The sequence below is a fragment of the Lycium barbarum genome, chromosome 7 (genome assembly GCF_019175385.1).
Source record: "Lycium barbarum isolate Lr01 chromosome 7, ASM1917538v2, whole genome shotgun sequence".
In the NCBI taxonomy this organism is placed as follows: domain Eukaryota; kingdom Viridiplantae; phylum Streptophyta; class Magnoliopsida; order Solanales; family Solanaceae; genus Lycium; species Lycium barbarum.
The window spans coordinates 11,884,734-11,956,822 of NC_083343.1; the positions used below are offsets into that span (position 1 = coordinate 11,884,734).

Below are 72,089 nucleotides of genomic sequence, written 5' to 3' on the forward strand. Positions count from 1 at the left end.
ATTAAATGTACTTGATAATGCTTGCTTATATTTCGAAGTGGTTTTACTTAACCATAACTCAACGTACTTACGTTTCAAATTTGATAAATGCTTCTTCGAAGATACGGGGTGTAACATCATGATTCAGTATTCCAACTTTAGTTCTTGTTCTTAGCATTGAAGACAATATTAGTGTTGGTGAAGCTTTTAATAGAGATTTCCTCTTCTTGTCATCTTGTCCAACTACTTTTTGTAAGCATCATGAATACTTATTCCATTATTGTCTTTAATTTAATGAATATGAGTAGCTAATCCCATTAGCTAAGGTTCTGGGACCAAAATGTGTTAGTTATGTGATTGGGTTGTTATATTCAAACTCTATTTGTACGTAAAATATGTTTTCTATTAACTCTTCATGTTTTAATGACTTTTAATAGTGGCCAACATTACTTGTGCCTAAATATTTTTACTTTGCTTGGAAAAGAATGTAGAAGTCATGAAAAGAGTCAAATAGCAAGAATTTTGGGCTTTAAACCCTATTTAATAGCTTGAGCTAGGGATAGGAAAGCTTACTTGAAACTAAAATGGGTGCTCATATTTCTACATTCTATGGCTTGGAAAAGCTTATTAATGACATTTATCAATTTGATTGGGATACTTTTGGTAAACTCAAAGAAACCCATTGTTTATTACATCTAGACATATAAGTGAGGTGAATCGATACCCACTTGCATTACTTCCCATTTGGGACTACAACCTTAGTCCCTTTATCAATTGGTTGTAATTCTAACAATATTCTCTAGCAATTAGTATAACAATCGTCAAACCAAACAATTTTTATACCCTTTTTCCCTAGAAATATAGAATAATAGTCGAGCATTATACTTAACAAGTACATTTATTCATTGTATTCTTTGTGGGATTCGACCCCAACATTTTTTAAGGGATGAGAGAGAGAGAGAGAGAGAGAGAAAACAGTGTTGTATTTTAGAAGTAAAAAAGTGTAAAAAAAAAAAAAAAAAAAACAATGACAAGTTGCTATAGCAGGTAAGTAAATGTTACCTAATAGTGTAAAGAAAATGTATACACTAAACGTGCACAAAGTCTAAAATCTTGAAATTATGGAGTCCGCATTAGATAACTGATGTTAAATTGGATATTAAACCAAATTTAAAAGAAAAAGTGGATTAATTAAGGGTGTGTTTAGAATAAAGGAAAAAGTTTTTCACACGAAATACTTTTTGAAAATATTTTCCTCAAAAATAAATGGATATCTTACATTTGTATATAGTCTAGACAAACACTATAGGTATAAAACTAAGCAAACACTATAGAGGTGTGGGTGAGAGATAGGGGTGTGCACGTGGTGGGGATGAGAGCTATAGGGGTGGGGTTGGGTTGACGTGTGTTGAAGGGCGTAGAGACAATTAGTGTGAAATGCTACTTATAAAACTTATTTCCCCACTTTCACTAGGAAATTCATTATTCTCATTTTAAAATAAACTACCAAAATTGAAAAAATATCTCATACCAAACACACTATAAATTTTCTCATCTTACTTTCTTTTCTTAACGATTTATTGGTTACCAAGTGAGATATTTACAACGCCATAGCAGATTGGAACTTTATTTGCTATCTAACATGAAAACTCAAAAAAAAAACTATGAAGAAGAGCTCTCTAGAACTTAAATCTATTAATTGGCTTTCTAATTCTAATTGAAGCTCTAAGATAGCAGACTACATTAATTTCTCGAACCAAACTTTCCAAAGATACTCTTAACATGGTGTAATATTATTCGTTTTGAGCCAAGCCCGCACGGTTTTCCCCAAAAGGCCTCACACCATTAAGAGTATCCAACACCTTATAAGTAGCTCATTTTTCTTTTCAGCTACTAATGTGGTACTTTGTTCACACACCCAAAAAACTCCCCCACGAACTAAGCTCCACATGGCTCATTACCATAACTCACGGGTCAGAGATTCAACATGTCTCTGTGCCACCCACATCGTCAGAGTATTTACGGTCACCGAAGCCCAAAGGCTCGGTATGCATCTTCAAAGCTATGGGTAAATGTGGTAAACAATCCCATATACGGTAAAGGCACTAAGTCGGGCCCCACGCCACACTCCGCCATCTTCATACTCGTCCCACCAAAGCATTGGCTCTGATATCACTTTGTTTGGAAGAACGAGCAAAAACTAAGAAACAAGCAATAACTAAATAGCACAACAAGGTAACAACGAAAGAAAATACCCAAGTCAAACTTCCCACACTATTTGAACACGAGAAGAAAAGTAATTATAAGTACAAATGGAAATCCAGAGAGCAACTACAATAAAATAGCAAAAGCAAGCAAAATAAACCAATTGCAGGAGACATCAAATTTACGTGAAAAAAACCCCTTCAATGTGAAGAGGAAACAACCACGAGACCTCCGCCCACAAAAGCTCCACTAAAATCAACAAGAGTTACAATAATGTTCTCCAAATGGCTACAACATCAACGCCAAACACGGAGCACAATACATAAAAGATAGCGCCAAAACTAGTGAAGAAATGAGAGAAATCACCCCCAAAATGAGCCACTGTTCATGCCTCCAAAATTGAATCTACAGACAACAAAATCCAATCTCCACCATTAAAATTCAAGAACTATATGTTGAGAACCCCCATTTCAAATTTGTGCACGATCCAATTAATGAATCGGAAAATGGAGTTTTAAGCCGACTGCTTGAGCAGAAATTTTTCTGGAGCGAAAAACACAATTTTTCTCTCTCAAGACTTCAAAAATGGTTGCACCTCTCTTTTTCTCTCTTGTTGTCTTTAAGACCTAAAATATGTCATATTTATATGTCCTTGACATTAGTGGGCTATAAGGAAAAGTAAGCTAGGTCCAAAAGGTGTTTTATTTATCCACATAGAAAGGAAAAAAGCCCCAAAACCCAACAATTCTCCCCCTCCCGACTATTTGTGTCACCACCCAAATTGGAGGCCATGACGGGCACCTGACCATACTAGTCAAGCACCATCCAGCATGCATCTGTGACATCAACATAAACATAAGTGGGCTGATAGGGTCATCATATGACTCTCAGTAAACTCATAAGGAACATGCATGTATCAACTAATCTGAAAGACTCATCTGTATGAATATATTGGACATACTGTATGAGCCGATAAGGCTATCGTAACCACCCTTGTGATGACATATGAAACCTCAAGTCTGGACATCATTTGACTATACATAACTGACTACAAGCCTCTACTGGGAAACATAACATAACGTGGCCAGGAAAGGGACCCCCCACACCCACACACATATATATATACATAAGACCATACTGACTCCTGGCATCTCCAGAACAAATGGAGTGCATCAACCTCATCCGTTGAGCTGACATCCTAGTAGATGGATCGCTAACCTGTATCTCAGGACCTACGGGCATGAAACGCAGCCCCTCCAGACAATAGGGGAGTTAGTACGAATAATGTACCGAGTATGAAAGACATGAAAACAACATATACATAAAAATTATGAAAGGAATCTGAGATATGAGAGTCAATTTGTACATCTGAATGTGTCTGCATGACTGAAAGTGTTTACATAACTCTGTATACCTCTGAGAATCATGAAACATGTAAGTATCATGCTTATGCATATGAAACATGAGGTCGTACATAGATATGTTCACATATCATCATCAAGCCTCTGAAGGCATCCCATCATAACATATCATATCGGCCCTTCTGTGGGCATCATCATCGTATACCAACTTATCAGGTGGTGATGTATATATAACGCCTATCCCTTTCCCCATACCCCATATACATATAATATACGCGTATATAACGCCTTCTGGTCATGGGTCAATGTGCATAGGTATAAATGAATGTAATGCATAAGTAAGATGAATAAATAGAACTTCCGGAGTGACGTAAGGTCGTGCTACCTCCGATAAACATCTTTGAGCTAATATCATCAATATATGTAATCTCAAGACCCACGAACAAAAGGAATAATCATAAAAGGGGAACAGGAACATCAAAGATTAGAGTACTCCTAGTGCTTGTAAGAGTAGAGTGATATGGGAATTCGTTCATTCATTCGTTCGTTCGTATCATAAAGATCATGCCAAAATAGAGGAAAGGATAGCCTTAACATACATTGTCATTTACCTAAACGCCCAACGCTTATCTTTCAAGCTCACAATTCTACAAATAAGGCAATTATATACCATAATCAGACCATATGTATGCTTGAAAACTTGTTCTAGAATAGCGAGCGATTTAACGAAATTTCCCCTATAATTTCCATTCCAATCCAACTCAACATAGCCCACAACATACACAATAACATCAACAACAACAACAATAAGATATACTAACATAATCAAGTATAAATCTCATCAAAACCTTATTCCAAATCAGCCCCAAAGGCAACCATGACAACAAGTCAATTTATACCCCTCATAACATGTTTTCTTCACTTCAAAACTTACAAATTCCTCCACACAAGACTTATAACAAAGTTAAAGTAGAATTCTTACCTTGAATACTTAGAATCTCCAAGAAAACCTTCAGCTTCAATTCACAAACAGGTAGCCACGCAACAAGCACGCAACTACTACGATTTCCTTACTAGTTTCAAGGTTATAAGTTGGAACCTTCACTCAATTTGATAGAACATAGTTAGAAACACTTAGAGAGGGTTTAGGAGAGCTTATGCTTATGTGGAAATGAATAAAATGAAGGCAGATCGTGGTATATATATATATTTGAGTCGTTCTGGAAATTGCACCGCCTCAGCTTTGATGGTGCATATTGACGCTCGTCAATCATGTCGACGGTCCGTCCAATTGCACGGTTCATAATTTAGTCTATATTTCTCCAAATTGTGATCTGCCAAATGCATTGGAAAGAAGACTCTCTGAACTTATGTTTACATAGGCTATAGATTTCGTAAGTCCTCGTATGCTAGCAGATATGCCCCACACAAATGGACCCAAAAAATCTTGTCTGAAAACTTGCCAAGTTCTCCCAAAGTCTCGACAACTAAATTCCTTTGATTCGTTTGATCTCCAAACTTCCAATACTTGTTACATATGAACTTAAACCTTCATATATGAGGGATAACATATCCAATATCTCATAACCTCGAAGGCTAACACTTGAGACCAAGACGACTAGTGTACCGTATACATCAATGCAACAAATGAGAGGCGTAGCGTATTCTTTCTTGATTCGCTTAGCTCTCGACTCTCACATTCTCTAAGATATAAGTTGATGATTATATCTTCCTTTAACAAACACTCGTAAGATACTTGTACAATTTCCCTAATAGATCCTTAGCACGAGTCTAAATCACTAAGATCATTATGGAACCTCAAAGTATGGGGAAGGAGTGACACGAAATCTTATCTTGTCTTCTTAACTCTGGAAATTCTTGAAACTTGTCCCACTCATACTAGCTTGCTTACGTCGCAAGATAGAAAAATTTTCCAAGGTGTAATAATTTGGAGGAGACCGTCATCCCGACGATCATGCAACACTCTTCAAATTTCCCTTTTGGCAAAGCTTTAGTCATCATTTCCTAACCACGACATCAGTGTGAATCTTCTCAAGTTCAAGCAACTTAGAATCCAGTACATCTCTAATCTAATGGTATCTCACATCATTATGTTTCGACGCACCATGAGAGTTCTTACCAAGATGAATAGCACTTTGACTGTCGCAATAAAGCACATACCTCTCCTGAGGAAAGACAAGTTCCTCCATAAATTTCTTCATCCATAGCAACTCTTTACAAGCTTCAACGACAGCAATAAGCTCAGCTTCTGTAGTAGGTAAAACAACACATTTTTGCAACTTAGATTGCCAAGACATAGCTCCCCCTACAAAAGTAACCAAGTAGCCTGAAATAGACTTGCAAGTATCAATATCACCGGCCATATCTGAATCAGTGTAACCATAAAGAATAGGCTTCCTTGTCCCAAAACACAAACTCAGACTAGAAGTACCACAAAGATATCTCATAAGCCACTTTATAGCATTCCAGTTCTCTCTTTCTGAATTAGAAAGAAAATGGCTAACAATACCAACAACATAAGCAATACCTGGTCTTGTACAAATCATCGTATACATCAGACTGCTAACAACTGAAGCATAAGGAACTTTCTTCATACCTTCCTTCTCATCATCACTAGAAGGACACTGCTTCATGCTCAATTTGAAGTGCATAGCTAAAAATGTACTTACAACCTTAGTTTTATCCATGTTGAACCTGCGAAGTACTTTATGAATGTACTTCTCTTGTAATAATCACAGCTTTTTGGCCTTTCTGTCGCGAACAATCTGCATGCCAAGAATATGCCTTGCTGGCCCCAAGTCTTTCGTAGCAAAAGACTTATTCAACTCTTACTTTAACTTCTGAATTCTGCAAGCATTATGACCAACAACAAGCATGCCATCAACATAAAGCAATAGAATGATAAAGTCACCATCAGAGAATATTTGCACAAAAGCACAATGATTTGAAGAAGTCTTCTTGAAGTCCTGTTAACTCATAAAAGAACCAAACTTCATGTACCACTGCTTGGGAGCTTGTTTTAAACTATACAAGCTCTTCTTCAATTTTCAAACATAATTCTCTTTATCTTTGACTTCAAAACCTTCTGCCTGCTCCATATAAATTTCTTCATCTAAGTCACCATGGAGAAAAGCAGTTTTAACATTCATTTGCTCAACCTCTAAATCTAGACTTACAGCCAAGCCCAGAATAACCCGAAAGGATGACATCTTCATAACTGGAGAAAAGATTTCATCAAAATCAACCCCCTTCTTCCTATTAAAGCCCTTTACAACCAATCTAGCCTTGTACCTCGGAACTAGGTTACTATCTTCATGTTTCACCCTGAAAACCCACCGTTTTTCAAAGTTTTTCTATCTTTAGGAAGCTTAACCAAATCAAATGTATGATTATCATGCAAGGATTTAATCTCATCTTGCATAGCATCATACCACTTTTCTTTTTCTTTTTCTTTACTATCCATGGCCTCATCAATACTTCCAGGTTCTCCCAAATCAGTCAAGAGTACAAACTCATTGAGAGAATAATGAGATGAAGGTACTTTCTCTCTAGTAGATCTTCTGAGAGAACTCTCTAGAGCATCAATAGTAGCTGGTTGCTGGCCAACCACATCATCTTCCACTGGAGCATCAACAACATCATGCTGGTAATTCTGAACTTGACAACTATCTGCATTATCAACTTGATCTTCATTATTTTGAAGATTTTCTTCTAGTGCAATAGTCATAGGAACAAGATCAACATCAACTAAGCTCTCAATGCTTTGAGAATCAAACTTCTCAGCTTTGTCAAAATCTTCAATTGTCTGGTCTTCAAAGAACACAATATCACAACTTCTAACAAGTTTCTTCTCAACTGGATCATAGAAACGATAGCCAAATTCGTCTTGATCATAATCAATGAAAATACATTGCTTAGTTTTAACTTCCAGCTTTGACTTCTCATCCTTAGGAACATGCACAAAGGCCTTACACCTGAAGACTCTCAAAATAAGCATTAAAGACATCCTTACTAAACCAAACTCTATCAGGGACATCACTATCCAAAGCAACAGTAGGAGAAAAATTGATAACATAAGCAACAATATTAAGTGCTTCTGCCCAAAAGGAATCTGGAAAATAGCATCTGAAAGAAAATATCTAACCCTCTCAACTAAAGTTTTGTTCATTCTCTTTGCTAAACTATTTAACTAAGGAATCCTTGGAGGAGTTTCCCTGCTCTCTGCAATAATTATCAAAAGGACCAATGTATTTACCACCATTGTCTGAGCGGATATATTATAGTTTCTTCCCTGTCTGTCTCTCAACCAAGGCCTGAAAAGTCTTGGACACATCAAGTGCTTGATTCTTGGACTTCAAAGGAAATACTCAGAGTTTGCGAGAATGATCATCGATAAAAGTCACAAAGTAAAGTGCACCACCACGAGACCTTACTTTAAAAGTACCACACAAATCAAAATGTACTAACTCCAGCAAATCAAGCTTTCTTAAAGGCAAATGACTCTGAAAAGAAATTCTTTTCTATTTCCTAGCTAAGCAATGAACACATCTCTTTAACTTTGCTTGTTTCACTCCAGAAAGCAAATTCTTATTAGCCTAATTATCAATCTCTTCTCGCTCATATAACTCAACTTTCTATGCCATAACTCTGATGAAGTATCATACTCCAACAAATTTATTAAGTCACTACAAATGGAGCCCTGATATAAGTACAAGTCAGATATCTTGTCACCTCAATCGATAACCATTGAACCTCTAAGAAGCTTCCACTGGCCACCACCAACGGTTTGATCATAACCCTCATCATCAACCTTTCCTACAGAAATTAAATTCAGACGAACATCTGGAGCATGCTTGACATTGTTAAGAACCAACCTCGAACCATTCTTACTTTTCAAGAAAATTATGTCAATACTAAATACCTCAACCTCACTATCGTTGTTCATTCATAACATTTCAAAATTACCTGGAGTATAAGAAGAAAATAATTCCTTCTTTGGCGTGACATGAGAAGTGGAACCTGAATCCACAAACTAGGTAAACTCATCACAAACAAGATTGATATCATTTTTACCACAAGCAACAAGAAGATTATTTTCAGCAACAATAGCAACGCGATTTTCATTATTGCCATTCTTTTTTTGTTGTTTCTGGTCTCTCTTAAACTTGTAGTAATGTTTCTTGTTATGCCTTTCGTTATGACAATGGTGACATGTAACATTCTTGTACCTAGATCTTGACTTGCTTCTACTTTTGCCTTTGTCATTCTGACCTCTGAAGTTGCTTCTTCCCCCTGTCTGCAGTAACCAAAACATCAGAGTGTGAAGTTGAAAAAGACGAAGCTTAAGATCTTCTTCTCATCTCTTCATTCAAAACACCACTCTTATCATATTTCGTAGTTACACTATCACTGGGAGAATAATTAGTCAAAGAAACTCGAAGAGTTTCTCAAGAGTCTGACAGAGTATTAAGAAGCCAAAGTCCTTGTATTTCTTCATCAAACTTGACACCCATTCCAGACAGCTGATCATGGACACCCTGAAAATTATTTATATGATCAGAAATAGGACTACCCTCTTTGTATCTAATATTCATCAATTGTTTCAATAGGAACAACTTGTTATTTTCAGTCTTCGGAGCATATAGTGTCTCGAGCTTTTTCCACAAGCTTTTAGCCTTTGTCTCATTCACAATATGATTTCGAACATTATCTTTAACCCATTCCCTAATATAGCCACAAACCTGTAAGATCTCGAATTCCCAATCCTCATCATCAATAGACTCGGGTTTCTTAGAAGCAAACACAGGTAAATGCATTTTCTTGAGAAATAGAAGATCTTTCATTTTGCTTTTCCAAATATGGTAATCACTGCCATTTAAACAAACCATCTTGCTCATATTTGCCTCCATCATTCAAATAGATAATCAACACAATCAAATACAACCACAAGCTCTGATACCACTTTGTTGGGCTAAAACAACCCAAAGATACTCTGAACATGGTGTGATATTGTCCTCTTTGATCCAAGCCCGCACGGTTTTCCCCAAAAGGCCTCAGACCATTAAGAGTATCTAACACCTTATAAGTAACTCTTTTTTTCTTTTCAGCTATCAGTGTGGTACTTTATTCGCACACCCAACAATGTTGTGGATGAACTCAACATAGATCATTTGAAAGATTTGAGCTTGTTGTGACTTTTCTTTTGATCTTCTGATTATATTTTGTATATGTGGTCTTTTCTAGCAAACATATAATGTTGAACTTATATCAATGTTATCAACTTTTGCCACATTTGAGTTGCAAACATACACTCTATGAACAAATGATCATGTGATTCCTCATGACTATGACACAGTGAGCATTCAATATCCACCCATTTGCTAAGGCTATTGGAAACAGTAAAAGGTAAACTTTTTTTTGTAAACTGGTAAAGTTGTATTCCTCAGCATTAAGGGTATGCTGGCTACCTCCAAAAAGTGAGTAATCGAAAGAAATGAAAAAGATTTACAGGAAACCTAGAAAATCTACAATCTGATCTGTTTCCTCTATACAAAATTGTTTACCGCAAAAAAGTAAAGATACAATACACTTTCATTTAACTTTCTGAATAGAATTGGATCTATCTTCAAAACATCTCCCATTTCTTTCACTCCATACAGTCCACCATATGCAGGCTGGTATTATCCTCCACCACCTTTTCTGACTTTTGCTCCCTCCCCTTTTAATCCAACAACTGAACAGATCTGAAGTGTGCTTTGGCATGATCCATCTTGTATTAGAATGTTTGAGAAATATTTCCCAAAGATGGGCAGTGAACTTACAATGAAGAAATAGATGTTTGTTAGTTTCCCCTATTTTGTTGCAGAAAAAAACATCTTGGTACTAATTGCTTCCCTTTCTTTTGTAAAACTTCTTGAGTAAGACAAGCTCTTTTTACCACTAACCACGTGAAACATTTCACCTTGGTAGGTACCAAGGTTTTCCAGATGGAATTCCATTGACATTGTGGCCTTCCAACTCCACCTTGCATCTCTATCTTGTATGTACTGTTGACTGTGAAACAACCATCCTTGCTATGCTTCCATATTATCTTATTAGGTTCTGTTGTGATACCGCTAGAGCCTCATAGTTTTACAAGTAATGATGCCACCCTCTGCACTTCCCAATCATTTAGCAGCCTTCTAAAAGAAAGGTCCCACCCCTGGGGTGTCCAACATTCACACACTTTTGCTTCGGGATTATTACAAATAATGACCAGATCTGTGAATGATTCCATTAGAGGGGTTTGGTTAATCCATCCTTCTTTCCAGAATTTAATCTTGACCCCATTACCTACCTTAACTTTCAGATTTGCTTCTATCAATGGCCACAAAGCCCTGATAGTTCTCCACACTCCAACTCTAAAGAGTTCAGTGACTGTTTCTGTACACCAAGATTTCCAATCCACCCCTTGCTTTGCTAAGTATTACTTTATCCCATTCCACCATACTGTAACCCTTTCCTTCTTTACACCCTTGCCATAGAAATTTTCGTTTTAGCTTGTCTAATTTTTTCACTACTGTTGAAGGAACAGGAAATAAGGACATCACATATATTGGGAGAGAATCTAGCGCACAGTTAATTAAGGTTAATCTTCCCCCAAGTGACAAATATTCTGCTTTCCAACTTGCAAGCTTCTTCTCAGTTTTCTCCACTATTCCATCCCAGATCTCAAGTGCCTTATGCTTGTTACCCAGTGGCATATCTAGGTAAGTCATAGGCAAATTCTCCACTCTGCACCTTAATATGCTTACCAGATCTTGAATATGAGGGACTTCTTTGACAGGGAATAGACTGCTTTTCCCCCAACTGACCTCAAACTTGCTACAACTTCAAAATTACCAATATCAATCTGATATAGCAGATCTGTTCAGCCTTTGGTTCACAAAAAATAACAGTGTCATCAACATACAATAAGTGACAGATCTCCATTTCCTCCCCAGCTCTACCAACAATCTGAAATCCCCTGATCTATCTATTATGTATTCTAATTCTCATCATGCTATCAAATCTTTCCATGCCAGAATAAAAAGAAAAGAAGATAAGAGTGTCACCCTGTCTCAAACCCCTTTTAGATGGAAAAAACCCCCACAGATTCTCCATTTATAAGAACAGAAAACCTGACAGTTTTATTACAAAACTCAATCCAGCTCAGCCATTTGCTACCAAACCCCATCTGCTTGAGAGTGTTTAATAAGAATTACCAATTTACATGGTCATAGGCTTTCTGAATATCAAGTTTGCACATAACACCAAGTTCCACTCCGTTCATTCTTGAATCAATACATTCACTCACTATAAGTGCATCATCCATAATTTGTCTCCCTTTTATAAAAGCCATCTGATGTTTGTTGATTAGCTTACTCACCACTTTCTTTAACCTTTCTGCTAGTAGCTTTGCAATAATTTTGTAGACTCCACCTACCAAACTTATTGGCTTGTAGCATGAAGCTTTTTTCGAAAGTCTGGTTAGAGTGGAAGAACTGGGCAGTGCTTATGATATCTTCCTTCAACATGTCCCAGAAAGAAAGAAAAAATAACATAGGAAAGCCATCTGGTCTAGGAGCCTTCTCCATAACATATAAATTGATACACTCCAGAATTTCCTCCTCCTCAAATTGTCTTTGTAACCATATCTGTTTTTCACTAGAGATCACTAAAGTTTCCTGAAGCTGCAAATCAGGTCTCCAAGATTCAGTCTCCTTATATAATTCTTGATAAAAATTCTGAGCAGCCTCATTAATCTCCTCAAGGTCAGGGACATTAACCCCATCCACGTCTAGATGATTCATGGAATTAAATCATTTGTGAGCCGTAGCAATTTTGTGAAAAAATTTGGTCTTCTTATCACCATATTTCAATCATTGTATCTTAGATCTTTGCTTCCATGCTAAATATCCATTTTTGCAATTATTATAAAAATAGCTAGATTTGTTATTTTATAACAGATTTTTATTGTATGTATAATATATATGCATTATGTATGACGTTCAGTATATGTATGTATGACTTTGTATGTATTTACGCTCCCTAGTATGTGTATAAGTATGATATGTTTTGAAAAGGAAACTACTATTGCAGATTTTTACTGTATGTATATATGCATTATGTATGACGTTCAATATATGTATGTATGTATTTACGCTCTCTAGTATGTGTATAAGTATGATATGTTTTGAAAAGGAAACTACTATTGCAGATTGTTACTGTATGTATATATGCATTATGTATGACATTCAATATACGTATGAATGACTTTGTATGTATTTACGCTCGCTAGTATGTGTATAAGTATGATATATTTTGAAAAGGAAACTACTATTGCTATGTTTTAAAAACTCAAAAATATTGCCATAATTTGTTATTAAAAGCATAAATAGTACTCCTATTTGTGAATATTCACCTAAAGTAAAAACTAACAACCTATTTGGCCATGAATAATTTTCATTTTTTTTGGAATTGTATTCCTCAATCATGTTTGAAAATAAAATTGTTACAATTTTTCAAAATTCAAAAAACTCCAGATACCTATTTTCACATTTTTCACTTTAAATCATTGACAAAACTTTAAGTTGTGTATTTACCTCCGAACGCAACTCCATTTTCAACTTTTTCCAAATATTATTTTTTCCCTTTTTCAAATTTCACATTGGACTAAATCGGGTCGTGAAGGTCCATATCCGATAGGGTCCGACCCATTACTTGCCCTACCATTTTAATCACATGAGTTCTCTTCTATACACTTTTTCTCTTTTCTTGCAGCAATAGCACGCCAAAACTTTGATAGTAACCACTAAATTTCAGTTTCAAGAATCCAACTTCCTTAGTTTAATTTATTACAAAATCTAGCACATACCCAGATAAGTTTTGTTTCAGTTTGTGGAAAAATATGGCAGATGTTTGTGAAGGTGAAAGAGATAGAGAAGTACCAATTTGCCCTTCAATTCCTTCTGGTGAACAAACTGTTTGGGCTGATGCTTCTTCCCTTCTTCACCTCGCTTGTAACGGTATCTATCACTTTTCTTGACAAAATATGATGGTCTATGAGACATTATTTGTTGCATTTATATTTTTGATTCTTAGGGTGTTCTTGATTTCTGCTACTATCTGTTGTTTTTTATACTTTGGTTATCGTATTATTATTTTTTGATGACATGGGAACCCGCAGCCGCTACCCTTAGGTGCGTACAGGGTAAACCCAGCTCCTGTGCAATAGCTCGCAAACCCAGCTTGTGTGTAGTTATGGCTCCTTTTTTTTGTCCAGTCAGCTTTATCATGCTTTTTATAGTATTTTGCTACGGCTTTTATACTGCTTTGAATTGCTTGTCCTTGTGCCTGAGGGTCTACTGGAAACAACTTCTCTACCTCCCAGGTAGGGGTAAGGTCTGCGTACACTCTACCCTCCCCAGACCGTATGCTGTTGTTCTGTCGAGAAAATATGCTGGTCCATGAGAGATTATTTGGTGCATTTATATTATTTGATTCTTAGGGTATGTTTGGTATGAAGGAAAATGTTTTCCATGGAAAATGTTTTCTTGGGAAATAAGGGGTTCTTACTTAGTGGGTGTTTGGACATAAAAATTGTGAAATTTGAAAAAAAAAGTATAGTACTCCCTCTGTCCCAATTTATGTGGCACCATTTGACTAGGCATGGTGTTTAAGAAAGAAATGAAGACTTGAAATTTGTGGTCCAAAACAACAATCCTTTAGATATTTGTGTGGTTGTATATCATCTGAATTATTTCTAAGTATAGAAAGGTGACATTATTTTTGGGACAGACTAAAAAGAAAAGTGTGCCACATAAATCGGGACAGAGGGAGTATTTGGTTTCAAGTTGAAAATGTATTTGGAAATTGGAGTTGTGTATGGACATGAATACAAACTGGAGTTGTTTTTGAGTTTCTGTGAGTGATTTGGAGTGAAAATAGCTTTTTGGAGTTTTTTCGAATCTCGGAATTCAACTAAACAATTTTCTGGAATAAAATTTCAAAAAAAGAGTGAAAACTATCCATGGCCAAACAGGCACTTATTTACTTGTGTTTGGTAAATAAGCTGAGGATATTATCCAAAAACATACGTATATAATTTAGGTAAACACTATTGGGGTTGGCATTGGAGGCTAGGGGTGCCCGAGTAGTAGGGATGGGGGCTATGGGGTTCGGGGTGTAGGTGGGGTGGGCTGTGCTAGAGTGTGGATATTAGATAATTAGTGTGGAATGCCACTTATGGAACTTGTTTTCCCTTATTCCACTACGGAAGTCATTTTTCTCATTTTTAAGGAACTTGTTTCCCTAGAGAAAATATTTTCCGAAAACTTTGACCAACCAAATATGAGAAAATTGAAAAACATTTTCCCCCATACCAAACACACCCTTATGGAAAAAAATCTGGAATGTGATACTATAGGGAAGCAGGGACAAAGTAGAGCTAGAAAGTATTGATGTTGTTTTAGCTATTATCATGTTACTGAAGTACCATGTATGGTATCACAGGTGTTATTATATTGGATGCAATATGTTAAATACTTTGCTAAAATTTTGTGTGCTGCAAAATGTTGGGATCATTAAACTGGGTGTATTGCACTATGTTTATTCAATTAGATTGCGAGATGTAATAATATGAGATGAAGCTACAGAAGGCAAAGGTTGCTTTCGAAGAAGAGACTTTTATCTATAAAATTGCCAGTAATATCCTTATAGAGAGGATTTTTTTTTTTATAACCGTGGTGTCCGGGTCAGCTTGCGCGCACCTTGACTAATTCCACGGGATACCTACTAACTTCCACCATCAGGTACCAGTTAACTCTGTCCACCAAGGCTAGGCTAGGAAAGATGGGAAGAAATCACCTAGTGTTTTTTGTCTCTGCTGGGATTTGAACACGAGGTCTCATGATTCTCAACCCACTTCATTGCCCGCCACACCCTTGGGTGCCTTATAGAAAAGACATTTCCTTATTCTTTTTTACCTTGTTGGGACTCGACCACTAGGGCCACACCATTGGGTGCCGTTAGGGGAGGAAGAATGCATTGTTATATTAGATGTGACGTTTGAGTTGGAAAGAAAATAAAGAATATTGAAGAAGCTATGAATTTAATTAGTGAGCTTGATGTGGTCTTGGGGTTTTTTTATTCATTACGCGGTCAAATATTACTTCTGTGTAATTCAAGGAAGAAGATTGACTTATGTGGATCTGGTTCAAAATATTTGGTCACAGATCTTCAAGATGGGGAGCTGATACACGGGGAGAATTTTAATCTTTTTGCTGCCATGTCGGCGTTAGAGGTAAATTTGCGTTTCCAGTTTTGTGCTTTTCTTCAATTCTCGGATTATCTTGTGGATGGTACCAGTCATCCTTTTTCTTGATACTTATATGAAGTGGTATAGATTTCTTGGATATTATCTGCTAGACTCTGCTTGATATTTTTCTTTATTTTCAATTAATCCAATCGCCCATATTATGATCACCTGAGGTGTTGGGTGGTTTGGCTTAGACCCCTACCTCGTCCGTTTATTTCGCAAAAAGATAATACTGTAGACTCTGCTTGATATGTTGTTACTTTTGTCATACATTAATGAACTGTTTTTTTGCTTCATGACGATACTCTCTATATTTGTGTTGCACTTACATGTTTCGTGAATTGAACTAGATAATGGACCCAAAGATGGATTCAGGCATGGTACGTACATACTATTCAGTAGATGAAGCTATTGAGTATGGTGTTGCTCCTATTCCTTTGAGCTTTGACAAAACAGTTGATGTTCAAGGTACCATTGATATCATGGATCATCTTCTTGCTTGTGAGGTACTCCTAGCTTCTTACACAAAGCAGTTAGCTAGTCGAGCAAGAAGTTTGTTTTTGGCTGATATATATTGAAATGCAGGCAACATGGCATAAAGGTTGTTCACTGGCTCAGACTGTTTTTTCTTGCTTATACCTTTTGAGGCCTGATAGAACGTCATCGCATGCATTACTACATTCATATTGCAGAGTTGTGCGTGCAACCTGCAATGCGGTTGTTTGCACAGTCTCAGATACACGTACAAATGAAGTAAGCACCATGCAACTCTTTAATGTTTATCATTTTGTGTCCTCATGGAACATATTTCCGACAAGTTGAATCTATAGAAAAGGTGACAAATGTGATCTGTTTGTTGTTTTAGTGAAGTGTTGAATATGATGGTTTAGCCTAATGTATAGGAGGTAGATGAGTTCTATACTGCTGCTTTACCATCTTGATACCTTATTAAACTTGTCCTCATAACATAAAAAACTGATATATATGATATTTCTGGAAACAGTTTACAAAACTAGGCAGCCCTTTTAAATGCAAACTTATGTCAGTGCTTTCTCCATTTCTGCACCTAGGAGGGGGGACTGAAACATTTATCTTTCACTTTCTTCCTAAAATAGTGTTGACAGTAAAGAAAGTTGAATAGCTTTGACGCGAACCATTCCCTAGGTTCCTTCTTTTATGTGGAGCGCTCGGTGGGTATGCAATGACGGAATGCCGAAGATTGACTTTTCCTTTTTCCTTTATCTTTTGAGGATTTGGTAGGGAGGTGGTAGTGGATAGGCCGACAGGGTACCATTTGGTTAAAACAATAGGAAGCCAGTAGGACTACTACATGACCCCTTTGAAGAATTTGCAACAATATGAATCATTTAAGGCTTTGTTTTTTTGATAGATAATGGAAGGCTTTGTCTTTTGTATAATTATTGAGGTGAGTAACTATCACATCTAAAAGCTTAATCTGTTAGAAAGAGCACTTTGTATTTACTTATTATTTCTTCAATAAACCTCCTCATGTGAGGGATTGATTTTTTTTTTCCTAGGTCAAGACTGTGGAAATTCTTTTTGATAATGGGTGGCGATGAGATTCGATCCCAAGACCTTTGTCTGCTATGATGCCATGTTGAAGTGTGTGACCAACTCATCTAAAAGCTTAAGCTGTTACGGGGAGCACACTTTTAATTGCTTAATTATATTATTTCTCAACACACTTCCTCATGTGTAGCCCCAATTTTTTTCACAGGCCAAATACATAGAATATTTTTCTTTTTAGGTCGTGGTGAGATTTAAATTCAGGACCTTTTGCCTGCAATACCATGTTGAAGTGTGTAACCATCTCATCTGAAATCTTAAGCTATTAGAAAGGGTAGACTTTTATTTACTTAATTATATTTTCAACAATATTTTCTTGTACTTTATCCCTTTAATGACTTCTTTTGCTTAGCCGAGGGTCTTTCGGAAACAGTCTCTCTACCTCCCAAGGTAGGGGTAAGGTCTGCGTACACCCTACCCTCCCCAGTCCCCACTAATGGGATTACACTGGGTATGTTGTTGTTGTTGTTGTAATGACTTCTTTTGCTTCTCCTTCTCTCCACCCATAATATAAAGTCCTTTTTTTTTCTTGGGTAAGCACCCATATCTTAAAACTTCCCCTTACGAGTGTTTTAGTAAAAGAAAAGTGTTGCAGTCAATTGACGACAAATGTAAAACTGATATAATTATGATAAATACTTTTAGTACTTTGGAGCATTATGGAAGGTTCCATCTAAATTTGATTGATGCTGTAGTTAATGCTCCAATAATGAGATTGGCTTCTGATGACTACACATAAACAGGATACTGTGTGGACAGATACGGGCCATACAATTCGTAGCACTTGGAAAAAGAACCTTATTAGAAAAAAGATAAATACTTTTAGTACTAATGAAATGAGCATGAAATAGAGTGGAATTGCTTACAAGATTCATATAAGCCGACCTAATTACTTGGAGCTGAGGCGTACTTGAATATATTTGTGTATAGTTTTCTTAAAGGTAAATAACCTTATTGATATATTGGCAACCAGTATACTTGTTGTATGCATGAAGTAGAGAATCTAAATTATATTATAGCTATATATAAGAGAGAATGTGAGCTTCTTGTAGTCCTCACACGGCTACATTGAAGGAGTGACACTTGTTACCCAACTTTTAGATTTTGAGCCTCTTTTTTATTTTGCTCCTTGTTTACTTCCGTATTGCTTCAATTGTAGGAGTAGTAACTTTTTGTGAACTTTTTCTTTTCCCTAACTTCGCCTAATCTATTTATATGGTATTTTTTTAGCTTTTACACTTATTCAGAATAAATACTCTCTCCGTTCCAATTTATGTGATATAGTTTGAGTAGACACGGAGTTGAAGAAAAATTAGGACCACTTTTGAAACTTATGGTCTAAAACAAGTTATAGTTATTTGTATGACTGTAAATCATTTTGTTAAGAGTAAAGGGGGAAGTTTTAAGTTAAATTATTTCTAAATATAGAATTGTATCATTCATTCATTTCGGGGCAGACAAAAAAGGAAATTGTATCAAGTAACTTTTTACATAATAAAAAAGATATTCATAGTTTTTTTTTTAAATAATCTTATTTAGTAGATAAGTGAATTTTTATATAACCAAGAAATCATATTAAAATTGGTACTACTATTTAATTAAGGATACTTTAGTGAAAATACTTCTTACTTTTTAAGGGTAAGCTAAAAACACCATATAATATGAATCGGAGAGAGTATAAATTACCCTCAACACAATTTGGTAACTTTGAAGCCACATTTTCGTTTCCAACTAGAGCATTTATTAAATCTTACTAATTTTTTTTTAGATGACAAGGAACCCGCAGCTGCTACCCTTTGGGTGTGCACAGGGTAAACCCCGCTCCTGTGAAATTATTCTCCCTTCGTTTCAATTTGTGTGACACTTTCCGTTTATTGAGAGTCAATTTGACTAAACTTTGAAGCTAAATTGAATTAGATTGACTTAATAGTTTGGATATTTTTTTTTTTTTTTTAAATTACTATAAATATTCATTTTAACTGATAATTAATAACCGCCAAAAGAAATGGTGCAGCGGATGAGGTTGCTCCTTCCTTACTTAAAGGTCTCGAGTTCGAGCCCTAGGTATGGAAATCCTTGATAGGGAGCGCTCCCCCCGAATGGGGTCCTAACCAATCCGGATATAATCGAGCTCCAATGCAGATATTAGACACCGGGTGGGAAACAAAAATAAAATAAAATAATGATAATTAATAAACTATATATGATGGGCTAAATTGATTTTTCGGGTTCATTTAATGAATTTAATTTTGTCCTTAAATCATCACATTTAACTAGCACAAACTCTTGCCGCATGGAATATCATGAGTGAAACTACAACTTAATAAATGCCAAATATATCTATTTCTATCTATATATACAAGTTATATGCCCACAGATTCATAAAAATGCCAATATTTTCAGTTTATGGTTTTCACTGTGTTGTAATATTTTACATGATTTAAAATCATGTTACTTTACAGAATGTCGAATCGCTTGTGTCCCGTTGCTATTTGTAATCCTTCTGCCAAAATTTCTTGTCCATAAATAATTTTTTTATTTAAAAATTATCTAATTATGTGGCTAAGAAACTTCAATAATCATGAAGACTTATCAACAATACATAATGAACGTGCCACTGAATTATCTTAATTATGCGGTAAGAAAATATGATACATATTCTACTATTAAAATATTACTATTTTTATATCGTGAAGCCCGGACCTCAGGTAACTAGTAGAAATATAATTGTATACACATGTAACTCAGTCATTTATACTAACTGGAATCTTATGGGTGCACAATTCTTTATTAGAAGCAAGAAACTAGCCCTTATCTGACAAAAGCATCTTCCACCCCTTCAAAAGCTCGCTGGTTTCTTTCTCCCCAAAGTAACCATATCAGTGCCAAGGGAGCTACATTCCATGCTCCGTGTCCTTTTATGTATCTTAGGCATAACTGTGGCTTGTCTGCGGACAATTTTAGCAGTGTCCACCATAATTGGCTCCCAACCTGACAATGCTTAGGACTTAGGTGGTTCACATCCTCTTCTAAACATATACACTTGTGACATTAGCTGATATTTGTTCTCTCTTTCCTTAGATTTTCAGTTGTGAGGATAACTGCCTTGCTTCTATTTTGGCAACCGTACTGAGAAATGTGGAAATGCTGTATCCTCTCTCTTTAATAGCATGTGATAGAACGATTTAACATTGAAGATTTCACTCCCTTCGTTCTATGTCCATGCATCTTGATTCTTTAGTGTGATGTTCTGTAGTGTAGTAATTTAATAAGGTTTTGGAATGCCTCCACCTTCCAATCCTGTGGGATTCTTTTCAACCTCAAATTTCCTCCTCATAGTGTCTTGTATAGTTGAGCAATTGACATTGTCTTTGCTCAAGATGTTGAACCTTGTTGGAAAAACATTTCTTAGGATGTCAACACACCATGACTTCCTAAGTTCTTGTTCCTATTTTCAACTTTGACCTTAACATTGACAAAGGAGGTAAAGTTATTGGTAAGGAACCTCCAGGTTCAACTGAAAAGTTAGGTTTCGAATCACCAAAGTGGAAAATGACCACTATTGAACACCTTGGTAAAAAAGTTTTGTGGGTGGGGGGTTCCATTTCCAAAGAATCCCTTTTGAAGTTGATGTCTCCATTGGAATGCTCTCATGCTTCCATTATGTTCGTCCACGGGAATCATGATGATTTTTGTCCTACAGTCCCTACTTGAATACCATACTTGCCTTCTCTCAATGTTCTACGGAGTGTTTGCACCTTGTTGTAAAATCTCCATAGCCAACAACAACATACAAGTGGGGTTTGGAAAATCTCCATAGCCATTTCCTTAAAAGAGCTTTGATGAATACCCTTTAAATATTTAACGTAGGACCTTTATACTTTATCAGGTAGAACTTGATAAAGAACTTAGAAACACACAATAGCTACAAAGAATAAACTTATCACTTTTCAATTTACCAAGTGGGGTTTTTCCTCATCCTTTGCATCCCAAGAGAAATTCCTTTAGAGGTTCTCAAACTTTCCAATAACCATGATAGGTGCATATTTGAGAGACATGTAGTATCTGGTTCGTTGGTATTACATGTCTTTGATTTTACTGCTAGATCGCTTGTCGGTATTATTATTATGAAGGTGGCATTAAGGCACTTCCCTGATTCTCTGGATATCTTAAATTATCTTTATAATCTCGTCCTTTACCATGTCTCAACATTGAAAAAAGTAAAAGTGAATCCTCGGGTCATGCAAAACTCTCCACTGTTTCCAGCACTTCCCTTCCATGATATCCCCGTCTAGCCATTTCGTCAACTTCCGTTACCTGACCAAATTCTAGCCCTCCTAGGGTTGGCCTCACTACTCTTCTTCTTTGTACAATTGAGTATAAGGCCCACAATTGCCCCTTTCACCTCCTCTCTACCTCTTGCACCATTCCCTCTATCTCTATTGATTGTACAATGTTTCTTTTCGTGGTCGCCTCCTATGAAAGAACTTTGTATTCTCGTCCCCTTTTCAACCAAAGAGCCAAATATTTTTGGAGATTGAATCAGACAACAAAAAAGGCTTCCACCTCTGCCGCAACTCACGCCAAGAACTCCCATCTTTTTTTCTTTTTTCTTTTTTGAAACAAGAACTCCCATCTTTCCTGAACTTAATCTGACTTAATAAATTTTATCTCTGGGTGGTAAACATTGGATGCTTAGAATAGAATATAGAAAATGTTGTATTACTCAAAAGTGATAGGAAGGCGTTGTCTCCCTTTCTTTTATGCGACGTTAATGAAATAGGTCAATTTCTTAATATCTGGCTGACTTTCTTAGTTCTTCTTTACACACACTGTAAAGTTATATTTTGGTTGTACTTCTGTCCAGCTTTTTCTTAAAGTCAGCCCCTTCTTTACATCAATAATATTCTTTCAGTTACCTATCAAGTTTTTTTCCCCCCTTAATATCCCTTTGCTGATCTGCAGTTATGTTGGAGTTGCTTGTTTCTGTCATAAGTTTAAGGACATTTGGTCCTCATTCTAATACCCCTCTTTCTTCGAATAGAATATTCTTTCTACTGAAAGCACTCAGTTATCTTCAAGTAAGTGCTCAAATTTGTTTTTTTGTTATTGATTATCATTGTTTTCTTGTTATGTTGCTGTCAGGAAGAAGATCTCTTTACTATGACACATGGCCTTCCTCTAAAGGTAGATGGAGATGACAAATGTTTGACAATGCTACATGCAGTTGAAGAAACAATTGCTCGTCAATTACGGGCTTGTAAAGCTACATTGTCTAAGAAGAGAGTTACAGAAGGTAGTCATTGTGCATGGTGAGAGCAACTTTAAATATAAAATAATTTAGATGTGAAAAAGCTCAGTAGATAGTGCATAACAGTTCGTCCTTTGTACTTTCCCACTTCTCTGCCTTATCAAAAAAAAATGGAAGAATTATTTACATCTGGCTTGGCAAACAAACTTCAATTCTAATCTTACAGCTGACTTCAGGAAAAGAGAAATTGTTCCAAAAATTTCACTATTCCTTTTTACTTTTTGAAGTCTGAGTTGTTACTTTGTATTTACCATCATAATGCCTAAGATCATTTGAGAGAGGAGCACTACCATGTCTCCTCTTGGTATCTTTTAGCTATTAAGGGCAGCCCGGTGCACTAAGTTCCAGCTATGCGCGGGGTCCTGGGAAGGGCCGGACAACAAGGGTCTAGCCTTACCCTGTATCTTTAAGCTATTATCACCTCAAAAAAGTTTGCAAAATGAAGGCATTATGTTATTATCAATCATGAGATATTACCTTGGCTATAAAGTACGAACTGTTGAAGTTTGTCTTTTTGAGCGAGGCTGTATTGCCCTTTTAGCAAGAGCCGGCATCTATTTTTTTTTTTCCCATTTTGGAACCGGTCTTACATAAATGGGTAATTTTATGCTGTCACTTTGATTGGAAATTTATTACAATGAGGTAGCCTTCAAACTTCGTATTCTAGGTGTATTATATTGTGCAAAAACATTCATGGTCCTAATATCTGATAAAGCTGAGCTTTCTCAACTTTCTAACATAATGAAATATTTCCCCATAATCTTTGAGCCCTTAAAAAGGTTGTAATGCTTGCATTAGTTATGGTACATGAGGTGCATCTTTTGAGTAAGAATGCATGATACAACTATTTTAATCAAGATTATTTTAATACCATGAAAGCTTGTGCTTTTATGAGGATTTTTTATGATAAATTTGGCAGAATCATAACTGTGTCAATTTTGGGTGTTTTATTTTTTTAGATTTTTATCCCTGTATTAGTATAAGTCTGGTCCTCCAATATCTGAGAACTTTATTTCTCATAAACAAAACCCTTTTCTATTAAGGTAAAAAAGAACACTTCATATTTTCTGAAAATTATAGTTATAAAAGTTTGACGTGGTCAGAGAGTCATTCTCATTGAGAAAACTGCAGGAAGCTTAGTGAAAATTTAACTATACTAATCCCATTGACCACCATATGTTCTTATGGGTTGCTTATCTTTTGTGCAGATATAGAACCATTACAAAATAACCCTGATTTGGAGGAAGGATTCTGCAAATCTTTGTTATGCCGATTACGTTTTCGTAAGGTCTTACTCTGTGTTGTCATTTCAATAAAATTCTGTTACATACGTCTCGCTATGTTTTTTTTTTTTCAGTCTATTAAGCTAAACATTGATAATGATCTTGAGGATGTAGAGAAATCTTACTTGTTGACCAGGTTTCATGGCTCTCTACGTGTCTTTTCTTCTGCGTTCTCTCTCTCCGATTGATTTCGGCCTCTACCTTTGTATGCCATCACCAAAGTTGATGATTAGATATCTGATTTTGCCTTTCAATTCAGTAACCTTTGTTCAAAAGAAGATTAAATTAGGAAAGTGACTGAAGCCCACTTATCAAAAGGAAAAAGGATATAACTCAAGACCAAGATTTTTTGAGTTTCACTGGGTCCATATGAATCGTACAAATGAATATTAGAATGTTATCTGTTATTATCAGATTGTTAGACTAGTAGCCTGTTTGGCCAAGCTTCTAAAATCAGCTTATTTCGAAAAGTGCTTTTTCCAAAAGTGCTTTTCAAAGATGTACTTTTGGTGATAAGCAGTCTATGTTTGGCCAATTAATTTGAAAATAACTTTTGAGCAGCAATTAATGTTTGGCCAAGCTTTTAAAAAGTGTTTCTAAGTGTATTTTTTCAAAAGTGCTTTTCAAAAAAATGCTTTAGGGAAAAGCTACTTTTTTCAGCTTTTGAAAAACAGCTTCTGCTACTCCCTAAAAACACTTATTTTCTCCCAAAAGCTTTGCCAAACACCTTACTTTTTAAAAATAAGCACTTTTGGCCTCCCAAAAGCTTGGCCAAACAGGCTATAGAGCTTTAGAACTCTCTCTCTCTCTCTCTCTCTCTCTCTTGGTGAATGAGCCTCTCCTATTTCTTCTCTGAACCATGCTCTGAAAAGGCTATTTTCTGGGGACTCGTTGCTCTCTTTACTTCAATTATTTATTTTGTATAATGTTGATTTGAGATGAAATTAAATGGAGAAACACAGTCAGTGAGGATTCATATGACTGACCATACCTTTGTTGAGATTGAGGTGTAACGATTGTTGTATTTTGTACAGAGGTATTCCTGATACTTTTACTGCCTTAGCACCATCTTGGTGCCAAGTTGCTTAAATATACAATGTACTTACCTTTTTAAAAAATAATTATTCTTCATGAAGGATAATTTTCTAATCTAAATTTTACTGGTCAGGGTTTATGGAATATAAGCACTTGTGCATGCTCTAACCAGCATAGCTGTTAAGAGTTAAGACAGTACCTTGCTGTTGCTAAATATTGCCATGGGCAGAGATGGAAAGAAATGGAGTAAATTAGTTGTTTCTTTAGCAATAAGAGAATTACTTTTATGCTTGTATTGTAAACCAGCTCCCTTGTTGAAGTATGTATGAAAAGGGTGTTGAATAAAATTATATTCAACTTGCTATAACTTTTAATTCTTCAGAGTTTTTGCTGGTTCATTCCACAGTTGATTAATGAACAAATGAATGAGGCGTAGTGATTCTACATCATAGCACATTTCTATTCATTTTGTAAACATATAATGTATGTCATCAGGGCTTACTGCGAAAGGTCACTGCTGTTCCTCTTAATACTTATACTATTCTCACTTTGGGTTTTCAGCACTTTTACCATGTTGTGACAAATATGAAGAGACCACAAGGCAGAGGTTTGGAATTGGCAAAGAAACATATCGTTTGTTGCTTTGAGGAGTTAGATTCCATGATTAAGTCGGCAGAATTCTTGAGGTCTATCAGTGCACCGGGAACTTTGGAAGATGGAATGAAAAATGAAACAACTGCTTCAGGTAGTCAACCTGTTGGGTTTGATTCTACCTTAAACAGTAGATTATCGGCTCCAACTCCACCTCGTGCTATCGAGACAATTAGCTGGAAGAAGGTAAGGCGTGAAAACGCACACAAGCACCTTGCTTTGATCCAAGTATTACAACAAATCATGTTTGTGCCTATATATGAATTTCTTGGATATGCTAGGAAGAAGAGTATAGTGGGCTGCTTTTTGTTTTTTCTGTTGTTTTTGTTTCTTTTCCTGTATCATCTTGGTACCATTTAATAAAATCTTTACCTTATCAAAAAAAAAAAAAATCATGTTTGCATTCTTCTACCAGGCAGCTGAATATTTCCAAAAGCTTCTTCATGAGCTAGAGATCGTATGTTCCTACAATTTAGATCCAGTCTTTGAAGGTGTTTTACGATTTGTGGTTGAGTTTCAAAAGATTCAACCAGAATTGGTTGCTCGAGCTCATCTCCAGGTAATTTCTAGCACATGTAAATTCTGCATGCTTTCATTCATGAACATTGTGCACAGCAATTTTGCATGTTCTATTCTTGTTAATTCACACGGCTTAGTCCCTGAAATGGGAAACTGATGTAGGCAACTCTTAGAAATGCCCACATTATGTTGCTGTCTTTACTCTTGTACTCCAGAGAACAAATTGTGCAGGCTAAGGACTTTATAATCCTAAAAATCATTGTCTGTGTATAGACCCAAAGACTGGATCTTAGAGTTCATAAAAAGGTATTCTTAAATTTAGGCCAAGTTGTTAAGCCATGAAGTGAACTGTACAGGTTGGAAAGTTTATATTTATCTGCTCCCAATGTCAATGATTTTGCTAACATATGCAGATGATCACTTTCATTTGCATGTTCATGCATCTTGGTATGTGTGGTGATGACGTGATTGGAAATTTGTACATGAACAGGATTTTATTAAGCTATTATGCCTATCTTTTCTCTACAAGTTTTTGGGGAACTCTAATGTATAAACTTAATTAAAGTATTTGCATAATATTTTATTATTATTGGACCATCTTATGACTGAATAAGCCTTGTAATTCTGAAGCACAAGGTTGGCTTTAACTTTTCGAGTTTTCGATAATCAATAAAGAGATTTGCTATCTGAATTCCCATGAAGAAAAATATGTCACGAACAGATTATTCGTTTATCAGTCGCCCAGAGGGGTTGCCTGGGGTTTTGGGGGTTTGGGGGTGGGGGGGTGGGTTCATATACTGGTATGATTTACCTTCTATTGTATGTAGCAGAATTAGCTAACCAGGTCCACTTTTTTAACTTGTTGAACTTTGAGATGCATTTTATCTTTTCACAATGACATTCTCATGTGAAAGACTAATCAACAGCATTTGCTGGTTCAAGATGGGAAGCTTTATGGGCGTGATTCTATCTTTGCCGTGATTTGTAAAGCTTCTTTGTTACCTGAGGTGGCGAAGAACCATGATATTCAGAAGAACGAAACTGTTGTACAGCTTGGGCAAGTAAGCATGAATTTATTTTTAGGGAGATTATTTCTATGTCCAGAGCTTTGATAAAAAATCTATCCTAAAACTTTTCTGTGCCTTTTCCTGGTATTGGTACTAGTAAAATGTCGAACTGATCTGTTTTAGGTTTTATTTGTCTTTGAATAGGCTAGTCTTCTGCTTTTATCAAATTTCATTTGCCTAGTGTATTTAATGAGATCTTTCACCATTAAAAGCATGTTTTCGTCAAATGCAGTTGTTGATCACTTTGCTTCGAGTTCTTTGTACCAACATTTCCTGGCAAAGGCGTAAACTTGGAAAGATTTTGCAAGATTGGCGCATCATACACGTACAGGTTTGAACAGTATATACTTGTCGAAATGCTGTTTCTTATCCCATTTGTACTTCTAATTCTTGTGTATTTGTCTCTTTCTATTTAATCATGATCATTACTCTGCAAACATTTTGTGGCTACCTGCATCTTAGATTCTTGCATGGATATCTGCTCCCTGTTCAGATGGAAAAGGAAGAATAGTTGAATTTGAACTCTTCACATGTTTGAGTTGGCAGATTAAAAAAACGTATAATGAGTAAATCAGTCCTTGAAATGTTCCCTTAAATTTAAGCATGATGATTGGTGCGGAATGCAAGTGGAATATGAACAAGTATCTTTCTTTATGATGGTTTACATAAGGTGTGTTTTTCCCAAGGCTGCATTTGTGCCTTGTACATGGTAATAAGTAAACTGCTGATAGGGCATCAGTTAAGGTATTAGGGGGAATTAATTTAGTTAGCAATATTCTTTTGGTGTTAAAGAGAGATATAAAACTTAGAAATTGCTCAAATGTATATGTTTTGCCCTGATGTTAGAGTAGTACTCATTTAGTAAGCTGGTATTTGTATCAAATTTAGTAGCTCCGCTTAATGATATTTAGATGTTTTCTTAAAGATTTGTATAAAAAAGGGGCAGCCTCATGCACTGAGTGCCCACTATGCCCAGGGTCTAGGGAAGGGTCAGAGCACATTGGATTTATTGCAGGCAGCCTTACCTTGCATTTCTGCAAGAGGCAGTCTCCATGCCTTGGATCTGTGACCTCCTGGTCTCGCTGCGACAACTTACTGCTGCACTGAGGTCTCCTCTGGGTTCAAATAGATTAAGGAAATTTAGACTGAGTATTTCTTCCACTGCTACCTTTGTTGTGCATTATTGTATTGCTTGTTTTCCCCAACACATTGATGATTCACACAACTGACCCCATCTAGTTTGGATTGAGGTGTAGTTGGTTCTAAATGATCTTTAGTAAATCTACATTGTATAGCACATCGTTTCAAAGCAAAGAAAGAAGTAATGTTCTTGTTGGCCTGTAAACTCGTCTCCCCCCCCCCCCCCCCCCCCCCTCTATATATATACACACACTAATTGTGTACCTCTGGAGCCTTTTTACCTTTCTTTAGGCCTTGAGGGAAATCTGACTGAGTGAATTTTCTGGTGTGCAATGGAATCAGATTTCTGGTTTAAAAAACCCTCTGGTGTAGATTGATAACATTGGTTTCTATCCAGGCTTGTGTAGAACTGGGATGCTGAATATTGCACTATAGCTAAACTTGTTTAAAGTAGAGGCTTCTGTTTCTGTTGCTGCAATTGGGTCATCTGTACTATTTTATTTTATTGTTTGGCTGTTGATAAATTTTCTAGGATGCTAAATAATACTCCCTCCGGATCAAAAAGAGTGTCCACTTAGCCATTTGCACACTCCTTAAGAAAATACCAACTCCTACAAATTTTTTTTTAGGTAATTTGACTAAACTGCCCCTAATTAAATAGGTATTGGGATTTGATCACATAGCACTTAGTAGGGGAAAATCTAGAAAAATAAGGTTAATTCTTTCTTGATTTGATAAGTGAACTCTCTTTTTGACCCAAGAAAAAAAGGCTAAGTTCCCCACTTATTTGCTTATGTCTATCTTTTGATTAACAATACTGTTTTTACCCGCAAGGGTGGCTCAGTTGGTTGAGCATGAGGCTTTCATAATGGAGGTCTCAGGTTCGAAACCCACTGCAGGGAATTTGCCTTCTGGGTCGAGCTCGTCACATGGGGCTTACCTAGTGCAGGTTATCTCTCCTGTGTGGTTTCTGAGCTATTGCACGGGAGCTGGGTTTACCCTGTGCGCACCCGAAGGGTAGCGATTGCGGGTTCCTATGTCATCAAAAAAAAAAAAAAAAAAAAAGCCAAGTGGAAACTCTTTTCGATCCGGGGGGAGTACCAAACTTGTTTAAAGTATAGGCTTCTGTTTCTGTTGATGCGACTGGGTCATCTATATTATTTCTTTTGTTAATTGCCTTCCTTTGAACTGAATTCTGCATTTGTTTCTTTGATTTCTCCTTAGCTGGAACTGGCTTTTAGGAAAGAGTTCGGAGATATCTCAGCCACTTCAAGTAACGAGGTGAATATCTTCTGCAACTACAGGGCATTATTTGAGGGTTCAGAATAATAGCTTTCCAAAATAAAATGTGTCTGGAGGACCTGTAAAAAGCAGCTCTTGCTGCTACTTTGTGCTATTTTTTCAAAGTGGAAATTCCTGATCTTTCTTGCTCTGTCATCCTTCTCAGTGAACATTTTTCTTACGGAGGGTATTATTCGTTTTCTGAATTTCGTCGCAGAATATTTGCATGAAGATATGCAGACACATTCTCATATGGGTGGAGGAGCAAACATACTGGATTGCTTCCCGTTTCCTGATGTTGGGCTTTGAATTAGACTTGTATTCTACTGGTGAATATTGTATGGTCTATTGGTACATGTATATTATCCTGATCAAGCTTGCTGAGAAAACACATATGAGGGCAATGACGAGCAATGAAATCAGTAAGAATGCTGCTTACTTGTTTAACCATCTATTTTCCCCTAGTAATTGTTGTAAGTCTCTCAAACAAGGAATTTGGGTCTACGTCCTTGGTGGTTATATGTGGATTTCTAGTTTCCCACTGGAAGTTTTGTTGTTCAAGGGTCAGATCTTTTGGTTAATAGGTTCTTCCTTTCCTGTACCAAGTTTATAGAAATTGATTTACTGGTTGAAGTTTTAAGATTCTTGTCATAGTGAGGCTCTGAAAGAATTTAAGATGTGTATCCATGTTACCAGTCTCACAAAAAAAAAAAAAAAAAAAAGAATTTAAGATGTGTATCACTGTTTTCCTGTTTAGGTCTCTTGATCTTGAATTGTTTGTTTAGGAAAACTTTTTGCTGGCTGGTTGAATAGAGCTAAAATGTTATGTCATTAGATCATTAACTGGAATGCCAAAATATAAAATAAACCAGAAGTCAAAAAAGAAGGAAAGAAGGGTCATCGACATCTCATTTTTCATGATATATGTCATTTTTTGACTCAAAGTGTATTCAACCAAAAAGTTGTGAAGGCATGAGTTGAATCAGTAAAATGTTTTAACATCTGATATCTAGACGGCGTAGAGGTCTTAAGATATTTAGACTAACAATTATGGCTTCATCAGAAGCAAGTTAATAGTGTTTGCTTAGTAGTCAATGAAGTGGGTGCAAATGTTGGAGATGAGGGTTCAAACTATAGCAGAGATAAAATAACACTAGGTGGGTATTTCCTATCTACCTAAGCAGTGGCAGAGTTATCCAGTACCTGAACTGGTAGGAGGTAGCAAGTGGCGGACCTACATAGTGGGTTAAGGGTGCAACGGCACCCAGAAACTTCACCAAATGTATTATTTGTAATATCTTTAAGGATTATGCATAAACAGAGACACTAAATTAATTGGATATTACCCCCTACACAGTCTTTATAGCCAGGGATAGATTTCTATTGAATGTAATTGTGCACCCTCCACTTGCAAATCCTAGGTTTGCCTCTGCAGGTAGCAGGTATCCGGTGAAATAATCGAGTTGTGTACAAGCTGACCAGACACCAAAGTTAACAAAAAATAAAACTAAAATACTAGAGTGCTGAATAGGTTCTCAGTAGTCAGTCCTGAATAAAAATTACTTCATGATTGGGGTATAGATGGTTAAGAATACGAATGTTTCTTTGATCTCTAAGTTACCGACTCTCAAACAGGGATTATCGAATAGTTTGCAAAGGGAAATTTACTATTAGCCATAATAAATCACTAAAGTCGTTGACTGAGGAAAATCTTGATCAATTGGTGGCTACCTCTTGCAGACGACTTCGGACTTGCTACTACCCACCTAAATGCTCAAATTTGATGTGACTCATTCACATATATAAAACAAATAGACAAATGAATCTTATTATGGATTTCCAGATAAGGGACATGTTATCCAAATGTTTGACTTGTATCAGGTAAAAAGAAAGGGAAGAAGAGACGAGATTTGGTGAAAGATGGGGGAAAAGATTATCAACTCCCACCTGCAATTTTGTTTCTTCAGTGCCATGTATATCTTGCTGAAGGTCTTACTATGGTAATTAGCTTTTTTTGCTTTTATTTATGTGCTTTCATTAATGCTCACGGCCTGCAAATTGTTCTCCCATTTTTGGGTTGTAGCATCTCTTTCATATCTGCACAATGCAATTAGCCTTTTAGTTAAACTTACAATTGATTCTGAATTGCTTGAGAACTTTTTGGTTATTGGTTCCTCCAGATGCTTGCAGCTTTGAGGAATGAATGGCAAATCTATCTCAGTACAGGACCTTTCAACAGTGAGCATGAGGTTTGCCTTCTCATATTTGCACGACTTTTTTCTTTTTGGACCACCTTAGCTGGATTTGTAGTGGATCTTACTAACAGTAATGACACATAGAACTTGACCTACTTACTATTCAGACGAAGACCCCCAGCCCCCCCCCCCCCCCCCCAAACCATATAAAAAAAAAAAACATATTGTCATCCATTGTTGCTCGGTGTTGCATCTGCTCTCATTGATATGCTTGTCAAATAGTTAGGCGATATGCGTTTCCATTCTTGACTGATCTTGCAATTTTTTTCAGAGGTTTGTCCAGCACTTTGAGTTGCTTCTGAAAGCTTGCCTGCCCGATCATGTCTCATATTATTCATTCGAGGAGACAACTGCTCATGCTCGGCTATCTGTGAGTCATCCTGTCATTGACAAATTATGCCTTTCCGAATTTTTTCTTTTTATTGGATATATTACGTGCTCTTTCTTTCTTGTTTATTTTTTTTCCTTTCGAGGGGTTTGCAAAACTAGGTCTTTTGCTCAGTGTGTGACTTGAACTCTAATTATGCAGAACTTATCTATGTATAACTGCTTCAAAGAAGCTCAGAGAATAACGAAGGAGCTAAGGAGCAGTTTTTCTAATGATTCGGATAAAATGGCAGAGCTTCGTCGTATAGAACAGGTAGCAGAACATAACAGTGTTGCGCTAGGTCTTATTTCCCGGCTAGGGACCGTTGACCCGTCGCTTAAGGTTCAATTTGAGTTCAGCCATCATCCTTTCTTTGCAACTGCTGTTGTGAAGAGATCTTGAAGATAAACTTCTCTTGATCCCCAAATTTTGCCATCATTTTCACTGTTGTGAAGAGATCTTGAAGATGATTTTCTCTTCATCTCCAGTTTTGAAGTATTGTTAGGTCTCATTGGATGATGTAGCATATTTCACCTCTGATTCTTTCTTTGATATTTCCATTTATTTATTTATTTATCGTTTCCAATTGATTTGATGTAATATTGTAATTTGGGAAGGGATAGTCAAATATTTCATGTATAATATAGCATCTAGTGTGGGACATATGAGGCTTTGCTAGATCATATACTGTGTTTTAAACATAAGTATAAAACCTTCATTTGAAATCTCAATAGTTTTGTGTTTATGTGAAGGGTAGAGGAGTAAACCCATCATCCATCGAGTTTCGAATTATGCACCACTAGCTCTAGGGATCTCAGTTTTTTTGGTAAAAGAATCAAGGTAGTTTTTAACCTGCACAACTAGGGGTGTCAATGATACGGTTCCTGCGGTTATTTTAGAAAATTTAGACTGTATCAATTTTTTGGTTATTTTATTTTGTAGAACCAGAATTAGACTTTGCGAAATCGTCTCATCATGTCAGTTTCTCTTTGGTATCGGTACGATTTGGTTAATTTTTGGGGGTTTTTTTTTTTTTTGGTTAAAAAAAGAACATTATGTTATAGTCATTGGTAAAAGTTAAAAGATATGATATGATGCATACTTCTGTAGGACTTTGACACAATTCTTTACTCATTTTTACTGTTTAAAAGGTGGTTAATCTAGAAAATATGAAAGACGACAAGAATAAAAATTGATTACACTGTTTTACGATAGTGTAAAACATGTTAAACAAAAACAAAAAGTATGACTTAGATCGCACGAGGGGGCAAAATTCAATCAAGATGGGACTCAAGAATTGAGTTTATTAAGATTTGAGTATCCAATAAGAGATTTAAAATCATATGAGGGGAAAGACATCTTAATACTTTGTAGCTTTCTATCTAAGATCGTTGGAATACCTTGTAGCTTACAAACTAATTACTACTTGAGATACTGGAACTAATTTAATTTTAATAGAAATAATATAATAGGTTTCAAGAGTTGGAACTTTAGGTGTTAATTATATTGTTGACTTGTAGTCATTGTCATCATCCTGAGCCCAAGGTGAAATTTTTTCATTATATTTAAATTTAATATATAGAATATATTTAACACATATAAACTTATTCGGTAATTTTCGATTTATTTTTATAAAATTAAAAACCAATCTAATTATTCGGTACGCTTATAAATTTATATAAAAACCGTCGATTTTATTAAAAGAAACCTAAAATTCAGTTCGGTTCGGTATGGTACAATTCGGTCGGTTAAGTCGGTTTTTCAAAAACCATTGACACCCCTATACTGCACAAGCACTTTATAGGTGGTGTTGCATTCAGATTAAATGCAGTATTAGGTTTTTTAATTTTTTAATTTTTTATGTCTACCCACTTCAGAACAACTTAACTCTAGACATTTATGTTTGAAACTAGACAAATATGGATGAACTTCAAATAAAAATATTTGAATTTCAATCTTATGAAACTTCAGACTTTTTGTTTGGCGTTAGGCTTTGTCAAGATTAACTTTAGACATTACACGTCTGACGTTATTTCAAAGTATGTAGATTTGCAAAAAATTATAAACTAATGGCATCAACTTAAATATTAACACCAAAAAATGATATTTAGTGATCCATATCTGCTTTGGGGCTAGACTAATCAGGATTTAGGCATGCACGTTTCATTTTGGGGTTAAAGTGTTTCCTATTAATGGTGATTTTATTTTTACAGTTTGAATCTAAACTTCTAATTAAGGATAGATGAATATTCACCGTCCCATTCTAACCTTTAGTGGTAAGTAGAGTACTAGTTGTTAGCCCTCTATATTTCCTTTTGCAAGAATAGAAATAATAGCTGTCTGAACGCAAACTGCACATAATAGTATTAGGAGACAAAAAAAGAACTTCAAAAATATGTTGTAGAATAAAAGAACAAGCTGGTGCACATGAAACAGTATTAATTATTCTCCTTAACTGGAAAAACCACGAGCTTAATTGCTGGATAACGAAGCATCTTGCTGTAAGCTGGAATCCATTATTTCATGCTCCCTCCGGATTAAAAAAAGAGTTCACTTAGCCTTTTTTTCTTAGATAAAAAAAAGAGTTCACTTAGCAAATCAAGAAAGAATTAACCTTGTTTTTCCATATTTGCCCCTATTAAGTGTTTTATGATCAAATCTCAATATTTATTTAATTAGGGGTAGGTTAGACAAATTACCTATTTTTGTCTAGGAGTTAATATTTTCTTAAGGGGTGTGCAAATGGCTAAGTGGACTCTTTTTTTGATCCGGAGGGAGTACTAATTAAAGATTGTTGAGTAATGGATTGCTCATCTAAAAAATTATCTATTCTTGCATAAATATTTTTGGTTGATGCAGTGTTGGAAATCAAGAATTTTTGTCTGCTTTAATGCTATGTTAAAATTGTATGGATTTTTTCATCTAAAACTTAAACGGTTCGATAAGACTCTTTTATTACTAAAACTAATTTTAGATGCCTATTCTTTTTTAATGCGATATCAAGTTTGGACAATGGATGTCAAATTAAAATTCCATATATGGAAATTATAACCAAGAGAAATCCACAATGAATTGCCACTTGCCAGCTCCTTTTCAACCGACCAACAACACTTCCAATCCCATGGACCAAAATAAAAGAAAGGCAAGAATATAATAATAATAATAATAATAATAAATTATTATTATTATTATTATTATTATTACCATTTATATATTATGAATTTGTTTTTCACTATAATAATGAAGGTATATCAATAATATAGCATTCACTATAATGTTACGCGTGACTTTAGGTCTATCAAACTATCTCAATCGATCTTTTCTTATTTTATTCTCAATCCGTGCTACTTACGCCTTCTGGAACCTGTAATATGCACATGCACCACGTGCTATAGTATAATTTTGTGTAGATGATCTTGTTGGTTATTTCATATGGTTTCATTTAGGACTATCCTAAGCTTTAGATTTGAATAGTGGGTAATTGTAATTGACTTCATGATTCAGCTTGAATGCATAATTAGTCACAAGTCACAACATGAGGAAATGATGCTAAGTTCTAGATAGAATAAAATTCAAAGTTGAAAACTCCAATTAAAAAGGTATTCTAGGGTCCTTTTAATATCTAGAAGAAACTAATATCTCTTTTAAAATAAATTAAAAAATACACGTAATATGCTCTTTTATTCTTTTGAAAAAGAAACAAAAGACATAAACTTTTAAGTCCACTGCCACTAAGTAACCATTCAAAAATGAAATAAAGAAAAATCATAAAGGTGGAGTCAAAATTAGTGTGTTTTTAAATTTATGTTAAATCATTGGGTTTAATGTTTGGAATCTTTATACAAATAGTCGGTCGAACTTACTGTTTACTTTTTCTAGTCGATATACATAGATTTTACACAGTTTATACACATACTATACATATATTAAAAATCTGAAATTTTTAATTTAAGTGATTGAGTGGACGGATATTTAGATTAATTCTTTTTAATGGAATTTTGATGGGATCGTCTATTTATCTTATATTAAATAAAAATAACAACTTTTTGAATGAATTGCCACTTGTCAGCTCCTTTTCAACCAACCAACAACACTCCCAACTAGTGGTATCAATGGTGCAGTTCGGGCGGTTATTTTATAAAATGTATATTACCAATTTTTCAGTTATTTGATTTTGTAGAATCAAAATTAGACTTTTCGAAACCGTCTCATCGTCTCGATCTTTCTTTAGTATCAGTACGGTTCAGTTAATTTTCAATTTTTTTAAAAAAGAACATCATGTTATAGTCAGTAGTAAAAGTTAAAGACACGATATCGTGCATACTTCTATAGAACTTTGGCAAAAACACTCTAGACATTTTTACTATTTAAAGGGTGATGAATCAAGAAAACATGAAAGACGACAAGAATAAAAATTGATCCCACTATTTTACGATAGTGTAAAACAATGTTAAGCAAAGACAAAAAGTATAATTTAAATCACACAAGGGGGCAAAAATCAATCAAGATGGGACTTAAGAACAGAGTCTACTAAGATTAAGTATCCAATAAGATAAATTTAAAATCATACGAGAAGAAAAATATCTAATACTTTGTAGCTTTCTATCCAAGATCGTTGGAATACCTTGTAGCTTACAAACTAGATACTACTCAAGATGCTAGAACTAATTCATTTTTTTGCGCGGATTGCGCTTCTTTTGGGGTGATCTTTAATTTTTTTCCCCTCAAATTGGTGGTCTTTAATTTTTGCCCTTTGCCTAATACCCCGAGGTTCTGGGTTCAAACCCCAGCTTAGTAAAAAAAAAAAAAAGGAATTTCGCAAGGAAGAATTTTAAGGCAGAATTTTGCTTGCCCAAAACTCTACCTTAAGGTAGAGTTTGCTAAGGCATAGTTTGCTTGCAAAACTCGACCTTAAGGCATAGTTTGCAGGCAAACTCTGCCCCATCAGGCATAATTTGCCTGCAAACTCTGCTCGATGGGGCAGAGTTTGTAGGCAACCTCTGCCTAGCGATTTTTTTTTTTAAAATTTTAGCCTGAGCAGGGGTTAGAACCCGGAACCCTGAGGTTTTAGGCGAGTTAAATACATTCATTTTGATGGGCAAATTAAAGACCACCCCAAAATAATTACTGCGAATTGCCCGAACTAATTTAATTTCAATAGGAGTAGTATAATAGGTTTCAGCGTTGGAACTTTAGGTGCTAATTATGTTGCCGGCTTGTAGTCGTTTTCATATTTAAATTTACTATATAGAATATATTTTACACATATAAACTTATTCGGTACGGTTCGATATTTTTTCGGTTTATTTTTATACAATTAAAACCAGCCTAATTATTCGGTATGGTCATAAATTAATATAAAAGTCGTTGGTTTATTAATGAAACCTAAAAATCGGTTCGGTCGGTTAAGTCAGGTTTTTCAAAACTATTGACACCCCTACTCCCAACCCAATGGACCAAAATAAAAGTAAGACAAGAATATAATAATAATAATAAAATAAAAATGAAAAAAAATACTCCATAATAATTGAAGTTCTCGATATTTTTACTGACATATATAAATGATAATATTAAAGTACTCCTAGAAAAGCATATGTTCAAAATCAACGTACTAACGAGATTAAAATCTATTTCCAACTAGTAGATATTATACATATGGGTCTTTTTCTTCCATTATGTCATAACTCTAGTTAAGTTTGCATGATTCTAATAAATTGTAGGTCTTTTAAGATAATATTATTACATGTGATTTCAGCTTTATCTCATCCCTTTTAATACCTTCATTCATTGTAGTTTCACACCTACAAACCGATCACTAATATTTTCACGCATTATTATTATTGTTACCATTTTTATATTGTGAATTTGTTTTTCACAACTATAATAATGAAGGTATATTAATAATATGTCCATTTACTGTAGTTTTACTCGTGACTTTAGGTCCATCAAATTAACTCAATCGATCTTTTCTTATTCTATTTTCAATGTGTACTACTTACACCTTCTGATACATGTACATGCACCGCATGCTATAGTATAATTTTGTGTAGATGATCTGATTAGTTATTCATGTGGTCTGTATTTCATTTAGGACTATCCTAAGGTTTAGAGTTGAATAGTGGGTAATTTTAATTGACTTCATTATTAAGTCTGAATGCATAGCTAGTCTAACTTCTAGATAGAATAAAATTCAAAGTTGAAAACTCCAATTAATAAGGTATTCTAGGATCCTTTTAACATCTAGAAGAAACCAAAATCTCTTTTTAAAAAATTACAAAATACCCGTAATATGCTCTTTTATTCTTTTGAAAAAGAAACAAAAGCCAGAAACTTTTAAGTCCACTCCCACTAAGAAACCATTCAAAAATGAAATAAAGAAAAATCATAAAGGTGAAGTCAAAATTAGTGTGTTTTTAAATTTTATTTTAAATCATTTGGTCTAATGTTTGGGATCTTTATACAAATAATCGGTCGAATTTATTGTTCACTTTTTGTAGTCAGTATATATAAATTATACGCTAATTATACACGGTCTTACACATATTATATATAATCTATATATATAATAAATATATCCGTTAGCTATTTCTAATTTTAGCAGTTAAGTAGATGAATATTTAGATTAATTCTTTTTAATGGGATCATCTATAAATTTTATATCGGAAAAGGGCCTAAAATACCCTCAAACTATTGAAAATGGAGTAAAAATACCCTCCATCCACCTTTCAGCCCCCAAATACCCTTACCATCCACCTATTGGGTCTAAAATACCCCTATTGCTAACAGAATATTCTGGTCAAACACGTGGCATTTTTTTATTGGTTGGCTTATAAAATTAATTAAACTAATTGACCAGATAACCCAAGTGCCCCCCACCCCCTACCCCCTACCCCCCCCCCCGGTGAATTTTTTTTTTTTTTTGAAAAAAAAGTTGACATTTTTTTTGCACCCCACCCCGCACCCCTACCCCCCCCCCCCACGCAAAAAAAATTAATATTTTTGAAAAAAAAAAATTTGACGTTTTTTTGGGTTTTTTTAGCTGGGAGGGGAGGGGGGCGTAGGGGGGGGGGTGCAGGGTGGAAAAAAAGTCAACTTGTGCCTTTTAGATTTTGGGGGGGTGGAGGGGGGGGGGTGCGGGGGAGGTGTAGGGTGCGGGGGAGGTGTAGGGTGCGGGGTGGGGTGCAAAAAAAATATTGTAGTCTACACTTGTGCCTTTTAGATTTTTGGTTGAAAATATACTATGTTTTTTAGGGTGAGATATTTTTTTTTTTGGTAACTCAATTACATTAGACATTTTAATTTATCAAGACATTTCACAGTACTTGTGCTTTTTACTAGGAAGTTGAGAAGCGTAACAATATTTTTTTTGCACCCCACCCCGCACCCTACACCTCCCCCCCCCCTCCCAGTTGAAAAAAAAAGTTGACTTTTTTTTCCACCCCGCACCCTCCCCCTCCCCCCACCCCCCAAACCCCGCACCCTACGTCCCCCTCCCCTCCCAGCTAAAAAAACCCAAAAAAAAACGTCAAAACTTTTTTTTTCAAAAATATTAATTTTTTTTGCGTCGGGGGGGGGGGGTAGGGGTGCGGGGTAGGGTGCGGGGTGGAGTGCAAAAAAAAATGTCAACTTTTTTTTCAATTTTTTTTTTCACGGGGGGGGGGGGGGTCGGGTCGGGGGGTGGGGGGCACCATCTGGTCAATATTGCAAAAGTTAATTAGTTTAATTAATTTTATAATCCAACAAATAGAAAAATGACACGTGTTTAATGAAAAGATTCTGTTAGTGATAAGGGTATTTTAGACCCAATAGGTGGTGATAAGGGTATTTTAGACCCAATAGGTGGATGATAAGGGTATTTGGAGGCTGAAAGATGGATGATAAGGGTATTTGGAGGCTCAATTTTCAATAGTTCGAGGATATTTTAGGCCCTTTTCCGATTTTATATTAAATAAGAATACCAACTGTTTGACAATGGAAAACTTAACCTCTGATTTGGTTAAAAATAACAAAGAAGTGACACCAAGATCTTAACTATCAATTACTTTCATATGAAACCAAACAAATATATAAATACCTTGTGGTTCATATCTAGAACTACTTTTTATTTGTTTATTGCTCAATTATTGATGTAGATCTCTCCTTAGGTTTGTGTGAGTCTAAAAAGGAGGACCAATGACTTGTTGAAAAGGAATATTACAGTAATTGCCCATCAAGCATAAAGAATACTTAATATTTAATCATGTAGTGTCTTAAATTTTTATAATATTTCCTTTATTAAAAGATGCCAGTTTTTGTTCTGTATGTCTCAGAATGTTTTTTACCCAATTAATTAACAGATAATCAATTTCTTTGACGCTTTACTACTCACCATATACCTTTTCAACAAACAAAAACCTTAAAGCTGGTCCTCTATTTACACTGTATAAATAATTTATTTTCCAAAGCCACTCCAATTTTCAGTATATAATTATATTCAATTTCCACTTTAAATAACTTTTATTCAACTAATTTACTCATTCAAACACCTACTAAATGTTACTCCCATCATTTTAGTGAATTCCTGATTTTCTAATGTACTAATTATGAAATGGTAGATATCAAAATATTAGGACGGCAAATGGACGTATTGGACTGAATCTGTGCGGGTTAAAGTAGATTGAATTAACAAAATAGGTAATTGTCCAACCCCGTTCAAAATTTACATAGACAAAGATGAGTTAGGTCAAGATGAGCTAAATAATGGCTCATAGCCTAACTCGCTCTACTTAACCCATCATTTTTACAATTTCAAACTTATGTTCCATGACTCCACCAATATAAGACTCTTTTAACATAAATAAAATGGTGATTCAAATTTGTTATTCACTACAAGAAAGTATAGAAATGGCAATAAAAAATTTAATATTTGGCAACAACTTAGTTTTATTGTTGGCAAAGAATTTAATTTTGTTGTCATAGTATTGATTATTGTTGCAAAAAGTACTTTTGGCAAAAAAAAAAAAAAAATTGTTGCACGTTGTTGCAATAACAGCCGTTGGGAAAAGTCTATGTAACAAAAAAAAAGTTTTTGTTGCCAAAAGTACTTTTTGCAACAATAATCAATCTATGGCAATAAAAATAATTTTGTTGCCAAATATATTTTTTCTTGTAGTGATTGTTAGACATTAAGACCAAACAGGCAGTACAATATCAAAAACACATTTGTATAGGGTAAGATTAAACATTTTCATGAGTCAAGGTTGGACATTACCGTGTGATCATTTAGACTACTGACTTTTGATGAGTTAACTTGAGCATAATTCATAACCCTAATCAATCTATTATCAGAATCACTAAACCTCTTATAACTTGAGCGGTTAAGCGGGTTAGATAAGTTTGACTGTACTTTCACCTAATTCACTAATGTTAATGACCGAAATGTACCAAATAATAATGAAAAAGATGATTTCAACAGTTAGACTTTTCTTTGATATATATTCTCTATTCCTAATTATTGTTTTCTAAAAAATACTAAAAAGAATAGACAAAGAATTCAAATATTCTTGCCGATGTATTTTGACATCGCGCATTAATTTTACCACCCAAAGAAAATACTAATAAATCTGATAGGCTTAAACCTTTATTGACATTTTCCTACATAAATTTTATTGAAAGTGGCCACATGAAGCACAATCATGTCCATGAATATGTTAAAGGCCCTTAAAATAGCAAATGTTAATTACCAAATCAAGAAAAGAGTGTCCTTCACCCCCCCCCCCCCCCCCACCCCTTCACACCCCCAACCCCACCCCTCCTTTTTTTTTTTTTTTTTGTTTAAAAAACAAGATTGATCATTAGCAGGTACAGGTTAGTACAATGTGGTCAGTTTCACTAAATTGCACATGAATTGTAGTTGTGGGATTTGTCTTTGTGCTCAACTCAGCTAAAGCTGTGGACAGCTACTTTACAAATCAAATTTAGGGTCCCACTCCTCACTCATTGATCCATCTCATCACCACCAAATCTAACGGTCCATATTTGAACATTACAATAATATATTATAGTATAAGAAAATAATTTATTGCTAAGGTAGATTTATCGTACGCTTCCGTATTCTGACAACTTTTGCTTCTGAGAAAGAGTAGTTAGATGGGAGAATTTTACTGCCACTAAATTTTTTCTAAAATGTTTATTGGGCTTAGCAAATCTTTTTTAAAAGCTTACCATTAATAGAAAATATAATTCTCCTGAATGTAATTTAAGTGGCAACTTCTCTTAGATACGAAATTTGGATCTTTTTTTAAAAAAAAATTATGATTTAAAATAAATCTTAAATAATCGCGTGACTATAAATCATTCATTAAGAGTAAATTAATATTTAAATTTATATTATTTTAAATATAAAATATGATATTCTTTTTTCGAATAGATTAAAAAGGAAATATGTCAAAATTGAGATTGAGAGAGTAAAAATATGTTGCCGGAATGTACTCTCTCCATTTTCATTTAATTGTCATATTTATAAAAAAAAAATTGTATTCAAATACTTATCATCTTTAAAAAAAAAAAAACCAATGGTTTAGTGTCGCATCTTCTGGATTACGCTTATTTGCAAGAAAAAATATGCCTTATAGCCTTGATATCTTATTTAGTAAGAAGAAATTAATGTAACTAAACATTAAAATTTTAATAAAGATAATTAATCGATATACTATTCTTATCTTATTACTCTCTCCGTCCCAATTAAGTGTCTTAGTTTGACTGGCATGAAGCTTAAGAAATAAAGGGAGACTTTTGAATTTTGTGATCTTAAATTAAAGAAGTGTATAGTACTTTAAATCTTGTGGTCTTAAACTAATTATGTAAAATGTTGAAATTGGAAAACTTACTAAATATAGAAAGAGCCACTTTTTTTAGAACAAACAAAAAAAATAAAAAATAAGACACTTAAATTGAGACGGAGGGAGTATTATTTACTTAAAAAGCGCGTACAAAACTTATGCTGACAATTAAATGGAAACATGGCAGTAAACATTTGAAAAGGGTGGCAAAAGAAATACAGTCAAATCTCTTTATAACAATTTCGTTTGTTTCAATTTTTTTTACTTTTGTAGCGATTGATTTTTATAAATTTATAACAAACTTTGACATTTAAACCTTAGTATGCTATTATAGCTAAAAAGATGTAAAAATCTAATTTTCATTTTAATGTTATAAAAAGGAACAAAATTATGTAAATAAAAAATTGTAGAAGTATTTATATTTCAGTAATTCAAAATTAAAGAAAGCTAATACATCATTAATAAATTTTGACCACCTTTACAAGATGAAGAACTTTTATCTAATGAATATAAATATGAGTAATTAAGTTGTGGAACAATTAGTAATGATGATAAATTTTTGAATATATACAAATAAAAAGATTAAAAGTGCAGAATTTAATTAATTAAAAATTTAATGTGCTTAATTAAATATTTATAACAACAACAACATACTGAGTACAATCTCACAAGTGGGGTCTGGGAGGGTAGGATGTGCGGACCTTACTCCTACTTGTGTGGGGTAGAGAGGTTGTTTCCGATAGGCACTCGGCCCAAAAGAAATGTAACTGACGTAGGACTGTAAGAAAAATGAGACAATAAATAGCAATATACAAAACAAGTGCAACAACATATATTAATACACATTGGAGAAAAAGAAACCATGCAATACATAAATCATACTACTAAAAGTACGACGATACTCAACTACCTGCCAACCTTTTACCATAATCATTGACCTCCGTTCAGCTAGCTGAAGATGTGTCATGTCCCGTCTAATCACCTTCCTTAGTCCTTCTTTGGTCTGCCTCTACCTCTCCTAACTTTTGCTACAGTCAACATCTGACACCTCCTTACTGGCGCATCATCACACCTCTTCTTCACATGTCCGAACCATCTCAGCTTCCTTTCCCCCATCTCATCCGCCAAGGAGGCTACGTTCACCTTACCCCGTATAATTTTGTTCCTAATCATATCCCTCTTAGTATGCCCATATATCCACATGAACATTCTCATCTAAATGTGGGCCTTCTAGACTGGCCAACACTCTGTACCACAATAATGTTGGTTTAACCACCACTCTGTAGAACTTACCTTTAAGTCTTGGTGACACCTTCTTATCGCACAACGCTCCAGAGTCGAGCCTTCATTTCATCAATCCTCTTCAATACGATGTGCGACATCATCATCATCATCATCAATGGCCCGGTCTCCTTGAATTATGGACCCAATATACTTTAATCTTTCTTTCTTGGGTATGACTAGTGCATCAATCTTCACTTCTACCTCCACTGTATGCATTACGTCGCTGAACTTGCACTCCGGGTGCTCTGTTTTAGTTTTGCTTAATCTGAAACATTAGACTCTAGGGCCTTTCTCCAAACTTTTAGTCTATCATTAACACGCGTCTCGTCAATCAATACTATCTCATCTGTGAATAACATACATCAATACCCCTCCCTTTGCATATGCCATGTCAATTCGTCCATCACTAAAGTAAGAAAGGAACGGGCTAAGGGCTGATCCTTGGTAATTGGTGCAACCCCATCACGACTGAGAAGTGTTCTGAGTTATCTCCCACTGTCCTAACTCGGGCTCTAGTCCCATCGTACATGTCCTTAATAACCCAAATGTAAGGCACATGTACACCTTTACACTCCAAACATCTTCAAATGACCTCTTAAGAACTTTATCATATGTCTTTTATAGGTTAATGAACACCATGAATAATTCCCTCTTCTCGTCCCTATATTACTCTAACAATCTTCTTAAAAGTAAATTAAAAGTTATAAATAATTGACAAATTAAAAGTGCGATTAACTTTTTAAAAAATATATATAATTAAAATTAAATTTATAAAGAATGACAAAATCAATTTATCCATGTCAGCAAAGTTTGACTATTAAGACACAAGAGGTGTAAATGATGGTTTCCATAAGTTACATGTACACTCTCTCTCTTACAAAAAGGTAACGCCATTATTTTATTATTTGAAAGAAAAGAGAGAGAGAGAAAGTAAAGGTAAGAGAATATAGACACACACAAACAACATGTACAATTATGAGTATACTCTAATCAACACAAGTATTCCTTCCGTTTTAAATTACGTGAACCTTTTCAGATTATCAGGATCAAATTTTATAATTTTGACTTTAAATTTTGATATGGAGTTTTTAAGTTTGTAAAAATAAATTTTATATATTTAGAAACTACATTAAAAATATGATAAGTCATGATAATTTATAATTCAAATAATTTAGAAATAATGTAAGAAAAATATGATCAAAATAACATCTCGTACACTCCTCATATAGTAATAGATTCATATAAATTGAAACAGAGGGAGTATAAATTAACGGAAATAAAAAAGTAAACAGATGTAAATACACAAAATTGAATACTATATGTATATAATAATTTCAAGAAATGCAATAAAAAATAAATGGTAAATGACACCGACCGCCAACCAAAACAAATTCATTGTTGGAGACTTTTCTTCTCTGCAGGCCACCAAAATAGACTACCCCCCCCCCCCCCCCGGCACCCCCACCCCCTCTTGTAGTTCTCTTTCCTTTTTCCTCAAATTTCTCTTTGAAATTCTTCAGTTTCACTTAAGTTTCAACTTTCATAACTTGCTTTTTTTGGTTCTTGTTTTTGTTCATAAGAAGATACAATTTTGGCTTTCTTGGTTGTGGGATTGTTGGTTGAGCTGAATTTTTTGAGGTATGAATGTGTAAAGATTGAATTTTTAGTGTGTTGGATCTTTGATTATGAAGTTGTGTGTCAGACTTGTCTTTTAAGTTTTATTTGTTTATAAGAAGATACCCTTTTGTCTTTCTTGGTTGTGAGATTATTGGTACTTTGGTAGAGCTGAATTTTTGAGGTAGAGCTGAATGTGTAAAGATTGAATTTTGAGTTTCTTGGATCTTTGATTATGAAGTTGTTTTTTCAGACCTGTTTTTTTTTTTTTATTCTTGTTTGTTCATAAGAAGATACCCTTTTGGCTTTCTTGGTTGTGGGATTGTTGTTTGAGCTGAACATTTGAGGTAGAGCTGAATGTGTAAAGATTGAATTTTGAGTGTGTTGGATCTTTGATTGTGAACTTTTTGAGTTTTATTTGTTTATAAGAAGATGCCCTTTTGGCCTTTTTGGTTGTGGGATTATTGTTTGAGCTGAATTTTTGTGGTGTTGTTGAAATTTTGAGGTGTAAATTAGTAAAGATTGAAATTTTGAGGTGTTTGTTAGATCTTTGATTATGAAGTTGAGTTTCAGACCTGTTTCTTAATTTTTATTTGTTTGTAAGAAGATACTCTTTTGGCCTTTGGTTGCGGGGTTGTTATTAGTTGAGCTGAAAATTTGAGGTGTAAATGAGTAAAGATTGAATTTTTAGTTTGTTGGATCTTTGATTATGAAATGTTTGAGTCAATGTGCAGCCTGATTCTTGGAATAAAGTTTCTTGTTGGGTTTAAATTTTGACGGTGCCGACTGAAAATGTTTTTGTTGTTTCTGATGTTTTGTTCTTCTGTTGAGCTTTTCCTATGTTTCCAACTTTCCCTTTGTTTCTTGGACTGTAGAATTTCGCCTATAAAAAGTTGTAGAGATATGATAAGCAAAGTTTTCTTGAATTCTTGGATTTTTACTTAGATTCACCAAAATCATACTGGGTATTTCGATTTTCAGGTGAAATGAATACCATATAAAAGATTTGTTCAAATGCTTTGTTTTGTGTGTTTTATTTATGCAATTTGTTGCCTTATCATATATATATGCAATTTGTTGGACTCAAAATGGATGATTATCTTATAGTAAAGAGGATAGCAAACTGGTACTTCTTTATGGAATTCTATTATATTAATCTTGGCCAATGGAGAAATGTTTAGTTTCATTATGGTACGCTTGAATTCATTTACTACAGGGCTTATTATTATATATATAGTCACTACCTGCTTGCCGTGAAGAGCGAAAATGTCGATGTCGGGAGGAGGTACGCAGAACAGCTTAAGAAAAACCCTTGGAGCACTCAAGGATACAACCACTGTCAATTTAGCTAAAATTAATAGTGGCTATAAGGTAATGATGTTTATTTTTGGGCTTTTTTCATCTTTGGCACATTGGCCGAAATTAACTACGGGCGCTAGCCAAAATATACAAAACCTATACACTGATTACGTATATTTGTGTATACAATATTTATATTTATATTTAATATACAAAACCTATACATTTGCTGGCTATGATTTTTTTGAGCGGTCCAAATATGCAATCATCCCTCTATTTTTGCCACTTGTTCTCGTTCTACGTCCATTTTGAGTGCTCTCTTGATACCTGTTTTCTTGATGTTCTTCAGGAATTGGATATTGCTATAGTTAAGGCAACAAATCATGTTGAACAGCCAGCAAAAGAGAAGTACATAAGAGGTAAAGCATCAGATTGTCATGTTATGGAGATGTAACTTACGGAATTAAAGCAATAAAAGTGCATTCAGAATGGGATTTGATAGAATTTTTTCGATTCTCATTTTCAGCCATTTTTTCTGCCATTTCGGCTACCAGGCCTCGAGCTGATGTTGCATACTGCATTCATGCTCTTGCGAGAAGATTGTCGAAGACACATAATTGGGCGGTATGAATAATAAATTTAATTTGGTAGCACCTTTTCATGAAAGTTAAATTCAAGATACTACTATCATAGTAGTTCTCGAGATACTGATTAGGAAAAGTCCCGTTAGCTTTATCTTTTTCTTTTTTTTCCTTACGTACAACTGCACAAATTACTATAGAGATTCTAAAGATAGACGCCAGAAACAATGGGGTGTTATGAACTGCTATTTCACCTCACAAGGTCCTGAAAATTAAATGAAACTAGGATCTTTCTGGAAAAAAAGTTCAAATCTCTCGAACAATTCCTCCATCAAGGGAAGAGAGAATGTTCATTTTGTTAACTTTTCACTACCTGATCCATTGCCTTCTATTGCCTTGCGCTGCCTATAGTTTCTATATCTGAGAAGCACAATGAATTCAATTCAGTAGCACTTTTTTCATGAAAGGTAAATTCTTGAAAAGTTTGTCCCATATCTGTCAATCCTATTGAACAGGATAAATCAAGGGGTGCTATGAAAGTCTTATCCCTGAGTCCTGCAAAAAAAAAAAAAAAAAACTATGTTCTTCCTGGAAAGTTAATTAAATACCTCGAACAATCCCTCCATTAATGTAGAGAAAAATTAAATTCCTCTTTCCTGTTTTGCAAGGGGCCAGGACATGGGAGGGAATTTTTGTGTAGTGGCCAAGCCTATAAGCTTGCTATTTTGGCTAACTGAGTTACAGTCCCTTAAATCCCACGTTATTACATTAATTGCGCCAAATTATGCAAAGCCAGAAAGTGATATTCATTGATGTTTATCAATACCCAGTTTCGTTAGCTTTCAGGTTTCCGCTATTGGACTGAAGTTAAAAGGATCCACATAATTACCACATTCAAACCAACAACTTCCCTCTAAGAATAATTGCTTTCTATTTTGAGGGTTGAATGAGCTAGGATTCATATGCGCTATACTGCGGTACTCAAGTCCACTACTATGATTCTTATGCAACCCAAGATATGTTGGCAACTTGAAAACCGGAGTTCGCTGCAATCATTTCAAATCCTCCTTTTGTTTCCACTTTGTCAATTTTGAGACAAAATTGGCTATTACGTCTTCTTTGTTTCCACTTTGTCAATTTCGAGACAAAATTGTCTATTACGTCTTCTTTGCCCGAAAACTTTTACATCATCTCCGGTCAAAGAGAGACTACTGTTGACACCCAATTTTGGGTCTCTTCTATCGGCCTAGGCCACAAAGCTAAAGGTACTACTTCATCTATTCATTTTTCTTGAGAAAGATGTAAAAATCTCTTCTTTGATTAAAAGGGACCCTCAAAGGGAACCAGCAGTAGTTTGACCTTTGTGGATCACGAGATGGTTCTCACTTCTTGATTTAGTACTTTTTTCTTGTATAGCATTTGATTACTGGAGCTTCAGCTGGCTTTTATAGAAGTTGATCACGTTTCAACTGCCAATATAGCTGAGAGCTATTATTGTAGAATCTTGGTTGGTCTAAGACACCATCATGGTACACTGTTGGTCTAGGTATCTGATAAACTCAAGTTGGTGTAACCCAATTGGGGCATCAAGGTGGTAATGAATCACAAAAAAAGGGGAGAGGGGTGGGGGGAAGAAACACTCAAAATTGGTGAACTTTAGCCATGTAGGGTTGTTTTTCACCTGAAGGAGCTTACTTTGAGAGAACATTGACATGACTATGGTCCAAGTTTAAAGTATACGACGACATTCCTGCATAGCATCATGATTCAAAGAACGTTGATGCGACTAAGGTCCTATGGAGACCCCATAAAGATCTGGATCGTCTCTCTTGTTCATGTTGCGATCAAATATATTTAAGACCTTATGTTGAGCATATTATGAGACCAATTGTCAACAGTTTTTGTGCTGTGTACTTTGTTTTTCTGGTCTATTGACACATGATAGCCACTGGCCTTAATTTCACTGGTAAAAACAGATAAGATTATAAGCCCATACTTTCTGCAATTAGCTTCAGTTGCAAAGGACTAAGTAGGTGTTTGGACATGAACAGAGTGATATTTGAAAAAAATATATATATAATATTTGAAATTAAGTTGAAAAAATGGTATTTGGTTGTTGAGGTTGTGTTCGGACATGCATTTCACTTGAAAAAAATGTTTGATGTTTTGCGAGGGAATTTTCTTTTTTACTTGAAAAACTTCTTTTCAAGTTTGGCGTGAAAAATTGACATCATGTATAACCAAACAAGTTTTTGAAAAAACTCTTTGCCAAATGGACCCTAAATATTGCCTTGCTTTTGTGAAGGTCTAACTTCTGTGGCCGAGGAATAATGTTGATAATCAAGTGTTGGTTCGAATGTTTTAAGACTCATTTTTCTTTGTTTTCATAATCTTGGTTTCACATCAACTCGTCAAGAATAGAAACTGATTGTGCTTTGAGGACCATTGCTGATTCACCTTTCACTGTTTTTGGTTTACAGGTTGCTCTAAAAACATTGATAGTCATTCACCGTGCTTTAAGAGAGGTGGACCCCACATTCCACGAGGAACTTATTAACTATGGCCGCAGCAGAAATCGCATGCTTAACATGGCTCATTTCAAAGATGACTCTAGTCCAAATGGTATGCATATTATCAACCTTTTTTTTTTTCTTCTGCTGAAAGGAAGTTGTCCATAGTGCTCTCCTTCAATATTTGAAAATTGCTCCGATAAACTCTCTTCAGCATGGGATTACTCTGCTTGGGTGCGTTCGTATGCCTTGTTCCTGGAGGAGAGGCTGGAATGTTTTCGAGCTCTGAAATATGATGTGGAGACCGATCGTCCGGTGAGAGAAACACTTTTTTTAAATCTCTTCCAATAGTTTTAAAGGAATTGTGTTGGATTTTTTTTTTTTTTTTTTTTGTGTATGTATTCGGTTGTTCGGGCAGCTTTCGTGCCCCTCAACTAATCGACCGGGTTGCTAAGGTAATTCTGCCTACCAAGGTTGGAGCAGTCGTACCTAGTGTTGTAGTAGGGATTCGAACTTGGGATCTCCAGTTTGTTACTGCCATATAGCGGGTTGGGCTGAATTTGAGCGGGTTAAAATGGGTTGTGTTAATAAATTAACCCGCCCAAAAGTAACTTGGGCTGGAATGCGCTAAAAAGCGGGTCATAACCCAACCCCCCAATTCTTACTAAGTTTTAATTTCTTTGTTTGTTCGTTTATAATTTTTAGTAACTAATAGAACTATTTTTTTCCCCCTTATAATGACTATATCTAATATATCAAATAAAAAAATGTCTTTTTGAAAGAATTTTGACAAGATTTCTCATGGGTTAATTTGGGCTACGTATCAGCCCAATTTTTGATGGGCTGAGCTAATAAATATTTGGGCGGGTCGGGCAAGTCATGTTTTCACGGGCTAATTTTGCCACCCCTACTCCCATACTAGTTGGGAACTAGATTTGTTGGATATCTAATGGCCTATGTGTGTGGATAGTATTTTGTTTTTGTGCAATGATCGTCATTCAATATTGCGAGGATCCAATTGCTTTCAATACCAATCTTCTTATCTTTAGGTGAAAACATTTTATGTTGGGATTTTCTTATGTTTTTAATACATTTAATGCAGAGAACTAAAGATTTAGACACGCCGGAGTTGCTTGCACAGTTACCGGCCTTGCAGCAACTTTTGTATCGTATTATTGGCTGTCAGGTACGTTATTCTTCATAATCAGTTCAATATGGCTGCTACTTGCTACATGAACAAAAATGTGCTTGATTCAGATGGCATATTCCATTGTGCTTAAATTTATGATCACGAAATTTTCATGCAGCCACAAGGAGCATCTGTTCACAATTTTGTGATTCAGCTAGCACTTTCAATGGTAAGTAATCTGTTCTTCATATATTTATCAGAAACGATTTGCGTATTTATTTCTTCACTGTCTGATTGCTTATTATAATTTTGATAGGTTGCTTCAGAGAGCATTAAAATCTACAACGCCATCAGTGATGGTACAGTCAATTTAGTTGACAAGGTAGGCTTTTCTTTTGCCAATAATATAGATATTCTTATTTCCCCTCAGTAATAACTAATAAAGTTTAACTGATTTATTTTCTCGACAGTTCTTTGAGATGCAACGGAATGATGCTCTTAGGTCTCTGGATATATACCGCAGGGCTGGTCAGCAGGTACCATCTTGAGAGATTATTTTCAGAGCCAGCTAATACAAAACTGCGTGACTTTAGGAATTTAAACACCTTTCCCGATAATTCTCCGTTTATTTTATAGGCGGAGGCGCTTTCAGAGTTTTATGAAATATGTAAAAGTATTGACGTGGGACGTGGCGAGAAATTTATTAAAATTGAGCAGGTATGAGAAAAATTTTCTGGAAAATATATGCGATTTTTTTTGGTCTGATTGCCCTTGTATATGTCTGCCTAATCCTATTTGCATTTTTTTATAATCTAGCCCCCTGCATCATTTTTACAAGCCATGGAGGAGTATGTTAGAGAAGCACCACGAGCTTCTACAATGCGGAAAGATTCGGTAAGAGACTCCTCACACCTTGATAAACGTCAATTATCTCTGGATCGAGCTAGCAAACATAGACGAATATTTTTTTACTTATTTAATTATGTTTAACAAGCCCCTTCACATCAGAACCTCGTTCTTCTACTGTGGCCATGCATGCAAAGATACTTTTTCGGTAACAGTAGCGGTTAGACTTGAATTTGATATGTACAACAGTACAAGTCTGTTTTACACCAATGAGATCTTAAATTTCAGTGCAATTTATTTTTGGGCTTTTTCCATTTTCGGCCCGTTGGCCAAAATTAATTACAGGAGCTGGCCAAAATATACAAAACCTATAGACGGATTATGTATATTATTATATTTATACTTAATATACAAAACCTATACAACTGGCTATTATGTTTTAAAGCAGTCAAAAATTTAATAATCCCTTAATTGTTTTCAACTTCCAGGAACCCAAAGTTATTTTGGCTATTGAGTACAAAAAGGACCCGGAGGTCAAAGATGCCGGTTCCCATTCTCCCCCTCCACCCGAATCTGAAAAGGAACCTGAACCGAAGCCAGAACCTGTTAAAACGGAGGCTCCTCCGGCAGAGCCTGCTGATCTTTTGGTAATAGTTTGAAGACAATATTTCATCTGTAGCCTTTTATCGTATTTAACTTTATGATTGGATATTTGAAGCCTTATATTTTTGTTGTCCGTAGTCTATGGATGATCCTTCTCCAGCTGCTGCAGAACTAGATGAGAAAAATTCTTTGGCTTTAGCTATCATACCAGTTGGTAAGTTTTTAAACTCAATTGCACTATATACCTAGAAATGTTCGAAACTCACCCGTCACGGTCCTCAAGACGGAAATTCTGACTTTTTTCAATTATTATTATTATTATTTGCTATCACAGGCTCTACCAACCCACCGACTTCAACTGGTTCAAATTTTACTAATGGAACTGGCTGGGAATTGGCTCTTGTGGAAGCTCCCAGCTCGAACGAGAGCGCCGCTACTGCTAGTAAATTGGTACAATTACACATCTTTCTCATTTCGCTGGTTTTAAATGGCGCCCATTGACTAGAAAATTGAATAAATTGTATAGTAAGAGACATGATTATAGTCTCACCAATCACCATCTCTAATTTGGGGGCTAACATAATGCATGCAAGTAGAGATAGATGCAACCTCCGTACGATGGGTTCAATTGAACCCGGTGTTTTTGACACGAAATATAGATATACATGTGAAAAATTGATAAATATTGTAATTCTAAACCCATAATTTCGAGAAAAAAAAAAGAATTTTAAAGGTTGAACCTATTAAGTTTAAATCTCGGATCGACATGCAGAAGATTTTGATGCACTGGTGCTTCACATGTATAAGGAGCCATACTTATACGGACGCCAGTGGCGGATGTAGTCTTCTGATACTTTTAACACACAGCATAAATTTCTGTGCAAAACAAATAGTGGATATGAACCCATTCTTAAGTATGTAATGGGTTCAATGTTAAAGAATCTTAAAAATTGAACTCATAAAATTTAAATCCTAGATCTGCCTCTGACTGATACTTCCTGCTTTTGTAAAAACTAGGCTGGAGGACTCGACAAACTTACGCTAGATAGTTTGTATGATGATGCTTTGAGACAAACCAACCAAAACGTGAGCTATAATCCATGGGAACCTGCACCAGCTGCTCCTCCCATGATGCAAAATGTAGGATACGACCCGTTCTACGTCTCCAACATGGTGGCGGCCCCCACGAATGTACAGATGGCAGCCATCGCCAACCAGCAACAGGCTTTCATGTTACAGCAACAACAACAGCAGCAGCAGCAGATGATGATGATGACGACTTACCAACCACAACCGAACGCGAATCCTTTCGCCAACCCTTATGGAGGAAATGCCAATCCATACGGCCCCGGTATGCCTGTACAAACCGCCTATAATCCGTATAATACCGGCCTCATTTGAGCAAAATTCCAAGGGAAGATGTTGCTGTATTCAGCTATTGATTTTGATACTCCAAATAGATTTGTATCAATGCAGGGGGTAGGGAAAAAATTATTTGTTAAATATGTAGGTAGCTTTCTTGGTTCATTCATTATTTGCAAACATCGCGGGCATGCTCAATAATTTTCGACTCATAATTTTTTATCAGTTCTTTTTTTTGTTTTTGTAAGATTTGTGATTGTTGAACACCCGATGTATTGTGAAACAAAATTTGTTTTAGTGATCTGTACATCGTTTGGATATGAAATGGTCTTTTTGTATAGTCTTTTTGTTCCTTCAGGATTTTCTTACTGTCCTCTTTGTATTAACTTTTCGTGGGAAATTAATTTTCCTTTACTTATTATGCATTTTGCAAGACAATGTAATCGCATCATATATACTTGACCAATATAGAATATGAAGCATTTTGTATAGACCTTTGAATTAGTTACAGAATCCCCACGAATAGGATCATACCTTATTTCAGTAGTATTTACAGCACCATCTCCTTTTCTCCTTGTTATAAGTTGTATCGTAATTCAATATTTTCAGTAGTATCATACCTTATTACATTACACTCTGTTTGGATTGTTGTTACCCATCGTTTCATAATATATTGTACTGTGCTGTATTGTACTGTACTGTTTGTAAATATAATGTTTGGATAGATTGTATCGTTTGATGTTATTTAATAACATCTTTTTTGTTTGGATTGACTGTATCGTACTGTATTGTAATTGATAGGTTTACTAAAAATGCCCTAAACTATTGTTAAGATTGAATTTATTAAGTTTATAATGCATTGTAAATATATGAATTTAATGCAAATTTTAACAACAATTAATGAAAACAGGTTTATGCAAATTTTAACAAAATTAATGAAAACAGGTTATGGACAAAAAGTAATACATGTAATTGCGAAACAAGAGAAGAAACGTGGGCAAATAAAAATATTACACTAAAATCACAAAAGTTTTTCCACCAAAAAGTAGGAGGAGACAAAGATGAAGAAAGAAAAACGGAGCAGATACAATAAGTTGACGAGGTAGAGGAAGGAAGACTTAGGGCTGGGTAGATAACGTAGGGTAAAGGGTAAAATAAGATTATGAAATATTAAATAAAGATATAATTGGAAAGAGAAATTAGATAATAACGGGATAACACCTAAGCAATTGTTACATAAAATGGGACTTTTATTGTTAGGTAATGACGGAATTTAATAATACGATACAATACATTTTAACTAACAATCAAAACAAACATTGTATTTGTAGTAACAATACGATACAATGGGTAGCAACATTCCAAACATAGTGTTAGTATTTACATCACCTTATCTCCAGTTCTCCTTAGTCGTATCGTAATTCAATATTCTCAGTTTTCATGAATCTCAGAAGTCATGGTAGTCGCGCTAATTTTATCTTTCTTTGTCTGCGGAGAATCTGACTTGATTCACTAGCGAGAAAGTTTTATCAGTTTTTTCATTCATTCAAATCCTGTCTCTCACCGGGTGGGAATGGAAAAAATCATGTTGGGAGCGCCGACTCAAAATGAGCCCAGCAACGCACTATCCGAATTTAATCGGATTTAATGAGGGTACTGAATACTGGATGGAAAATCAAAAAGAACAAAAGGCGGATGCTGGTCAAAAGCTCAAAAAATATAAATTCAAGTGCTCGTTTGTCGATGAGTTCTCTCTAAGTAGCGTTTTTGCAAGTTTATATAAATTGTCGAGTCAATATTTAACTACAATTTTATTTAAAATTATCTTTAAATATCTTTTAACTATAAACTTTTTGCGATTCATGATACTTATTGTACGTAACTTCAAATATCAAAATAACTTTGAAATAATTAAATATATATGTCTGAATTCACGATACAATTTAAATATAGATTCTTTTTTTTTTTTAATCAAAACCTAAAAAAAGTAGATTCTTTATACTCCATCCATCTGCCCTATAAGTCTATTAGAGAAAATAACGTATTTATATATTTAAAAGAATTTAACTTCAAGCATTGCATTTTCTCAATAATAAGATACTTTTATCTTTCTTTGTCTACGGAGAATTTGACTTGATTCACTAGCGAGAAAGTTTTATCAGTTTTTTCATTCATTCAAATCCTGTCTCTCACCGGGTGGGAATGGAAAAAATCATGTTGGGAGCGCTGCCTCAAAATGAGGCCAGCAACGCACTATCCGAATTTAATCGGATTTAATGAGGGTACTGAATACTGGATGGAAAATCAAAAAGAACAAAAGGCGGATGCTGGTCAAAAGCTCAAAAAATATAAATTCAAGTGCTCGTTTGTCGATGAGTTCTCTCTAAGTAGCGTTTTTGCAAGTTTATATAAATTGTCGAGTCAATATTTAACTACAATTTTATTTAAAATTATCTTTAAATATCTTTTAACTATAAACTTTTTGCGATTCATGATACTTATTGTACGTAACTTCAAATATCAAAATAACTTTGAAATAATTAAATATATATGTCTGAATTCACGATACAATTTAAATATAGATTCTTTTTTTTTTTAATCAAAACCTAAAAAAAGTAGATTCTTTATACTCCATCCATCTGCCCTATAAGTCTATTAGAGAAAATAACGTATTTATATATTTAAAAGAATTTAACTTCAAGCATTGCATTTTCTCAATAATAAGATACTTTTATCTTTCTTTGTCTGCGGAGAATTTGACTTGATTCACTAGCGAGAAAGTTTTATCAGTTTTTTCATTCATTCAAATCCTGTCTCTCACCGGGTGGGAATGGAAAAATCCATGTTGGGAGCGCTGCCTCAAAATGAGGCCAGCAACGCACTATCCGAATTTAATCGGATTTAATGAGGGTACTGAATACTGGATGGAAAATCAAAAAGAACAAAAGGCGGATGCTGGTCAAAAGCTCAAAAAATATAAATTCAAGTGCTCGTTTGTCGATGAGTTCTCTCTAAGTAGCGTTTTTGCAAGTTTATATAAATTGTCGAGTCAATATTTAACTACAATTTTATTTAAAATTATCTTTAAATATCTTTTAACTATAAACTTTTTGCGATTCATGATACTTATACGTAACTTCAAATATCAAAATAACTTTGAAATAATTAAATATATATGTCTGAATTCACGATACAATTTAAATATAGATTCTTTTTTTTTTTAATCAAAACCTAAAAAAAGTAGATTCTTTATACTCCATCCATCTGCCCTATAAGTCTATTAGAGAAAATAACGTATTTATATATTTAAAAGAATTTAACTTCAAGCATTGCATTTTCTCAATAATAAGATACTTTTATCTTTCTTTGTCTGCGGAGAATTTGACTTGATTCACTAGCGAGAAAGTTTTATCAGTTTTTTCATTCATTCAAATCCTGTCTCTCACCGGGTGGGAATGGAAAAAATCATGTTGGGAGCGCTGCCTCAAAATGAGGCCAGCAACGCACTATCCGAATTTAATCGGATTTAATGAGGGTACTGAATACTGGATGGAAAATCAAAAAGAACAAAAGGCGGATGCTGGTCAAAAGCTCAAAAAATATAAATTCAAGTGCTCGTTTGTCGATGAGTTCTCTCTAAGTAGCGTTTTTGCAAGTTTATATAAATTGTCGAGTCAATATTTAACTACAATTTTATTTAAAATTATCTTTAAATATCTTTTAACTATAAACTTTTTGCGATTCATGATACTTATTGTACGTAACTTCAAATATCAAAATAACTTTGAAATAATTAAATATATATGTCTGAATTCACGATACAATTTAAATATAGATTCTTTTTTTTTTTAATCAAAACCTAAAAAAAGTAGATTCTTTATACTCCATCCATCTGCCCTATAAGTCTATTAGAGAAAATAACGTATTTATATATTTAAAAGAATTTAACTTCAAGCATTGCATTTTCTCAATAATAAGATACTTTTATCTTTCTTTGTCTGCGGAGAATTTGACTTGATTCACTATCGAGAAAGTTTTATCAGTTTTTTCATTCATTCAAATCCTGTCTCTCACCGGGTGGGAATGGAAAAAATCATGTTGGGAGCGCTGCCTCAAAATGAGGCCAGCAACGCACTATCCGAATTTAATCGGATTTAATGAGGGTACTGAATACTGGATGGAAAATCAAAAAGAACAAAAGGCGGATGCTGGTCAAAAGCTCAAAAAATATAAATTCAAGTGCTCGTTTGTCGATGAGTTCTCTCTAAGTAGCGTTTTTGCAAGTTTATATAAATTGTCGAGTCAATATTTAACTACAATTTTATTTAAAATTATCTTTAAATATCTTTTAACTATAAACTTTTTGCGATTCATGATACTTATACGTAACTTCAAATATCAAAATAACTTTGAAATAATTAAATATATATGTCTGAATTCACGATACAATTTAAATATAGATTCTTTTTTTTTTTAATCAAAACCTAAAAAAAGTAGATTCTTTATACTCCATCCATCTGCCCTATAAGTCTATTAGAGAAAATAACGTATTTATATATTTAAAAGAATTTAACTTCAAGCATTGCATTTTCTCAATAATAAGATACTTTTGTTATGACACGTGCAAAGTCACAAGTTGCAAAAAAAAATCTTATAACTACATTAATATTATGACATATTCAGGAGTGAAAGTTTAGGTTTTTAAGTTTTCATTTCTTTTCTAAATTTCTTGTAGAGTCAAACTATAACGAAAATATTATTCTACACTTAATTTAAACCCACTTCTACGAGGAATCAAAATGTGTCTTCTTTTATCTATCTAAAACTTAATAGATAAAATTACTAAATATAATATGTTTTTTATTAACGGGAGGTAATAAGTATTCGATGAAATAATCGATAGCTCTCCGGAATATTCTCGAGCTGTTCCGAACACTGCGTCGTAAAAGAATAAACAAAACAAAAAAAGGGAAATGCATGTGGGGGACCCACCGGTCTCAATACAACTAGACAAGTTTCGGTGATTGAGAGAGACAATAGATAAAGTTAAAACCAATAATACTTTTTTAAAGCAACCAAATAATTTGAACTTTATTACACACTTCTCCCGACAAAAATAGTAATAAAAATAGAAAAAAAGAAAAAGGAAAGACAACAAAGACAGTCAATTCAAAGAAACTAAACTGGAATAGTACTACTCACCTTCCTTTGATAATAACCTTCCCAAATAAAAACAAACAAGAATATCTATTTTTTTTATATCTCAAATTAGTTAAATTGAGCATACAATTAAATTAGTTTAATTGAGTATATAATTTAATCAATCTTAAACCAAAACAAGGTGATTTATTCTATGTGTTAAGTCTTGGTGAATAGAGTTTCGATAGGAAATAGCAGGTACCTGTGGAATTAATAAGGTATGCACAAACTGACCCGAACATCATAATTATTAAAAAATTAAAAATAGAGCATACGAATTTTCACTAATTGTTATGCTTCATTAGGATACTTCATATTTTCGTACTTAATTGTTTTTATGGAGAAATTAATCTATTCTTAAACTAGTGATTTGCTAAAAATAAAATGATTTTTTTATGTCACATTTAGCTTCCTACTGATAAATAATTTTTAAATATACTCTCAAAAGACCTCACTTATCCCTCTACTAGCATATGATCTCTAACAAAAAAAAACCTTAAGCAATAGACTTAATATAAATTTACCAACGATCAAGTAAAAATTTCTTTTACCAACAATGACTAAATTTAATCCTAATTAGTTGTCTCGCTCGTATGAATGAAAGGGATGACTGTTATAATTTTTTAACTATATAACTCTTTTTAATAGAAGAGACAAAAAATAATATAGGAAATTGTTGTAGGATCACTTTTCTCAAATAATTTGCTTCTAATATGTATTCTTGCAAACAACAACATCACACTATACTCTGTATAATTTTACAAGTGAGGTATGAGAAGGATAAAATGTGCACATATTTTATTCTTACCTAGTGGATGTAGAGATATCATTTTTCAAAATACCCTCAACTCACGCGCAACAAATCAAAGTAGTTATTAAAAAGAAAATACAACAGTGAAGAAAATATGACACCTAATAAGGAAAACAGTATAGACTATCCAGAAAAAAGAACAGTCCAGCGAAATAATAATAATCAAAACACAATAAACTTTTCAAGTAATAGAGAAAAGCAAAAATAAAATAAAAAGTTTTAAAGGAGGGAAAATGGAAATAATAAGTGATCAAAATAGCAAATTTTAGAAAGAGGACCATGGTCTCAAACTCTCAATACAACTATACAAGTTTCGGTGATTGAGGGAGACAACAATAGAGAAAGATAAAAAAACAAAAAAAAAATATAGAGAAAGATAAAACAATCCGTAGTACTCTTTTAAAGCAACCTAAAATATCAACTTTATTACACACTTCTCCCCATAAAAATAGTATAATAAAAGAAAAAGAAAAAGAAAGACAACAAAGAGTCAATTCGAAGAAACTAAACTGGAATAGATTACAACTCACCTTCCTTTGATAATAACCTTCCCAACTAAAAACAAACAACAGTATCTATGTTTCTATCTCAAATTAGTTAAATTGAGCATACAATGAAATTAATTAAATTGCGCATATAATTATCAATCTTAAAAACCAAAACTAGGTGACTTATTCTGTTTGTTCTCGTCTTGGTGAACATAGTTATGTGCTACCTAGTTGATAGGAAATAGCAGATACATTTAGAATTAATCAAGATGCACACAAATGGCCCCGGACATCACGATTATAATAAAAATAAAAATTGAGCATACAAATTTTCACCAACTGTTATGCTTCATTTGGGTACTTCATATTTTCATACTTAATTATTTTTATGGAGAAATTAATCATTCTTAAACTAGTGATTTAAAAAAATAAATTAAATCATCTTTCCACTTATAAATAATTTTTAAATATGCGAAAGAATTAATGTCAAAACACCTGATTTCACACTTCTACACTAACTTCACACTTATCCCTCTACTAACATATGATTTCTAACAAAAAATATTTGTTAAGTAATAGACTAACATAAATTTACCAACCATCAAGCAAAAAAATAAAATTAAAATTACCAACAATGACTAAATTTAATTTCAAATCTCGTATGAATGAAGGGGGTGACTATTATAATTTTTAATTATATAATTTTCTTTTTTAGATGATCAACAAAAATAAATATAAAGAAATAGTTGTTGGATCACATTTTTCGTCAAATAATTTGCTTCTAATATGTTTCTTAAGCCTTGGGCTATCGGAAACAAACTCCATACCTCCCAACGTAGGAGTAAGGCCTGCATATACACTACTTTCCACAGAGACAAATTCAAGATTTAAACTTTACAGGTTCAACCTTTTAAGATTCTTAGTTGAACCCATTATATATTTTATAAGTTACGGATTCATGTCTACTACTCATTACAATTTTATTAATTTTTTACACATAAATTTATGTTTGAACCCCCGCCTCAGCCTTTCAAGACTTCACTTGTGCGATTACGCTCAGCATGCAGTTGTTGTTAATTTGCTTCTAGTATGTCTTTATTTCAAACAAAAATAAAAGTTTTAAAGGATGACAAAGGAAACAATAATACTCCCTCCATTAACTTTTACTTATCAAGTATTTCAAAAATAAATTTTTAGTTTTACTTGTCACTTTTAGCCTATCAAGAGAAGATTTTTTTTATTTTTTTTATTTTACCCATATTGTTAATTTCTCACTTCAAAAGCATTTTTTGAATTCAATAAAAATACGCATCAATTAATACGAATAAACCAGGCGTAATAATAAGAGATGAAAATAGCAAAATTCTAGAAAGAGAAACACACATACAATAATGTCATCATCTTGGTTCTCTCTTCCAAAAAATCCTTTCAAATCCGACGACGATGACGTCATCACCGGCGGCGAGAAACCCTCCGATCCGAATTCGTCCGGCATAAAAGAAGATTTCTCAGCAATTTCCAACACATTCTCCCACCATCTCCGCGGTGTCGCCGCTTTCCTGACTCCGACATCACCTACTCAGTCATCCGAGCAACAATTTAGTGGAATTAAGAGTGATTTAGTTGAGATTGGAGATAGCTTTAAATCGAGTTTCTCTTTGTTTTCTTCGAAATTGTTGGCTTCGAATTTGTTACAGTTTAGTGATGAGGTGAAGGATCGTGAAAATGATGAATATGATGATGATGATGATGATGATGATGATGAAGAGGAGGATGTTGTTGGTGTAACGGATGAAGTTGTTGATTTTGTTAGTACGATTTCGCAACGGCCTCAGTTGTGGACTGATTTTCCAATCTCTTTACCTAGTGGTAATTAATTCTTAAAATGTTTTGTTTTTAGTTCACTGACTGTCGTATTATATTGTATCGTACTGTATTGTTCTGATTGTATCATTACCCGGCATTACATACAGAGGCGAATCCAGGATTTCAGGAGGATGAGTTCACCTTAGATTTTTTTTTTTTTAAAATAGATGCAAAAGCGCACTAAGTAGGGTTTGATCCCACAACCTTAAGGGATTAAACCCAGCACTTAACTAGTGCTCCACTCAGTCTAGTTTGATCATGTGTTCCTTCAATTAATATTAGATACATTTTAAGGATTATATACATAATATAACCGATTTTAGTCGGGTGATCATGTGTTCACGTGACCGATATTTTACACGTGGATTCGCCACTGATTACATAGTGTAACACATTAGCAATTTGAAGGATAAACCTATAAAAAAAGTAGGATAAAGTCACTATCCTGGGTAAAGTTACTATAAAAATGTAGGATAAAGGATAAATAGGACTAATAGATAATAAGTAAAGACAAAATGAGAAAAAGAAATAAGGTAAAGGATCGTGAAAATGTTGAAGATGAATATGATGATGATGAAGAGGAGGAAGTTGTTGGTGTAATGGTTGAAGTTGTGGATTTTGTTAGTACAATTTCGCAGCGGCCTAGGTTGTGGACTGATTTTCCAATCTCTTTACCTAGTGGTAATTAATTCTTAAAATGTTTTGTTTTTAGTTCACTGACTGTCGTATTATATTGTACTGTGTTGTATTGTATCCAGAGGCGTATCCATTCATACTAGTAGTTGTCTTACTCTTGTAGTTTCTTGTTCTTCGATTTCTGCAACAATCTGTCGTTGCTTGAACTTCATTTATAGTTTTGCTCTTTTTTCAGACTGCTTTATCATGCTTTTATATAGTATTCTGCTATGGTTTATTTGCGTCCATTATACACATTGAATGCTGAGATTACGCATTGAATTTCTGCTAGTAGATCCATAATCAAAAAAGTGTTTGTGTTTCTTTTCCATACTGCTTTGTACTATTTGTCCTTGTGCCGAGGGTCTTACTGAAAACAACCTATCTGCCTCCCAAGGTAGAGGTAAGGTCTGCGTACACTCTACCGTCCATAGACCCACTTTGTGGGATTTCATTGGGTATGTTGTTGTTGTTGTGTTGTATCGTACTATATTGTTTTGATGAATATAACGTTTGGATTTATTGTTTCTTTTCCTGTCATTACATAAATGTAACACATTAGCAATTTGAAGGATAAACCTACAAGAGAAGTAGGATACTGGGAAAAGTTACTATTAAAGGTAGGATAAAGGATAAAATAGGACTAATAGATAATAAGTAAAAACAAAATGAGAAAAAGAAATTAGGTAAAGGATCGTGAAAATGATGAATATGATGATGAGGAGGATGATGATAATGAGGATGATGAGGAGGAAGTTGTTGGAGTAACGGTTGAAGTTGTGGATTTTGTTAGTACAATTTCACAGCAGCCTCTGTTGTTGACTGATTTTCCAATCTCTTTACCTAGTGGTAATTAATTCTTAAAATGTTTTGTTTTTAGTTCACTGACTGTGTTATATGAGTATGATTACTTGATTAGACTCATTGAGTTGATTAGTTAGGACATGGCACAACTTCAGTTGTTGATTGAGGACATGACCTTAAATAGGAAGGTATGGACGTTGAGGATTAGGGTAGAAGGTTAGTAGCTAGCTGGTTGTTGCCGTACTTTTAGTAGTATGATTTAGGTATTTTGTGGTTTCTTTTTCTCTTATGTGTATTGATATATGTTGCTGCGCTTATTTTGTAAATTACTATTTTGCTGTCTCTTTTTTGTTTTCCTACTTTTTTTGCGTCGGTTACATCTCTTTTGAGCCGAGGGTATCGAAACAGCCTCTCTGCCCTGCAACGGTAGAGGTAAGGTCTGGGTACATCCTACTCTTCCTAGATCCCACTTGTAGGATTACACTGGGTGTGTTGTTGTTGTTAGTTTCTTTGAGTGGTGATCATTTTGCTGAATGTGAAACTAGTCCACTGCAGATTTTTTTTTTCTTATTTAAATGAACTCAGAAAGAGCCAGGGTTCTAACAGTTGTTATTTCTATGCATTGACCACTTATCCATGCCTTTGTTGTGTTTATTTTTGCTGGATATTGGCTATAATTAATTAATGTATGCCTCGATCCCAAATTGTTTGGTGTTAGGTTACATGATCTTCTATATTAGTTCTGCTCTATTCAGGTCCATTTCATTCCAATACTAAATAAGTGTTCTCTAAAACTCATAGATATTGATAGATACAACAATATACCCAGTATAGTTCCACAAGTGGGATCTGGGGAGGGTGAGGTGTGGGATACCTTATCCCTACCTTTGTGAGGTGGAGAGGTTGTTTTCGATAGACCCTCGACTCAAGTCGTTTTTCTGAACAAGGTAAAGAAATGCAAGAGTAAAAAGCTATGATGAAAATATTGAAAAAAGAAAAGTACTGACAGTACAGATTTGATAAAATGGACCTTGAGTCTAACTCAACCCCAAAAGTTAGCTCATGGAAGGAGGATTGCCCAAGACCATATCAGAAGGCCTTCCCATCCCTAAATGGATGATGCGGGACTCAACACTCCCCGGCATGCCCAGGACTGGACATCTGGATCGTGGACAATATAAAATGGGGGCCCAACATCGGTAAACGAATTAGGATGGGTCTGACTCTGATACCATGTTAAGAAATGGATCTTGAGCCTAACTCAACCCTAAAAGCTAGCTCATGGAGGGAGGATTGCCAAGACCATATAAGAAGGCCTTCCCATCCTAAATGAACGATGTGGGACTCAACACAAATATTACGGATAATCAAAGTAAAAGAAACAAAATCGAAGGATAATATAATGCAAGCATAATGATACTAGTACAGGTAAGGGAACTAATAGGTTCTTTCGACTATAATCCTGCTCTACCCCCGGAAAGAGAGAAAACGCTCGACTACTTACTAAACGTCCACCCTAGTCCTCAACCTACATGCTCTCCTACAGATACTACTACTACAACAACAATAACAAATCCAGTGTGATCCCACAAATGGGGTCGGAAGAGGGTAAGATGTACGCAAACCTTACCCCTATCTTTGTGAGGTAGAGAGACTGTTTCTGGTAGACCCTTGGCTCAAAAGAAAAGTAAATGACGCATGATTGTAAGAAAAGAGACAACAAAATAGCAAGATAAAAAACAAATATGACAATAGATAGTAATACACATCGAGAAATAATAAACTACGCGGTAACTGGATATACTACTAAAAGGAAAGGATGACAGGAGGATACTAGCCGCCTTCCTGCCCCACACAAAGTGTGACAAGACTTAGCTACCTACTAACCTTCTACCCTAATCCTCAACCTCTATATCTTCTTCCTATCTAAGATCATTTTCTCGGTCAACTGAAGTTGTGTCATGTCCTGTCTAATCGTCTCCCCCAGTTCTTTTTTGGCCTACCTCTACCTCTCCTAAGTCCCAAAGAATAGGAAGATAGGTGATTTGTGTATATACTTTAAGTAACATGCATGCAACCAAATTTTTTGTAGGGGGAATTATACACCAAGGCATAGCAAAATGATCAAACAAAAAGTGTGCATGACACTTGGTATTTAATGCCGTTTGTCAAAGTCATTGAAATATTACTACACTTTTGACTAACCCTCTTCCATCCAGAGCGTCAAGGGTATAGAATTCAAATCATGAATATGAATTCTAGATCTTTGCTTCTTTTTCTCTGTCCACATTTTCTTTCACTAATCTTTGGGGCTGAAGATATTTTGTTTTGATTTAAGAAGTTTATCAGGTACGTGACTTTGCATATCTACCTGGCAGAATGTGTTGCAAATTGTTGCATGCAACAACTTCCTAAGTTGGAAATCTTTATGGGTTATTCATTTCACATGTATCAGCAACCCAAGTGGTTTTTGCATGAGCACTGGACTCTTCATCTTTAAGAATCTCTTCTTTATCTGTTTTTGTAGTGGTTTCCTTAGAGCAGATAACAATAACATGATAGGTGAAACAGAAACTTGAAAGGCTGAAAAGGGAAACGACTGTGTTTGCTAGTTCTCTATGCCTGCTAAGTAAAAGAGCGGAAACCAAAAAGATAGTACAAAAAAATGTAATTAGTGAATTTGTGATTGGCTGATTGCCTGTGGGCTATAAAGTTACACATAATTGATGGTTACTGGAAACTTGGAATAGCTGATATTTATCATTATGAAGTTTCTTAATATGATTGTTTATGTTGGTGCCTCATGCTCATCTGATAATGCGATGCAGTAATTTTGTATGCTTGTAGTGCAAGCAGTGGTTTTCCTCAGAGTAGTTCTTCCTGAAGGATGTTATCCTCAACTTTGTGTTCTTTAATTCGCTTATTAACATACGTTATTTTGAAGTATATCTTGTCATCCTATTTGTATTTATCTTGAATTAACTTGTGGAACAATTCTACATTGCTATGCACACTTCCCAAAGAAGACTTTATAGTGTACTGTTTCAATAGAAGTGAATTTCCTTTCTTGTTCTTTTCCGAGTTTTGACCATTTCTGGATGCTTACACATACTTTATATGCCAACCAAAAGGAGTAGTTCCTTGGTGAAGGCCTTGTTTGCACAACAATTCTTCATGTTTCTTGTGGCCTCTGGTTGATGGTTATCAAATTTTTTTGCAGATTTTTCCATGTCTGATAGTCAGAAAGAACATGTGGCATCCATTGTGCAGTTTGTGCCTGGACTTGAGTCCTTGAGGCAGAAGGTTTGCCATGAATTATCTGATAGGCAATTTTGGATGATCTATTTCGTTTTATTGCTTCCAAGGTTGAATGGGAATGACTTGGAGCTGTTGTCAACTCCTGAGGCAAGTTTCTCTCTGATAAGTTAATATATCAAATGACTTTTTGCCCGCAATTCTTTTATAAATTTGTGAGCAGACAGCAGTCAAGTATCAAATATTTGTTTAACTATGGAGAGAGAGTACCAAAAGGAAAAAAGAGATTTTGAAGTTAACTAGAAGCAATGTTGTCAAAAGCGGAAAGTGCACAAAAGTGAGAAGTTCCATGGGCCTTGTAACGAAAAGTGAGAAGTGAAGCGCACAGTTTAAGTAATTAAAAATTAAATCATATTGCAGTTAACATAACAAATTCAAGAATCGAATACACAATATCGCTGATATTAATCCAATTCCTCGGTGTTGAGATTGAAAGAATTAGTCATTTCTTGTTGGGATCACTCTCCATGTCATTATTTGAAGTGCACATTTCTCTAAAGCACATGGCTTCAACTAATTGCTTTATTGCTTTAAGCGAAAAAACGATGACTCTTAATAACACTGATTAGAAGAGTTCCTCATTGGCGCAGTCATTAGAACAGAATTGAGAGAAAGGCTTGGACTTAATTGGTCATTGTTTGTAAGTCCAACATGTGAGAAACTAAGATGGAAAGTGAAGAAAGAACTAAGAATTCACAAAATAATCCGAAATATATCATCCTGGATATTAATAATCCTTCAAGATTACAAAATTGGGTCACTTTCTGTCCATAGTTAAAAATAAATCCCAAGAGAATAATGGATAGAAACAGTTGGCTATTAGAAACAGAGCAGTTCAATAGTCCTTCAAGTTTACAAAATTGGGTCACTTTGTAGTTGATAAGAAATGGATCTTAGGCCTAACCCAATCCTAAAATCTAGCTCATGACGTGAGCATTGCCCAAGATCATATAAGGAGATCAATGACCCCATCCATAGTTGATGTGGGGACTTCAGACACCCCTCCTCCCCTCGCACCCATGCCTGCCAACTGGAGCATGGGACAGCATAATGTAGGGGCCCAACATTAGATGGCAAGTCCAGCCCAAAAATACTCTTAACATGGTATCATATTGTCCTCTTGGGCCAAGCCCACAAGGTTTTCCTCAAAAGGTCTCACACCAGTTGTCAAGTTTGGGTGTGTGAGTAGGGGTAGTGTCAAAAGTCCCACATTGGGTATGGATGGAGTTGTTAGTCTCCTTATATGATCTTGAGCCCTTTTGGGATTGAGTTAGGTTCAAGTTACATTTCTCATCAGTAGTATACTTATTATTTTTTTGATGAAGTAAGTGATTTGTTATTAACAAAAGCATCAAGAAGATGCATAGTTACAAAAATGGAGGAAAAATCAGCTCATACAAAGATAACAAAAAGACTATCATAAGACTAAAGAGTTGATAAAATTCCAAAGGGAGTCTGGGTTATACACAGGGGTAAGATTAACCCAGCTAAAGAGACTAATCAGGCATCTGGCCTTGAGTTTGGAACTGGCATTTGAAATACCATCAAAACATCTTCGATTATTTTCCACCCATAAGCACCACAAAATACAAGCAGGAACCCTAGACCAGATTCTTTTAATGGCCTTCCCAAATTTTGATGAGCTCCAGCACACAAAAGCTTCCCTGACAGTGAAAGACATAGACCATTGCAATCCAAAAAGAGAAAGGAACATATTCCACACATCTGCAGCAATTGAACAGTGTAGGATCAGATGGTTGATAGACTCCGAGTTGCAAAGGCACATGTGACATCTATTTGATAGATAGAAACTTATCCGTAGTATACTTATTCCACGTGTTTTCTTTGGGCTCATCAAACTGGATGATTTGTCAGCACTGCTAGTAGCTTAGAACTCATTCACCATTGAATTAGGAAAGTAAAATGAAAAAGAAAAGAGCAAAAGAGAACGTGAACGTGAAATTGGTTTGCTGGTTTCATTCTTATCAAACAGTAGTTTGTTTTCTACTATCATTGTTACACCGTGGACAATTTGGAGAAGACCTACGTACCGATGCCATTTGAAGATGTAGATAATTCGTGGAACTGGCAGGTTAACATTGTGCAGAGTGTCTGTATAAATCATGCCGAGGGAATGTACAAGTGTAGCCTACTGTAGAAAAAGATCCATGTCTCGACTTGGCATTTGATATGGATTGAAGAATGATGTATTCTACTACCTCTGAAGGATAGTTCTGTAAATTATAGTGTAGGCTTCAACTGGATTGAGTTCAGTAATTGCTCTATGGAGGAGATGTAGTCTCATATCTATTTTTTTTTTCATTTTCTCATTCTTGCACGTGGTTCTCTTTCGTTGACTTTTTCTGATTTAAAATTTATGATGACATAATCATCTTTTTCAAGTTAATTTCTTTTACTGTAGATTGTTGAAGTGAGGGAGACACTTCTGCAGCAGTTGCAAAGTAAGAAAGACCCACAACCTGAAGCATCTAAGGACTCCGAGATTGTTGATGCATCTGAGAAGGATGTCGAGGTCAGTGGACAGCAAGCGTCTGAAAGTAAATTGGAGGAGAAAAATATTCCAGCAGAGACTGCAAATACCTCTAAAGATAAAGACAGTTTGAATGTCGAGAAACCTCAGCAGCAGTTAGAAGATGAAAAGACTAAGAATACAACCTCATATGCTGACAAGAATGAGGACGACGTTTCTTTCAGTGATCTTGAGGATGATGATACCGATCTATCAGATAGACTGCAAGGAAGCAAGCCCACGCACAGAAAGAAAGTTTCCTCATCTAGTGAGTCCCATGAATGGATTCAACTAAATGAGAACTCTAGAGCTCAAGGGAGTCAGCAGAAGGCTGGCCAATTGATTCAGCGTGATAAAGATTCCGAAGGTGAGGACTGGCTCACTGTTGATGACATTGATTCAGATAGTGTGGCCACCAATTGATTCCTCTAAAGTCTAAACTCTGTAAATGTTTCTTTTAGCACTCTTTTATAAGTTTCACCCTGTAGATTTTTATGGATGCCTTGGAAAATAAGCCAAACAATCCCCCCCCCCCCCCCCCCCCCCCCAACCAAAACAAAAAGGGAAGTAAGAAAAAGAAGAAGAGATAGAAATAGAGAGATCAGTTGACATGAGTTCATATGTCATAGCTGACCTCCTTGGTGCCAGAATTGGCAAAAATGGATTTGCTCTTTGTTGGTTTGATTGTCACTTGTTTGATATTGTACATGATTTACAGCTCTTATTCTTTCAGAATGCTTTTATTTGTTTACATTAGTAAATTCACGCAATTAGTTATGAGGTTTAAAAAAAATGAACGTTTCATGCCTTGCAAAAACATAAGCTCAGGTGAGTGCTTGCCAACTCTCTAGAGTAAATGAGGAAGAAAAAAAAAGATAGTTAAAAGACCTTTTTTTTGGGCATTATTGCTCTTATCTATTGGAACTATATCCTCACCTATCTATTAAAGAAGTAGATCTGCGCGAAGAGAATTAATAATGCATCAGAAGGATGAGATGCTCGAAAATAGTTGAAGTAGATGAATAGGAGGATTACTATAATAATAATCCTTCTTTTTCATCTGACCCTAGATTTCAAACACAGTACAACAACAACAACAATTATGCTTCAGTCGCTAACAAATTAGGATTGGCCATGAGTTTTAAGTGTTAACTGGAATTTAAAACCACATGTCCCTCTTATGGGTGTTACTTTTCCAACTTCAAGAACTAAAACTAGGAGAGTACTACATAAAAATACGTATATGCCTACTGCTCTGTTGTTGCATCAATTTATTCGTCAAAATTAAAAAAGAGAAGTCTTCACAATAACATTGAATAGTAAAAGGTCTTTCAGTTGATGATATAGTTACTATACATGAAGAGTTATACAATGGATGAGTATTACCAAGATCATCACATAAGAATTTCAATCATTTTAGGTACTCTTATCCAAGTATTGTTAGTACATGTACCTTTTTTTTCCATGAAGTAGAATATCATAAAAGGCATCAAGAAGATGGAAAGAGATTACACAATAAAAGAGTTGGTCAGCTCATTTATGTTAAAGTGCTAGAAAACTAGAGAGCTGACAAAGTTCAAAAATATGTCGGTTATTTACAAGGGAAATTTTAACCCAAGAAAACATCTGTGATTTCTTTCAGTCCTATTGCACCAGAAAATGCTTGTAGGCACCATTTTTTAGATTTTCTTGATGGCTTTGTCAACTTTCTCTGAGTTCCAACTCACATAGGCATCTGTGACAGTGAAAAGCATAGTCCACTTCAAACCAAAAACACTGGGAAACATATTCTAGATATATATAGCCACTGGACAGTGAAGTAATATGTGGTTGATGAATTCTGAGTCAATTTGGCACATGAAACATCTGTTTGCTAGCTCAAAATTTCTTTTGATTAGGTTGTCCTGGGTGAGGCAGGCACCATTTCGGGCAAACCAACTGGAGCAACTGACTT

The 72,089-nt window shown here is 34.8% G+C and overlaps 3 protein-coding genes across 7 annotated transcripts; all 3 read left to right on the forward strand.

Annotated features, from left to right (window-relative positions):
• Positions 1-13,299: 13,299 nt before the first annotated feature.
• On the forward strand, positions 13,300-33,130 carry LOC132603127 (uncharacterized). The gene is made up of 16 exons (XM_060316031.1): positions 13,300-13,612; positions 15,821-15,888; positions 16,254-16,409; positions 16,489-16,656; positions 22,636-22,786; positions 24,010-24,089; positions 25,681-25,956; positions 26,186-26,329; positions 27,216-27,350; positions 27,589-27,687; positions 29,721-29,777; positions 29,995-30,199; positions 31,659-31,777; positions 31,958-32,026; positions 32,304-32,402; positions 32,562-33,130. The coding sequence occupies exons 1-16, from the start codon at positions 13,495-13,497 to the stop codon at positions 32,799-32,801; spliced, it is 2,184 nt and encodes a 727-aa protein (XP_060172014.1). The 5' UTR covers positions 13,300-13,494; the 3' UTR covers positions 32,802-33,130.
• A 12,832-nt stretch (positions 33,131-45,962) lies between these two features.
• LOC132603128 (putative clathrin assembly protein At5g35200) lies at positions 45,963-54,787 on the forward strand. Of its 4 annotated transcripts, none has more exons than XM_060316032.1 (16): positions 45,963-46,141; positions 47,334-47,488; positions 47,766-47,835; positions 47,943-48,040; positions 50,478-50,619; positions 50,722-50,822; positions 51,610-51,693; positions 51,815-51,865; positions 51,953-52,018; positions 52,107-52,172; positions 52,273-52,353; positions 52,453-52,530; positions 52,971-53,129; positions 53,224-53,299; positions 53,420-53,535; positions 54,103-54,787. In XM_060316032.1, the coding sequence occupies exons 2-16, from the start codon at positions 47,384-47,386 to the stop codon at positions 54,484-54,486; spliced, it is 1,677 nt and encodes a 558-aa protein (XP_060172015.1). In that variant the 5' UTR covers positions 45,963-46,141; positions 47,334-47,383; the 3' UTR covers positions 54,487-54,787. The 4 variants fall into 4 exon arrangements, with proteins under 4 accessions (XP_060172015.1, XP_060172018.1, XP_060172017.1 ...); XM_060316035.1 differs by having other exon boundaries at positions 47,355-47,488; XM_060316034.1 differs by lacking the exon at positions 45,963-46,141 and adding an exon at positions 46,277-46,301.
• A 7,517-nt stretch (positions 54,788-62,304) lies between these two features.
• Positions 62,305-70,886, forward strand: LOC132603130 (uncharacterized). Of its 2 annotated transcripts, none has more exons than XM_060316036.1 (3): positions 62,305-62,814; positions 67,511-67,695; positions 70,028-70,886. In XM_060316036.1, the coding sequence occupies exons 1-3, from the start codon at positions 62,337-62,339 to the stop codon at positions 70,556-70,558; spliced, it is 1,194 nt and encodes a 397-aa protein (XP_060172019.1). In that variant the 5' UTR covers positions 62,305-62,336; the 3' UTR covers positions 70,559-70,886. The 2 variants fall into 2 exon arrangements, with proteins under 2 accessions (XP_060172019.1, XP_060172020.1); XM_060316037.1 differs by lacking the exon at positions 62,305-62,814 and adding an exon at positions 63,312-63,492.
• The last annotated feature ends 1,203 nt before the right edge of the window (positions 70,887-72,089 follow it).

Excerpts from the sequence above, each read along its gene's own strand:
- LOC132603130 (XM_060316036.1), top strand. The coding sequence starts at position 62,337 with ATGTCATCATCTTGGTTCTCTCTTCCAAAAAATCCTTTCAAATCCGAC. Across the intron at positions 62,815-67,510 it reads TCCAATCTCTTTACCTAGTG|ATTTTTCCATGTCTGATAGT; the intron begins GTAATTAATTCT and ends ATTTTTTTGCAG. Across the intron at positions 67,696-70,027 it reads AGCTGTTGTCAACTCCTGAG|ATTGTTGAAGTGAGGGAGAC; the intron begins GCAAGTTTCTCT and ends CTTTTACTGTAG.
- LOC132603127 (XM_060316031.1), top strand. The coding sequence starts at position 13,495 with ATGGCAGATGTTTGTGAAGGTGAAAGAGATAGAGAAGTACCAATTTGC. Across the intron at positions 22,787-24,009 it reads TAAGAAGAGAGTTACAGAAG|ATATAGAACCATTACAAAAT; the intron begins GTAGTCATTGTG and ends TCTTTTGTGCAG. Across the intron at positions 27,688-29,720 it reads GGCGCATCATACACGTACAG|CTGGAACTGGCTTTTAGGAA; the intron begins GTTTGAACAGTA and ends ATTTCTCCTTAG.
- LOC132603128 (XM_060316032.1), top strand. The coding sequence starts at position 47,384 with ATGTCGATGTCGGGAGGAGGTACGCAGAACAGCTTAAGAAAAACCCTT. Across the intron at positions 53,300-53,419 it reads TTTAGCTATCATACCAGTTG|GCTCTACCAACCCACCGACT; the intron begins GTAAGTTTTTAA and ends TTGCTATCACAG. Across the intron at positions 53,536-54,102 it reads CCGCTACTGCTAGTAAATTG|GCTGGAGGACTCGACAAACT; the intron begins GTACAATTACAC and ends TGTAAAAACTAG.